The sequence below is a fragment of the Brugia malayi genome (genome assembly GCF_000002995.4).
Source record: "Brugia malayi strain FR3 genome assembly, contig: Bm_v4_Chr4_scaffold_001, whole genome shotgun sequence".
NCBI lineage: Eukaryota > Metazoa > Nematoda > Chromadorea > Rhabditida > Onchocercidae > Brugia > Brugia malayi.
Window position 1 is genome coordinate 11,914,574 of NW_025062478.1, and position 72,089 is coordinate 11,986,662.

General features: G+C 24.1%; 9 protein-coding genes and 1 non-coding gene across 11 annotated transcripts; 2 read left to right on the plus strand and 8 right to left on the minus strand.

Moving 5' to 3' along the window:
- Positions 1–5,616: 5,616 nt before the first annotated feature.
- Bm8311 (Uncharacterized protein) lies at positions 5,617–9,087 on the minus strand (the record flags this gene model as incomplete). Its single annotated transcript, XM_043082503.1, has 6 exons — positions 5,617–5,907; positions 6,142–6,297; positions 6,525–6,637; positions 7,450–7,656; positions 8,052–8,255; positions 9,009–9,087. The coding sequence occupies 6 exons, from the start codon at positions 9,085–9,087 to the stop codon at positions 5,617–5,619; spliced, it is 1,050 nt and encodes a 349-aa protein (XP_042938437.1).
- A 15,085-nt stretch (positions 9,088–24,172) lies between these two features.
- On the minus strand, positions 24,173–25,977 carry Bma-cks-1 (Cyclin-dependent kinases regulatory subunit, putative; the record flags this gene model as incomplete). Its single annotated transcript, XM_001893620.2, has 3 exons — positions 24,173–24,250; positions 25,482–25,617; positions 25,913–25,977. The coding sequence occupies 3 exons, from the start codon at positions 25,975–25,977 to the stop codon at positions 24,173–24,175; spliced, it is 279 nt and encodes a 92-aa protein (XP_001893655.1).
- A 1,567-nt stretch (positions 25,978–27,544) lies between these two features.
- Positions 27,545–32,686, plus strand: Bm3450 (SART-1 family protein; the record flags this gene model as incomplete). Its single annotated transcript, XM_001893619.2, has 20 exons — positions 27,545–27,651; positions 27,819–27,884; positions 27,998–28,211; positions 28,346–28,486; positions 28,689–28,787; positions 28,891–28,981; positions 29,072–29,208; positions 29,287–29,356; positions 29,620–29,753; positions 29,833–29,960; positions 30,208–30,328; positions 30,417–30,516; positions 30,600–30,742; positions 30,871–30,985; positions 31,077–31,203; positions 31,315–31,432; positions 31,542–31,726; positions 31,958–32,131; positions 32,245–32,430; positions 32,665–32,686. The coding sequence occupies 20 exons, from the start codon at positions 27,545–27,547 to the stop codon at positions 32,684–32,686; spliced, it is 2,478 nt and encodes an 825-aa protein (XP_001893654.2).
- A 906-nt stretch (positions 32,687–33,592) lies between these two features.
- Bm6474 (cation diffusion facilitator family transporter containing protein) lies at positions 33,593–37,445 on the minus strand (the record flags this gene model as incomplete). Its single annotated transcript, XM_043082504.1, has 8 exons — positions 33,593–33,676; positions 33,896–34,059; positions 34,623–34,728; positions 34,818–34,967; positions 35,556–35,678; positions 35,811–36,039; positions 36,367–36,603; positions 37,327–37,445. The coding sequence occupies 8 exons, from the start codon at positions 37,443–37,445 to the stop codon at positions 33,593–33,595; spliced, it is 1,212 nt and encodes a 403-aa protein (XP_042938438.1).
- A 10,263-nt stretch (positions 37,446–47,708) lies between these two features.
- Bm14535 lies at positions 47,709–47,780 on the minus strand. Its single transcript has one exon. It is a non-coding gene; the product is annotated as a tRNA-Gln (tRNA).
- Positions 47,781–49,715: 1,935 nt separating this feature from the next.
- On the minus strand, positions 49,716–57,283 carry Bm12357 (conserved hypothetical protein,hypothetical protein; the record flags this gene model as incomplete). The annotated part of the gene is made up of 18 exons (XM_043082505.1): positions 49,716–49,814; positions 50,183–50,327; positions 50,568–50,758; positions 51,058–51,294; positions 51,578–51,772; positions 51,948–52,210; positions 52,684–52,883; positions 53,205–53,329; positions 53,558–53,740; positions 53,985–54,201; positions 54,490–54,644; positions 54,896–55,152; positions 55,385–55,542; positions 55,872–56,068; positions 56,134–56,272; positions 56,650–56,822; positions 56,929–57,047; positions 57,250–57,283. 18 exons carry the CDS (start codon positions 57,281–57,283, stop codon positions 49,716–49,718), a joined length of 3,087 nt encoding a protein of 1,028 aa, XP_042938439.1.
- A 1,577-nt stretch (positions 57,284–58,860) lies between these two features.
- On the minus strand, positions 58,861–61,028 carry Bm4017 (Uncharacterized protein; the record flags this gene model as incomplete). Its single annotated transcript, XM_043082506.1, has 7 exons — positions 58,861–58,959; positions 59,137–59,274; positions 59,618–59,727; positions 59,949–59,979; positions 60,386–60,433; positions 60,525–60,713; positions 60,921–61,028. The coding sequence occupies 7 exons, from the start codon at positions 61,026–61,028 to the stop codon at positions 58,861–58,863; spliced, it is 723 nt and encodes a 240-aa protein (XP_042938440.1).
- An 823-nt stretch (positions 61,029–61,851) lies between these two features.
- On the minus strand, positions 61,852–64,388 carry Bm1204 (Uncharacterized protein; the record flags this gene model as incomplete). 2 transcript variants are annotated; one of them, XM_043082507.1, is made up of 7 exons in its annotated part: positions 61,852–61,950; positions 62,133–62,270; positions 62,556–62,668; positions 62,832–62,871; positions 63,516–63,677; positions 63,960–64,076; positions 64,284–64,388. In XM_043082507.1, the coding sequence occupies 7 exons, from the start codon at positions 64,386–64,388 to the stop codon at positions 61,852–61,854; spliced, it is 774 nt and encodes a 257-aa protein (XP_042938441.1). The 2 variants fall into 2 exon arrangements, with proteins under 2 accessions (XP_042938441.1, XP_042938442.1); XM_043082508.1 differs by lacking the exon at positions 64,284–64,388 and having other exon boundaries at positions 63,960–64,064.
- Positions 64,389–64,795: 407 nt separating this feature from the next.
- Bm2431 (Serine/threonine-protein kinase K06H7.1, putative) lies at positions 64,796–67,470 on the plus strand (the record flags this gene model as incomplete). The annotated part of the gene is made up of 7 exons (XM_043082509.1): positions 64,796–64,834; positions 65,047–65,217; positions 65,514–65,666; positions 66,022–66,159; positions 66,307–66,502; positions 66,945–67,135; positions 67,402–67,470. The coding sequence occupies 7 exons, from the start codon at positions 64,796–64,798 to the stop codon at positions 67,468–67,470; spliced, it is 957 nt and encodes a 318-aa protein (XP_042938443.1).
- A 1,222-nt stretch (positions 67,471–68,692) lies between these two features.
- Positions 68,693–70,788, minus strand: Bm4901 (haloacid dehalogenase-like hydrolase domain containing 2, putative; the record flags this gene model as incomplete). Its single annotated transcript, XM_001893517.2, has 5 exons — positions 68,693–68,784; positions 69,103–69,280; positions 69,463–69,671; positions 69,813–69,972; positions 70,639–70,788. The coding sequence occupies 5 exons, from the start codon at positions 70,786–70,788 to the stop codon at positions 68,693–68,695; spliced, it is 789 nt and encodes a 262-aa protein (XP_001893552.1).
- Positions 70,789–72,089: the final 1,301 nt, after the last annotated feature.

Below are 72,089 nucleotides of genomic sequence, written 5' to 3' on the forward strand. Positions count from 1 at the left end.
TTTTTTTTTTGTTTACTTTATGTTTTGTTTGTTTATTTTCTTTTTTTTTTTTTTTTTTGCTAATTATTTCTCTTACTCTTTTACTATTTCTAATAATTTTTGTAATAACTTTTTCTGATGATTAATAATAAAATGATGGAGAAATGGTGCAGTTTTTAGAGAATAAATAAAAACTAATAAATGAGAATAATGGATGAAGTGACACTTAGATTATTTTTAAAATTGAATAAAATATGAGGGAGAATAGCAGTATAAATTATTTATTCAAAAAGTAAATTAGAAAAGTAATAGCAATGCAATGCATTGAATAAATAATTAGATGAAGAAATTTTTCTTAATAAATTATTTTTTGAGCATGTTAGCAGTGAAATAATAATAATAATAATAATAATAATAATAATAATAATAATAATAATAATAATAATAATTTTAAATAAAAAATAAAATAAAATATTTGTTCTTTTCATTAACAAAATACGATAAAAATTTAATTGTAATCATAATCATGATTAGTTATTTCTATCAGTGATATCAACGATCACAGATCACTGGTTGATACATAGCAAAATAAAAATTTGCATAACTTATTTTAAGAAATGACTAAATACTTTTAAAATTTTATAAATACATTAATAACAAAAATAAAAAAAAAAAAATTTATAATTTAAGAAATAATTGACCCTAAAAAAGATATTATTTGATTATTAATTATTAATTACGAATTAGTAATTTATCACTTAAATGTAGGAAATACAATAGAAGCACATAATAACTTCAGCAAAGCTACCATAAAGTAAAATTTGCATAATTTACTTTTGTAAGAAATGAATAAATACTTGCAAAGAATTATAAATTCATTAAAAAGAAAAAAGAAAGAAAAAAAAAAAAAAAGAAGAAAAACACTACAAATTCGGAAATAATTAGTTACGAATTAAGTGACAAAAATTTTGGAATAGTTTCTAATTTTCAAATTTATACCAAAATTTTTTATTTTAATATTACTAACAAAATTTAATCAATTTAATAGCACATTTTAATCTAATTCCTTTAATCCCTCATCTTTCTTCATATAATTAAAATTATATTGATATTCTCTCTCTCTCTCTCTCTCTCTCTCTCTCTCTCTCTCCCTTATTTCAGTCATTATTTTAGGATTTTTTGCAAATTTATTTGATTTGTTAAAATGATAGCTATAAAAAATAATTGCAATTAAAATGAAACAATGCCAAAACTTCGTCGAATTTTTTGGCATTTTTTGTGTTTGTTTTGATTATTTGACTTTTTTAAATTGCTTTACTGTTTGTTCTACAATTTATTCTTTCATTGATTTGCAAAATAAATGTAATTTTTTTTTCTTTTATTCATTTATTCTATGTTTTATTTAAAATTTAATTTTGCTTTAACACAATCAGAGCAAATTTTTTTTCACAAAAATTATTTTAAAATGAGATAAAAAATGAAATAAATTATTTTAAAATGAGATAAACTTAACTTTTTTTGTTAACCTAATGGTCATTATTACTTATTATTAGGTAAATGATTGATAAATAAGGTTTAACTTAAATAACTATTATTATAAAAAGCGAATGATCGTTACTAATTTGTTTAAAATTTATGATCAACTTTGGATTGTTTTTTTTTTTTTTTTTTTTTTTAATGCAACTTGATTTTTTCTCAAATAAAAGTTTCATCTTTATTTGATTTAATTTTAAGTTTTCATTCATTTGTGTAATTTGATTTAATTTAAGTTAGATTTCATTCATTTCTTTTCTTATTGTTACTTAAACATTCAATTTTTGTTATTTTTCTATTTATTAGAATGAATTCGTCCACGAATTATTGAAGTTTGTTCACCTAAAATTTCTGTTTTCTTTTTTCTTTGTTTATTATTTGGTACATTTTATTTAATTTTATAATTTAATTTTTATGATAAGTTCGATATTATTATTTTTTTTTTCTTTTGATTAACTGCAGATCATAGCGACTTCTTAATAAAGTTGATTCTCGGAATTTCTCGAATAAAACTTTCCATCACAATTTTGAGAAGCAATTTCATATCATCGGACAACAAGTAAGATATCTTTGTTTTAGATAGAATATCATGAAATTTAATTTTTGAATATTTATTACAATTTGAAAATGTTTTGTATAATCAAAAACTATTTTAAAATTATTTCCACAATTTTAGGTTAATAATAAACATTGATAGTTGTAATTAAGGTAACTGTTACTAGCTGATAAGCTATTTGGAGTGTTTCTCACTTAATTATTTAATTGTGTAAACTTAGCTTAAACGTCATAGTAATTCTTAAAAAGTTTTAAAATTATTTTTGATTTCTTTTCCTTCATTTAAAAAATTTTAAATCTCAGTGTATTTCCTCTCATTATTTTCTTCTTTTTTCATTGATTGTTTCGAGAATATAAATTTCTTCAATAATTCTTTCTTTTTAGCTTCATACTAATAATGTATATTTTATGTTCGTGGCGTTTAAATAAAACTTTACTCCCGAATTAATTAATTTTGATTACCTAGGTACTAATCCAGTTCAAAAACCAAATTTTAAATGTCCTTTTATTTTACTAAAAAATTATTTAAGTTTTTCAATTGCCAATTAATTAAATTATTTTGATTAGATTAGCAAATATATTTTCAATTGATAATATCAAAATATGCTCTTTGATGTTTTCATTTATTTGAGATTTTCTTGGTGACAATAAAATCTTTTAATTTTTTTTTTTTTTTTTTTTTTTTTGCATACAGAGACAGATAATTAAAGAAAATTTATTGTTTGATAATTAATAAGTTTGCATTTTTTTTTTTATAGTTTATAAAAAAAATTTAATTGTAATAATTTTGAAATAAGTCGAAAAAAAATTTTTTTTTTTTATGACTATTATCATTGTGGAAACTATTCGTTCTTTAGTTTAACTGAATTGTTTTTACAGTTGTGATTAAAAAGATTTCAAAAATATGATAAAATAAATTAGATTAAAAGATAATTATCATATTCTAACATACTACAGCAATCTTATCAGCTGATTAGAAGATTATCAAAATATCACACAACTGATATTTGCTATATTCTAAGGCATAGAAAATTTATTACTTCAAAATTTTGAACAATAATTTATTATCTTCTAATCAGCTGCTGATAAGATTGCTGTAGTATCTTAGAATATAAAAATATTTACATTAAAAATTTTGTAAAAACAATCTGTTATCTTTATTAAATTAGCATATTTGTATATCACAAAAATATACTAATTCTTTCAACAATAATTTTTTTGATTATTTTATAATTAGCACTAATTATATCCTCTTTTTGAACCACTATTTTCAATTTTTCATTAATTCTTATTGACAAAATCAAAAAATATAATTAATTCTACAAAGTGATTTTAAAAAGATCAAATAGCGATTAAATAAATTTAAAAGATTGAATGAGTTCAAGTAAGATTAACAAGTCCATGAAACAAATAATTTGTTGAAATTCAAGAAGAGGTCAAAGTGCAACGACAACTGAAAAGTTGTAAAATTGTAGTAAAACGTTTAGTCAGTAAAATATGATCATAAAAACTAGAGTTTATCTCCAGAAAAGGATAAATTAAAATGAATGAATTAACAAAGAGATTTTATAGTTTCAGTAAATTTAATTTAACAATTTGAAAAGATTTATTTCATTTGAAAATATTTTTTTAAATAATTTCCACATAGCATACTTAGCAATTCGATAATTAATAGTTTTATACTTTAATGAGCTTTCAGCAATTTCTTAGTATAATTTAATATTTACTGTGTGTTTATTTATTTCTAATGAATACGATATTATATAAAACCAATTGAATAATTATTATAACTTTGTGAAATTACGATAATAGCAATAATATATTATTAAAATTTTTCCTTTCATTTTCAAATTTTTTGAAGCGAAACTTTTTGATTTTCATTAATTAATTAATAGCTCTAAATGTAAATCATTTAATTAATTAATTAATTAATTAATAATAATATGCTATTTTAAGCTTTTGGCATTAGAAAATTTGTTGTAAAATTTTTTTTTTTTTTCTTTTAATTTTCTTTAACATTTTACTGTTGAATTTGATAAGATTGATAAAATTTCAAACATTTTTATTTCTAAAATATGCGCGCATATGTCTTTCATTTTTTTTCTAAAGCAATAAATCTTTTAATGATTAAAAAAAAAATAATCAAAACTTTAATATAATTTTACATGAAAAATATGATATGAAAAAATACAACAAATACAATAAGTGATAAATTTGATAAGATATGAAATTTGATAAAATTTTATTTTTATAAAATGTATCATCAAAATATGCAAATTAAAGATGCTCTTTGTTAAATTATAGTTATAACAAAGAGATAATAACTAAAATATTCATTCATTTTGCAACAGTTGAAAAGATTAAAAGTGATTATCATTGATAAGAAATGGAAAAAAGATGATAGTAAAAAATATTGAAATTTTTTTAAAGGATTTTTTAAATATTACATTAATTCCTTTTAGAATGTTTATTTTTTTTAATTGTATTTTTTTGAAATGAATTAATACGTTGTAATATACAAATTAAAAATTTCAAACTAAAAAGAAATTTTGAAATTGCCATGATTGCTTGTAATATTTCAATAAAATTTCTTGATAAAATTGCTTGGCTTTTTGTTTTGTTTCCCTTATCACTAACTGATAAATTAAATATTTACGATAATCAGTATGCAATTCATTATTTTATAATACATTATTTTATACATTATTTTATAATGTTTACATCAATTGCTGTTTACAATTTATTTGTAATTGAAGTTCCATATCAAAATTAATTTTGTATGAGTTAGAAAAAAAGAAAATAAAAATTCGGCAAAATAAAATCTTTTAATGTTATTAATTTAAATGAGCTTTAAATTTTAATTTCTAAAATTCTACAAACCATTAGAAAGTCCCGCAAAAAAGAATTTATGTAATGAAGAAATATAATTGAATATTTAAAGAATTTTCATCAACCATTTTGAAAAAACAATCCTTTCAATTATACAACAACAAAAAAAAAAAAAAACGAAGAAGAAAAATAATTGAATTAATTTGTTTACAATTTATTAAAAAAAAAAAAAAAAAAATTATTTTAAAAAATATCTTAAAAAAATTGCATCACATTTATTCATAAGGTTTGTTAATTCAAGAATATTGATGCTTTTGAAAAATTATAAATTAATAAAAAAAAAACCTGAAATAGAAATAGAAGTATACACTTCGAAAAGAATTACAATAACGCAACTATCATTTTAGTTCCATTTTTTAAAAAAAAAAAAAAAAAAAGAAATCAAATCAAAAAAATTTTGAAATTCTTACAGAAATTATAATAAATTTGTAAATTATTAAACTAAAACTGTAACTAAGTTTGTTTTTTTTTTGTTTTTTTTGCTCTCACAAATTAACAAAATTTAGAATGAAATTTGGAAAAAATTTAAGAAATATTTTCTATTTTTCATTCAATTTTTATTAAAATTTAATTTTGCCTATAGGATTTAATTTTAGGATTGTATGAATGAAATTAATAAAATTATAGCCAATTCTTTCCTTTTTGTCTCTTTGAATATTTTTACCTAAAAATAGTAGTACATAAGAATAGTAGAAAGAGAGTAGATGAAATAGTATGAAATGATGGCCTAGCAGCAGCCATATATATTGTGCTCGTTTGTAAATCAGGCTCATTTGGCTCAGTTTTGGGCGCAATTTGTGCTCGAATTCGTTCATGAACTGATGATCTATCATCTAGGCCTACGAATAGAGACATATAAAGTGTTTCATCCGGTTGCACTTCTGCAATGCATACCTGTTCAGGAATACCTTCTTTTCCGGCATAATACGCTATACGACCATCACCTAAAGTCTGAAAATATTTGTTTCCATTACTGTTTCATATTTAAATAAATGAATTTGAAAAAAGAAATATGACAGAGATGTAAATTAGTTTCACATAAAAGTTTAGAAATTTAAATTTCAAGATTATAACTTTTTTGATTTTGTGGTTTTAATGTGAGAAAACTTTTTAAATATATATTAGCATAAATAAATAAATGAATAAACAAATCTCCAGAATGAAACATTAAATATAATTAGTTACCTTTTTAATAATATAATAAGAGTTGCTGAATGAAAAAGTTGAATAGCTGCCTCGGGTAAATTTATTTACTTTAGCATAAGTTGGTTCATAGGAAAAAATACCAAAGTTACTTTTTACTTTTTGATAAACCATTTCATTTGTTAGCATATACATTAACTGAAATATATTACATTAATTGAAAAAAAAAAAAAAAAAAAAGAGTGAAAAATTATTATTTAAAACTTTAAAAAATTCTGCTAGTAAACTGATTTAAAAAAAAAGTTAACAAAATTTTAATAAATTATGAGTTTTTTTTTTTTTTATTTTTGAGAAAAATTTTGTAATTATGTTCATTTTTAAAATGAAAATTTTTTTTAACTAATGAAAGAAATTACTAAACTAACTTGACGATCTGAATCGTAGGATAATTTTTTTAAATTTTTTTGCTGCAAAACTGCTTGTTTGATAAATCTCTCTGATGATGCATTATACGTTGCATCATGAATAATTCCATTTTCTAAAAAAAAAAAAAAACTAAAAAGTTTAAAATGAAAATTAAAATTCATTCAACTTTTTATTATTATAATTTTTTCAACTTTGTCTTTAAAACTTTATGATTAATATATATGACAAAAGGAAATATATGATAGAATGGTGGTAATAGTTTAGTTTCATTTTTTTTTTTTTTTTATTATTGATCGCTTATTAATTTTTATTTATTGATCATTTATTAAGTATTACTTACTTTGATTAATCATTGAAAGTCATTGATGGAAATTATTTTGTAAATTATTTAAATATTTAAAAAATCATTTTTGATGGAAAATATTTTGTAAATTATTTAAATATTTAAAAAATCATTTTTGATGGAAAATATTTTGTAAATTATTTAAATATTTAAAGAATCTTTTTTTTTTTTCTTTGAATTAAAGCTTTTCTTTAGATTAAATCTAATCACCATTAATATAATCATTCTAACAAAACAAAAATTGTAAAATCTACAATATATTGATATCAGATTTGAATTTCTCATAAAATTCTAAATGTTATCCAATCTAATTCTATCAGCTCTATTAATTTCTATAAATTAAATTCAATTTGTCATGATTGAGATAAATTTGATCCACATGATCGATAATAAAAATAAAATTTAAGATTTGAGTAATAGGATTTGAAAATCTTATTCATAAGATCTATTTGGTCTAAAATTAAATTTAAAAAAAAAAACAAAAAACAAAACTATATGGTCAATAATAATTAATGAACTAATAAATTTATGTAAGACATTTAAAAAATTTTTACTAACAATTAATTACAAATAAAATTTACCATCATTGTAAAAAACATGAAGAATGTTAGTATCAACGTCCGTAATATGTCCAATTATTTCCGTATCATCGCTAGTTGATGGTTTAACGGAATGCTTTTGCCATTGTTTTCGATCAAATAAACAACTGAGGTAAACATCGGAACGGTTTTGCCATATGCATTGACCAGTATAAACACTCATCTTTTGAGCTATCAATAATTGATATTCTAAAAATTTCAATTCTTTTCTACTTTAAAAAGTGTGAAATTAATTAGACAAATTAACGAAATAATTTTTATTATTCAAATTAATCTTATCATTTAATCATTAAAATATTAAAAAAGAACATTTTTTAAAAAATCCAATTTTATAATCTTTTCTTTTTTTGCATGAAATTTATGAGTTATACTTATCATTGAGCTCAAAATATATTTTACATTAGGAAAAAAAGTTTAATGATTGATATAAGTTCACTTATAAATATGCAAATTTAGCTCAAATTTATTCTTTAGTAAGCGTAAAATTAATGGCAAAAGTAAGGGCGTCATATGACATATTATCTGGCGCAAATGACCTTAACATTAAAAAATTCATTTTAAAAAAAAAAAAAACAAAAACGGACCATTATTTTGGCGATAAAATAATGGTTGTGTCAATTGGCATCGACCCAATGAACCTTCAATTTCGAATAGATCAATGTTACTTTCAGATTTGATATTTTCACCCAGAATGTAAAATATTGCACAATTCTGAAGCATTCCAAGGATTGAAAAATTGTTGTGTCCAATTAAAGTAGACAATTTGTTAAGTGAACAATCCAATGGACCTAAAAATTAATTCGTAAATATTAAAAGTAAAAGTAACGAAATGAAATTGCAAAAGTTAATTGTTAAAATTAATAATAAAAGAAGACAATTTGTAAAAAAAAAAAGTATGGATCAAATGAAATAAGGCTTTTTTTTTTGTTAGAATATTTGCAAGAAATTAAATTTAATTTTTGAAATAAAAAAAACAAACAAACAAACAAACAAAAAAAAAAAAAAAACATCATAAAACTTTTTCTATTGCTAAATTTTATTCGATTATTGACAATGAGAAAAAACAATAGATGGATAATTTCCAGATTATATCTGTCTAAGATTAAGAGAATTAATGATGAATGAAAGAATAAAAATAAACAAATGACCAATCATCAGAAAGTAATAAATGTTAAAAGAGTAAATTCGATAAACAAACAGTAAACAAGTAAACATCTACTGAGCTATAAACTAATAAACTATAAAAGCTTAATGCTAATATTCATTAGTGCCTAGCAGTGACAAAAAGAAAATGATTTAATTATAATGCTAAAGTCAATTTGATTAAAAATCACTCTAATTTTCCTTAAAAATTATTACTGTTTATTTTTATAAAAAAAAAAAAAAAAATTTTTTTTTGTTTCATTTAAAATTTTCTTATCAACAAGAAATTCTTAACTGATAGAAGTGATAAAATTATTGATAATTTATTTAATTTTATTTTTTAATTTAGAAAAAGACTTTTGTTATCATTGAAAATTTATTCCTACTCTATCACTTACCAGATGTTCCTTCAGTTTCCAAACTAGTAGAAGCAGTGAACGTCGATTGCGCTTCAGTTTCATCCATTAGCGCTTTCATTAGCACAATGAATAAAACAAATATCCATGGTTGTACTTTGCGCATTTTTTGTTTCTTTTTTAATTTTGAAAGATTTAAATTTTTCAAGTTTAATCAACAATTAAAGCCTGAAATAAAATGCTATTTTAAATAAAAATTTTAAAATATACGTAAAATTAAAGCTAAAGTTGCTGAAGTACTAAACTACAAATACTTGATATCACTTATTAAAGCTTAATTTGTGCATATAAAAAATAAATGAATTTTATTAAATAACAAATAATCAAGTAGGTATCAGATGAGTAAAAATTTAATACTCAAATTTGAATTAAATCTTTTAGGATTGAATTAAGTTATTGAGATAAACAGAAAAATAAATAATCACAGTGATAGCAGTAATACATTTCTGCAGTACAAATGAAAATTTGAATTAATATACTTAACTCTTCAGGAAAAAATAATTTTACCTTCAATAATAAGTATTATATTTTTAGGAAAGTAAACCTTACGAGAAAATAATTTAATTTATAATTTTTACAAGTGGTAAAATAATTTGGAAATAATAAAATCAAAAGTAATAAATTGATAGCTTAAAAATGAGCACAAAATAGTGAGAAAGAGAAATGGGATAGAATGGTACTTTAATAGAATTGTCACAATGGATAATTCTAGAAAAATATTTTTGGAACACAAAAATTAGCATCTAGCAAAAAATTGAAAATTATTATTTGTACAGCTTTTATGATTTGAGTGGATTGATTGAAAGTGAAATTATTTGATGGGAAAAATAAAATAATAATAATAAACATGAACGAAGTGTTCTATATGCCCTATTTGAGTTCTATTAGCTTATTGAAAATATGAAAAAATATGAGCTAAAAAAAAAAAAAATTATTGATTAAAATAAAATAAAAATATATTTATTATAATTTCTGCACAAATAATCATAATTATCTAAATTAAGATTAAGCATCTAATATAACTTTATTTTTTGCTTTATTTGAATTAAATAATTGAATTAGCTTCATTTATCATTTAATATGAACTAGGAATTTAATCACTGAGCACTGAAAAAGAATTACTTTCTTTAAAATATTAGAAAATTGAAGTGAAAAGAAAATATTTAAGTACTTTTAAAGAATAAATAAAAAACTAATATTTGACTAAAAAATGTTCGTTCTGTAAAATTAACATTAATGTCATTCCTTTCTAATTGTTGTTTGCTGGAAAATTATTTAATTTTTTTTTTTTTTTTTAACTTTACCAAATTAACACTAAAAAATCTACCAAAAAATCATCAAATTAACACTAATAATACTTTCCCTATCAAATTAGCTCTAATAATACTTTCTATTAAAAAGTTTATTTGACAGTTAAATTTAGTGTTTCATTAAAAAAAAATATATAAATGTTAACAATATTTCATAAAAAAAATGAAAAATTGTCAACCTTAAAATCTGTTTGCAATTAATAAAAAAAAAATTAATTGTAAAAAAAAAGAAAGAAAAGTCAAAACAAAATGATAAATTGATTGATAATAAATTTTGAAAAGATATATTAGAAGAATTAACATAGAGCAAATGGCACTTTATGCAGAATTGTTAATTTAAACTAAACTCTATCAAAATGAATGATCATTTTTAAATTTATTTAATTTTAAAAGAAAATATAATATTTAAGAAGAGTGTGATATATAAGCCAAAAGTATATATATTTATGTTTAGCTTGTTTAGACATACCATTAAAATTTGTTTATTAGTAAAAGGCAATAGGAGGCAATTAATCAGTGATGATATTATTTAATTACAACCATTAGCTAAAGAATCGAATATGCCACATATTTTAAACAAATGCTCTAATTTACGTTGAAAATAGATTATCTAATTTTCAATTCGATTACTTATTTCAAAAACAAAAAATTTGATAATTATTTAATTTTTAGGTTTTTGTATTATTAAATTAAAAAAAAAAAAAAAAAAAAAATGAATGTTTGATATGATAGTATAAAAAGTTTGCATAATTAAAACAATTTTTTGATAATTAATTATTACTTTATTGAAGTGGAAAAATTTGTTCCTGTCTATATCATATATATTATAGAATGTTTTCAAAAAAGATTATTAAATATTAACTTAGAAATGATATAACTTAAAAAGTTCAATAATTTCAATCATTTCAATGTATATCAATTAATTGAGTAAAAATTTGAACTTATCAATGTATGCAAGAGAAAAGAAAAGAAAACAGAAATTAAAAAAAACTTTAAAATTATTTGCTAATTTAAAATATTCAAAAGGACATCTAATTGCATCATTTTGTAGAGAAAAACAAAAAATGTAACTTAAAAATTTTACGAGGACAAAAAAAAAAAAAAATTTGCTTGCAACAGGTTGTTGTGATGTTGTAATGTTTGTTGTTAAAATTGTAAAATTAGAAATTATTCATCTGACAGTTTATAATTTATTGCAAATAAATTATAAACTAGCAAATGATTAATTATTATTAATTAACTTGTTAAATACTCTTCTAAATTTATGCAATAAAGGGAGTTCAAAAATTTAAACATTTATTTATGCTTATTTATTCATTTTATGTATTTGCTATAATTAGCAATTAACATGAGTAACGGTAATTAGCAATTAGCATATTTTGGTTGCATGACTTGCAGCATGAAAAAGTAGTGCTAATTAAAGTATAATTTAAAAAAAAAAATTATATTTAAAATACAGACATCTAATTAATTAACCTAAATGAAAGTTTTTAATATAAGTGATAAATTTTAAAAAATACTGAAATGTTCAATTCTCGATTTTGACGATCTCGAGAAGGGAATAAGAAATAAAGCAGTGCAATTCAGAATGCATTTAGATAAAGGCTTGTGAAATTCCAATGGTTTTTAACTTTTAACTTTTTTATGAAACATTAAAAAATAAAAATAAAATTTATTTGTATAATAAACAGAATCAAAAAAACAAGTTATTGTGATTTTAATTGCATCATTTATGATTAGTATTTGTTTACTTATTTTTATTTATTCATTCACTCATAAAATTGAGTATTTTACAAATGTCAAATATATTTTCAATCATTAATCAAACATTAATAGCATTGATCATTGTCATATTATGAATTATTTTAAATTTCAATTCTATAAAAGTGAAATGTAATGGAAAAGTTAGCAAAAAGAGTGTTACTAATGAACGATTAGATGAGAAGAATTGATTTGTCCTTGAATGAATTCAACCAAATTTGTCCATCACAACAAACTAGCCCACTGGTCACTCACTGGTCATTGGTCAGTCAGTCAGTATGCTTTTCAACATGGAATAAGAAACTATCAACAGCAATTGCTTCATCCTTAGAACGTTACAACGATAATCCACTTTAGTTGTCATTAGTGGTATATTTTACTCTTATAGCTAAACACTAATGAAGAGCCATTCTAATTTGCATAAAATGTTAGCAACTTGACATTTCATAGATTTTTAAGCTTCAAGAAAAAGGGAAAAGAATGATACCACAAACTAATAAGAAAATAAATTTTAAGAAGAAAAAATTTTGAAATAAGAGAAAAAGATAGCACTGTTCAAAAATTTATGAAAAAAAATTTCTATTCAAACATTTTTTTATTTATTAATTATTGACTAATATGTCTTGATGATGTTAATTATTACTTTACTTAATGTTTTGCTTTGATTGAATTTAGAAATATATTTAATACCAATTATACTATTTATTGATACTTTCTCTTATTTTTAGTAAAATCAAATTTTTGTTTATTATATGAACGAAAATTAGAAAACAATAGAATGCTAATTAAAAATTAGTCTTAATTGTTTTTCCTTCTTTATTTTTGATAATTTCTGAGCTTTTTGGTGACATTTAAGCTTTTGTTTAATTGGAAAAAAAGTGATTAAGCCAATTGATTAAAGTTAATTTAATTGTGATAAGAAAGTTGGATGATATTTTCAATCAAACAGAATTATGTTTCATTGATTATTACAATTATTCTTATGCATTTATAATTTACGAATGAATTTGTGAATGAAAAAAGGATAAAAGTAAACGACGAAATTTTCTACAATTTATCTTTCATATATTTGCATTGGGCTACTGACCTCTAAGGTTGAATTGGTCAATGTTTACGTTATTGTGGGTCAGTTAAACAGAAAGGTGCGATAAACATCGATTAAATTCTTAGTGTGAGGAAAATATTAGATCGATGATAATCTCAAACGCTTACAAGTAGTTTTGTTATCAGTATCATGCAATAATGATAATAATAATGATAATAATAATCATAATAATATTACATTATTTTAATAATAACAACCATAATAATATTACATTAATATATTACATTACATTATTTTATTAACAATATATTATCGATAATACTACATTAGTAATTATTAATATTATATTATTAATAATATTGTTATTAATGATATTAATATTATTATTACTGTCGCTACTTTCGTTATTACCATTATCATTATTATTATCATTTTTTATTATTTATTTTTTACTATTATTATTGTTTATTACCATTATTATTATTTATTTGTTTATTATTATTATTATTATTATTATTATTATTATTATTATTATTATTATTTATATTATTATTATTATTATTATTATTATTATTATTATTACTGTTACGACATGTTACACAGTTTCAATTTAATTTTTCAGTAACATTTCAGTAGTAATATCAATAATGATTGAATTATTCTTAAAGCATTAAAATTATATCAGTAATCACAAGATAGCATTAATAACTCTATCAGTTATTAAAATATCTCTCTGTAATTAAAATTTTTAAATAAAAAAAACTTATATATATATTTGTGTATGGCAAAAATATTTCTTATCAATTGATAAAAAAATGCTAATAACTGATAAATAATCAATGAATGCTACTGAATATTAATATGAAAATTATTTAAAAAAGTTAGTAAACGACTTCTAAGAATAACAAAAAGTATCATAGAATGTGGAATGGATGAATATGAATGGATCTATTAAGGATCAAAGTTATCGATGTCAAGTGACAATACATTGAGTTTATGCTTGAGACGACACAATAGTGTCACCAAACTATAATAGTGTTGTGACATGGCATTAATGGCACTCCTATACAAAACAAATATCCTCCAACAAATACTCACTCTGTCATCCTTACTGCAATTTCTTGATTACCTGATCAAACAGTTTTATTAAGCAAAAAAAAAAAAAAAATAATTTATTAGGATACTAAGCAAATAGTGCAAGATTTGTCTGGTCACTAAAATAAATGCTAATTTAACACTGACCAATTACTATCGTTTCTGCTACGAATGACCAAAAAGCAAAAACATTATAACACTTTTTATTGGTTATTTAATCACTTTCATTGGTCATTAATACTAGCAATTTATATTCAAATGATCATTGCCAGTGACCTTAATGATCTTTTATTATCGCTTTTTATCAGTAAATGAATCATTTCAATAAATCAAACATTTATCAATCGTTTATTTATCAATATGTGATAGAAAAAAGTAACAAAAAATATGATAGTATAAGTAAATTAGATGAATATTTTACTAACATTTAATTTATGCATATTTTCTAATTTCATAAAATTTAATAATTTTTATGCAAATTTTAAGTTGAGCAAACAAGATGTCTTAGTTTAAATTTATTATTAAGATAGTTTTTTTTTTTTTTAATTTCTTTTAAATTTTTTAAATAACTTACAATTAAAAAATTTTTGACAACTCTATAAAATATAATTTAAGTGATATTTCACCTGATTAGCTTACCATTATTTAAATTTTAATTATAATATTGTTGAATTAGTCAAACGTATAAATTATGTATTACACTATTAGATCAATAGATCATAAATTGTTACAATCATTTTTAATTTGATATCTTATTTCGTAGGATAATCCGGAATAAAAGATTAAAATGAAATTGAAATGAAATAAATGACTGCAAAGTTTGATGAGTTGACAAATTTTAAAGTGTTAGAAGATAGGATGATAAAATTGAAGAGATCGACATAAAATTAAGGAAGAAAATTATTCTAGTAAGAACTATTTTACATTTTAAATTATACCACCTGCTATGCTTTTCTTTTTGCACAAGCATATTTGTTATTATTATTTTTTTTTAATTTTTCATTTTTGAACTAAATATTAACTTTCTGAAAATTAAAATTTCCGAAAATTTCTCGATCATTTCTTGAGAAACTTTTGTACAATGCTTCTTTAACTAAGTTTTTTCTTTCATTTTGAGGAAAATTTTATTGTTATTATTATTAAAAGGTTTTTTTTTTTTTTTTTGAAAGTGAACAAAAACATATAATTACTCTGCGCCATGATGATTGAAACTAAATATTTTATCAATTGTATTGTAAATTTTTCGAAAATTTTCATAATCATATGATAATTAATTTATGATCACTGATTTATTTACATTTTTTTTTTCTAAATATTAATTTTATAATTAATTTTTCTTTTCTTTAGCTTTATTAGGCTTATGCTAATTATTTAAATAGAATAAATTTATTTATTTTTTTTTTGATTTCAAAAATATTTAATAAAATGAAATATTCCACTTGTCTTTATCCAAAGTTTTAGTGGTAGAACTATTTATTTTCTCTTCATGAGTAGATTTCACTTGTCAATCAATATCAAAGTTCCAATTTATTTTTGTCACTTTTGAATGAAATGATGAAAACTCTTACTGGAAATATGACATGCGACCTTAGCGCCTATTTGGCTCTCTTCCAGTCGTCTTGATGTTATCGCAATTGTCAACAGCTCAGTTATACTTTGAAATTTATTCTTCTCAGATTTATAATATCTTCAACAGCTGCTTCATGCATCATAACTAATCATAGAATAATTTTGATTCAGTGACAATTGCGCCAAATTATACATACATATATAATAATAACTTCCACATAAATTCAATCATTCATCTCTTCGTTTGCATTATTTAATTCAATTTATTTCTTAACAATTAATTAATTTTATTTTACTCAATCACTTAACAATTTTCATTTATTCATACGATATTTTATGCAATTTGCGCATTGAATGCGCAAATTTGCGCTTTATGCATAAGCATAAGCATATACAATACAAAATGATTGTTTTTGATACAGGAAAAAGAGTACTGCAATTCTTTTATTAGAATATAATTTCAGTTAGTATTATTTTCATAAAAACAAAATAAAAAAATGATTTAAAAAAGAAACGAGAAAAAAAAAAAAAAACTCATTGAAAATTTAAATATATATTTGTGATCATTGTCAAATTTAACAATGATCTAAAATGTTACCGAATTTTCTACTTTCATAAAATTCTTTTTCTTTTCTTTTATCAAAGAGCAATTTTGATTATTTCGAAAAATTCAAAATATTTTTACAATTTATTTACATCCTACAATTTCTAACAATCCTTTAATAAAACTAAAAATTTAATTCATTCATATGATACCAAAATTTTTCGATGATTTTCTTAAAATTACTACATTTGCTCAAACTTTCTTAAAATTATTACATTTACTCATTGCAATAACAAAATTACTTAAATTCATTAAACATATTTAGTTCATCAACAAATGTTATTGTTGTATTTTTTTTGATTTGAATTTATATTTTTTTTAACTTAAAATTAACAAACTTTTTATAAAATGAATTCATTACAAAGAGAATGGATGAATATCTGAAATAAATTTAAAAAAAAAGAAAATAAACTTACTGAAAACTTACTAAATACTATACAATTCTCAACATTTAATGTAATCACTCTTATTTCCTAATGCTTTTAGCTTATTTAACTATTGCATAATTAATTATTTGTTAAATGAATGCAATTAAAAACTTTCGGAAGCTAAAATAAATGTTAGCTTATTTTCGTTAAATCCATAAAAGCACATTATTTCATTCTAAAAATGAAATGAAAGAAAGAAAGAAAGAAATGACAATCTGAGATGCAATTTGATTTTAAATGAGATCTCAAATTACTGAGTTAAAAGTCAATTGATAATCTTTGAACGATTCATTGATGAAAGCTCAAAAAGTCCCATCAAACATTTGCCTTCCCATTCATTTCCTTGGCCCATTTTTTTTTTTTTTTTTTTCTGGCCAAGGCTTAACGACTGAAGATAATTTGATATGTTTATGTGAGATGATGAATGATCCAATGGTGTTAATTAACATTTTGACAAATTCTAATATTACACATTCAGCAAAAAAAGCCAACAATTTTTTTCAATCTTCAAAAATTACTGAAAATAAATGAAATGAAAAATAATGAAATTATCTTTGCTATCATTGGAAAATAAATGATTTATAAAATAATTGAAATTTTGAGTAAAAATAACTCATAAAATTTTGTCGAAAAATCATTCAAAAAAAAAAAAAAAAATTTATTTGTGATATTAGAAATTGAAAAATAAAAAAAAAAAATTGAATTCAAATTATTAAAAAAAAAAGTAAAATTTAATTTACTATCTATTTGCTGCTGCCTATTGCCAATTAAATTTATACATTCAAATATAGTAAAAGAAAACATTAATTGTTAGTAATAAATTATTAAGACAAATTTTTTTAAAGTTCTTTTTTTTTTTTTCAATTTTTAAGATGAATTTTTAAACTTTTCTTTTCTCACATAACTAACTGAATGCTTTAGGGGGAGGAGGGGGGGGGAATGTAATAATAAAATTAATCAATAAAAATATTATAGAAATTGGGAATAAAAAAACCAAAAAAACAAATTTGCCTTTTCTGTAAAGATTAATAATTATTAAAAATATTGAAATTGTCCAACCATTTGTTTGATCGTAGAAAAAATTTGAAGATAAAATGTTGGTAGTAGTAAATTTGGAAAGGGTAAAATCGAGTTCCCGGGTGAAAAAAAAAAAAAAAAAAAAATGGATTCATCCTTTCCCACCCATGGGATTTGCCAATTCATTCATTCAATCATTCATTCTATTCATTCATTTATTTATTTATTTTCATCAATAACAATACCACCTAAAATTATGCTAGCAAAATTATTGGGTAAGCAGTTAATGCTATAACAAAAAAAAATAAAAACTTCAATTATTTTTTTTTTAAATAAAAGTGAAAAAGAAATATTTCCAAATTTGTTATCTTTTCATTTTATGTAAAACATTTTGCATATTCTTTTTGCAACATTTTATGATCGTCTTTTTATGATTCGGATGAAAAATCCGGATTTCTCACATCTGTCTGTTTGCATACCGTTTCTTCTGGAATAGTAAAATCGTTTTTCCTTTCCTTTTTTCTTTTTTTTTTTTTTCGAGAGAGACATGAATACTAACTACTTTTTATAGCTTTTATAGTGCCTATTACTTGCATTCTTCTTTCACTATTCATTCATTCATTCATTTTTCTTCTTCCAAGGTTGATGAGACAATTGAGCCAGAGGACATGTCAAATAGATCTTTTATGAAGACAAATGCACAATTTGACCTCAACTGCTTTGTCTGTTATGATAAGTTAGAGGGTAGATTCATTTGCATAATAAATGTTAATTGAAGGCTTGAATATTAAAAACGTTCACAGATGATAATCATAGAAATGACAAAGTTAATTAGATTAGCAAAAATTTAACTATTATTATGAAAATTCGAAACTAATCATAAAACATTAATTAGATTTAACATAAAATTTTACTATTTCTTCAAATATAAATATAATTATAGTAAAATAAATATTTTCTATCTAATCTAATGTTGAAGAAATTAAATAATTTAAAATGTCAATGAATAAGAGACACTTGTTAATTCAGAATTTTTTTTTTTTTTTTTTTTTTTTTTTGAAAGATGAAAAATCGACTAAGTCGATGAAAAAAGTAGCACAAAGAATAATTTTAAAAAATTTTTTAAATGAGTGTTGTCCTTCATTTTGCATAATTTTCTTTGCCTATTCAACAGCACATCTGTCACCACTACAAGGAATGAATAAATAACTGATGATGCGATCTTCTACGACTTTTTTGTCAAAATAAAATTGCATTTTTACTAACATTTAAATAAACTGATGAAGAATACAAAAAAAAGAATGTGATTGTTTACTTCTTGTATTTTTCATTTCTTTTATTAATCAACTTTTTTTAAAAAAAAAAAATTACTTGAAAGGTAAATTAATTTGCAAAATTTCATTGATTTATCACAAATTAAAAATTCATGAAATGAAATAATCTTAAAATCAATCTTTTTAAAATCTTTTTTTTTTTTTAAAAAAATTCTTTCATATGAACCAATTCATTGCAAAAAACAAAAAACTAAAATCACAAAAGCAGTACTTGGAAGATGACTGACGTGACATAGGTTAACCTCATTCCGTGGATAGATCAAATCTGATTGCGTGAAAGGTCAATAATTCTGAGGGAAGAAAAATGATGGAAGATTAATAGAGTTGTCAAGGACGCCAAAAATCAAGAGTGTATATTTATCAAATTATAAATCTCGAAGATCTTTTCCAATACAGTACTTGAATATAAACTTAACTTTTATAAATTATAGATAAGTACAGAATTTCTATTAGATGACAATATCTTATAGAATTTCTTCTAATAAAAAAATTATATTACTCAAAAAATTCAAAAAAAAAGGTGGAAAAAGCTTATAAAATTTAAATATAGAAAAATTGACTAAAAGGTTAAAAAGTTGGATATATTAATTAATTGGACAAATGCACTTATATATGTATACAATTTGCGCATGCATTCAGCATAAAATATTATTAACACAAAATTGATATAATAACTGAAAAATAAAATGTAAGATTGAAAGGCATAATCGTAATAAATTTATTAATCTGAAATGTAGAAATAATCTTTTAATATTTCGTTTTTTTTTTTTTTTATCATAAATACAGCTTACAATAATAAAAATAAATTCTTAAAAAATGAAAATTAAATCTTTATTTTTTAATCTTTAATCATTTATATATTATGCAGTAAAATTATTGTCAATGAATATTTCTTATGTCTAATTTAGAAATGAATGACACAATTCTCATTAAAATCACAGCAAAAAAAAAAATGAGCTATTTTAATGAGAGAGAGAGAGGGTGAAAAATTGTTAGCAAATTTTACTCTCTGTTTATAAATTGAAAATTTAAATTATTTTTGATTAGATGAATTGAATGATTAAATAGAGTTGTATAAATTAAATTAGAAATAACTATTCTATTAATGGGTAATCAAGACGGAAACTGGACGGATGGACGGATGGATGGATGGATGGATGGATGGACATACGGTTGATAATCGCTAGCAGTTAAACGAAACATGAACGTTTCATTTTCATTCGAGATGCTATATCGGATTATCTGCTCTCTCAACAATGCTTACTTATTAGCAAATGTCTCAGGGGAATGAAACTCAAATCAACTTGATAAGCTTATTTCTTATTTCAGTTTCAGACTGATCAGGAAATCGGCACTCTTTTGTATGACAATGAATTATAAACTAATTTTTACTGCTAACTAACATTTGGTAATCAATAATATTTCTTTCGAAATGCTTTTAACCTGTTTTTAATCCTTTTTTTTTTTTTATTTTTATTTTTTTTTTATCAGAAGTAGTAAGAATCTTCAAATTTTCATTCTTTAAATTTGATAATTTCAACTTCATGAAAATATGATATTACCAATTCATTTTAAGAAGTTCATTAGCCAATGTTTAGTTTTTTAAATTGTCAAATTAAGTTTTGTGATTCATAAAAGATTTACAAATTTTGTTTTACAAAAAAAGATTTACAAAAAAAAAAAAAAAAATGTCAAATAAGTTCATAAAAGATTTACCTCATAAAAGAGATGAAAACATGCATTTATCATGGTTATAAGCCAAGATATAATTAACCCAATAGATATTTATGTTCAAATTAATTGCCACAATTTAGTAAACGATCTAATAATTTGGAAAATTAAAATTGAAAAAGAAATTGATGGATTTTTTTAAAATAAATTAGCTATAATAATTAGTTTTTAAGTCAGTTCTTACTCTGGAAAATTTTAAGACAAGAATAATGGAAAAATCTCGAAAATTTTAAGATAACAACGATAAGAATGATGGTTGATAATTAATGATCAATAATAATAATAGTATTAATATTAATAATGATAATTAATAGTAATAATAATAAAACAGTGACGATAAATAATAAATAATGAAATTCCAAAAATGAAATGATGGAAAAATCATTAAACAACGATAGCTTTCGTAATTTTTTGCATTATTTGCTGCTAATAAATAATTTACAAATTCTCAGCTTTGACTTTTGAAAATTTTACATTTCAAAGTCTATGCGATAAGAAAAAATGAAAAGCTGATCATATACCGGAGAGAGAGAGAGAGAGAGAATTAAACGTTAGGGTTAAAGGTTACAAATCAGATACAATTAACCAACAGCAATTACAGTCATCATAATTAAAAGAAGAGTAAGAAATATTGGGAAGTCAGTGACCTTTGTGAAATGAAAAATGGGAGGCGACAGGTAGTATACAGTTAGTCCGGAAGAGAAACTTAGAAAAGAAACCTCAAGCGACAGCGACAAATATCCGATAAAATCGTTCCAGCAGAATAATTATCGTTTCTGGCTATTTCTAATCTTTGCGATATTCTTAAAAGTTATTTAGAGTGCTGTTTGTCACATATTTTTATTAAATTTTATAGTTATACCTTTGACTTTGATAAATAATTATTTCAGTAAAAGTATTAAGCATTTTCAGAAATTTGTATGAAAATTTTATTGAAATTTCAAATAAGCCATTCATTCCACAAGAAATACTTCTTTAGTGATATTGAAAATCAAAAAAAAAAAAAAAAAATTAGAATAATAAGTTTTACCATCATTTTTATCTTTTATGAGAAAGATTTACGAGGGTTATTCATTTTATTAATAAGCAATCCATCTCTTTTAACAGCTTAATCAAGAAAGTTGTAGCGAGAAAATTTCCTGAAACTAACATTTAAATTGAATCGAAATTAGTCAATATCTTGGAATTGAACTGGTTAAAAGGAGCTAAAAAAAGTTTTTGATAATCGAGAAATTTTACTACTTTGATGCTTTTAATTATGAAAGCAGTTTGTTTGGGATGAAAAGTATGAAAGGAAGAAGTAGAGTAATGCATCTACTTTTGGCAATGACAATTAGATCAAGATTAAAGAAAAAAAAAATAATCAAAAATTGAGATAAATCCTAAACAGCAATTCAGCTAATAATCATCAATTGTTTTCCTATATCAAATTTTCGGGAAAAGTTTGAAATTGTTTGAATTGAAAATTTTTAAATATGCTTGACATTTGTCCATTATTAATTGGTTTTGTTAGGTAGTAAATAAAGCAAAATGTTCACACATTAATTTAAAAAAAAAAAAACAAAATTCTTTTTTTCTTTAACATTTTGTATTTTTTGAATTGCCATATAAATTTAAACTATTCAAATGAATTCATCTAATAACTGACTTATCTCTTTTCTGATTAGAAAACATTACAATTTTTTGAAATTGCTAATTATATATAATATATATAAGACAGAGTGAAAAATTCTATTTTTAAATAAATTAAGAAATCGAGAAAAAAAAAAAAAAAAAAGAAAAAGAAAAAGAAATTACTTTTCCGTAAGAAAGAGTATAACACATGAATTGGGAAATGAAGACAAGAAAAATCAAGTTTAAAATCAGAAAACTATTAAATAATTAAGTGAATTGTTTTACAATGTAAAATCTCGTACTAACTGTAGGAGCAAAGTACTTCATTAATCTGTGTATTCTGAAAATATTCGGAATTAATTCGAGTGATCAATCAAGTTTCAGCATTTTTTCTTAAAAATGAAATATTTTAATATAACCATATTTTTCCTTAAAGTCTCTATTTTGAGATATAGTACCACGGATGTTTAAGATGTTTATATCGCTTTCATTTTCTTTATTTAAGAAACACTTTTGACCAAACTTTATTTTATTAGAACTAATAAAAGGTCTGATGCTACTCTGAAATAAGCGATGACAACCATTTGAACAATTAATAAATGCTTTCAAATACTTTCTGAAGAAAATATGAAAATTTTACAACAACCACGACTTCGGGATTCGTTTCCTAAAACGTTCTTTAGGTAAAATGTCTACACTGCAACAGGTAATTGATGCCACAATTTTCAACCTTCGCCACATTAAGTTTATGTTAAAAAAGTTTATGTGCGAAACAAGACCAGGATCAACCATATCATTCAATCTTAGACTTCAAATGTTACTACATTTGAGGATAAAACTTGTGGGAATCCCGAAAGTTCAACTCCATCTACACGACATTCTTAATATTCATACTTCACTTTTCAATATTTATAATTTGAGATCTTACCCATTCCTTATTGCTTCAATGTTTGGTATCGTCAGAAGATCAAGATCAACAGTTGTGCATCATAATTGAAATAAATCATAAAGTTTGTTGAAAAAAAAAAATGATAGAAAATGTAATGCTTGACTGAATTATAGAAAATGCTTTATAGCAGAACACAAGGAGCAGAAAAATTAACGTATACTCGCTGAGAGGTAGCGATGCGCACAATGTACAAAGTAGAGCAATACATGAAACTTATGAAGCTATTGGACAGTAAGGAAACAAGAAATAACAAAAAGCAACTATGACATACGGTAATAAAGCAAAAAGTTAATTCGGTAAAACAATAAACATAGCTGAATTGTGCTGTAAACAGAGCTCACTCTCTAACATAGTCAAATTAAAGATCGATTTTCTACAAAAACCAGAAATTGACAAAGGCATCAAACTGATCATTGGAAAAATGAAAGAAACCAAGAATAAGATACATACATTTCTCTTTTTCGCAACTACATACAAAAAAGAACTCAATTAGATTATAAACCAGTTGAATTATAGAAGGTGTAATAAACCTTGTAGTAAGGAGCATACTATAGAGTAAAAGAAGCATTTCAGTAATGAGATGTTAACAGAAATAAGATGTATCAACGCCAAATCGAATAAATAACTTCCCGTTCAACAATTAACCAACAGTAAAGATTAATGCTCATACATGATACAATCAGAACATTTTAGTTCACTTGTTCCTTAATGGTGCCGTTGTTTTCGTCACATATAATATCTTTCAAAGGACGACGGAACAGAAGAACCTAAAAAGTTGATAATATTAAATTCTATCATACCAAAGAAAAACTTAAACATTTATTCTTCACATCATCATTTGTTACCAACAGTGAATTTGAAAGAATAAAAGTCTTAAAATAAGAAGCAATTCTGGGAACAAAATAGGATTCTTGAAGATGTTGAGTGATGCAGCCGAACGGAAATGACAATGACCAACAAGGGGAAACTATTGAAGAATTGTCATTTTTTTTTTTTTTTTTTCTAAATTACAAAACAAAGGCAAGAAATATGAAGCCAACTGCTCTATACCAGTCCAGCATTTGAATCAAACTGGAATTATATTGCATGGGCTAGTTTGGGCAAAATTGAGACTTGTGACAAAAAATGAATTACGCACGATAACTGATACCAATTGCTGGAAGAAGCTTAGCAGATTTTTTTGAAAATTTATACCAAAAAAGATTATGATCACTGTTCGAAACCTACTGCACCATATCTTTTTGAATAGCTATGGTCACTATTTCATGCCACCACAACTTTTTGAATCCGAAGAAATCTTTGAAAAATGGGGTATGTTTACTAAATTGCACCAGAAGTGCGATACATTCAGCCAGCGCTGGTCATCATAAAGGATTCAGTTCTTCTCCACGACTATCATCGATAATCAACGCTTTAAAATTGAATACCAATTATAATTTAAAATGTGTTCGCTTGACTATCAATTTCCTGAGTTTTTGCAGTATGATACAAAAATACTTCCGAAGGATCCATCGAATTCCAAAGTTTTATTGTATGCTATTGGAATAAACAAACTTATTCGTCGCTAACAAAAACAAATAAAAACATGCTGCTTATATTGTATTCATTTTAATAAAAATGTATTCGGAATTAGATAACTATTTCCTATCTCTTTCTTTCCCTCTCTCTACATATAGGCATAATACAAGGATGTAGGAAATTAAATTGCACAAAAAGTTATTGGAGAGCAAATAGGTGAAAACTGTTGCTTTTTTAGATGGCATGCAATATTTCGTATTTAAAATAAAATTGTATATTTCAACTTTTTCCAAAAAAAAACATTGAATACACATTTCGTGAATCAACAAGAATGAAAGGGTTTATCGAAAGACCTGTTAATTTTGGGAGCGCAAATATTGAAATATAAAAGTTTGATGATTCTACTAAATTAGGATACCAATTCTATTAATTAAATTTTACTAATAGAATATAAATTCCAAACAGAAAAGAATGACGTACGTGTCGTTCTGGACTGTGGATCATATAATGAACCCATCCTGGACTCTGCTGAATTCCAAGTGATCGCCACTCTTTCTCACTCATCAATCGATCCTTTGGTATAAGTCGGACCAAATCCTTCGGCACATGCACATGCCTGAAAGCAAAATACCACTTTAATAAGTCATTTCGCTTCTCACTGTAAAAGACTGAAATCACTTCCGACGAATCTGCGATGAACCATTAATTATGTTACCAATTTCAACCTTTAACAATAGCCAGCCTTTTAATAAAGAACAAATTATTTGTAAAAAAAAAGAACAAATTTGTAAAAAAAGTTAATTATTGTTTAGAGCAAATTATTGTTTAGAATAACATCACTGTCAGCTCACTGTTTGTAAAATCTCGTTAATTTGAAACTGTTCTTATCAAAATGTGAAATCATAACAAACCTGTATTCGTATTTATCATCATTATATTTGTTCGAGTAATAGAAGTCACGAGGTGAAGCACTCATTGCACTCAGCGGGAAACTGAATCAGTGATTCGAACGTGAAAAGTAAATTTGCTCCTTTCGTCTCTGAGACAAAAATTACTTCAATTAAAGCATTCTCAAGGAAATATGTTTAACAATGAAGAAAAATATATGCATTATTTTTTACTGCTCAATTTCTAAATCTTTGTGTAGTTCCATTTACAGTAAAAGTTTCGATGAGACTTTAAACTTCTGTACTAGGCAGAACAAAAAGTGAAGAAGTGCAACGTGACAAACAATTTTTAAATCGATATTCTTAGTGCAGAAGATTCAGTATCAGCGAGCAGTAAAATAATCAATCTCTAATATCTTGAATTATGCTTCATTTTCTATTAAACGCTTCATAATACAAGGAAAATAACCCGTCACTTATCAACTCCTAAGCTAGTAATGACAGTGAATGATTTGAATAGAGTCAATAAAGAATGCTGATATACTTATTACTCCCATCTGAGATCAATCATAAACCAGTGGATCATTCCAAAATACCTAGTTATTTATAGTCCTTTTATCGTCATCAATATTTCACTAAGTAAAATTAGGCACAATCAAATAAGCTTGATTATTTATAACACCTCAATGATGAATGATTTACGAAGTTTAATCCAAACATATCTTCATGGGTTTTTTACCCAGAAAGAATGCATTTAACGGAATCCTCCACTCCCTCACACAGCCTTTGACCCACACTACCAGATAAGATGCACAACAGACGACGACGACGACCTACACCAGCAGATCAAAAAACTTTGCCGCCAAAAATTATTTCAGAAGCGGTTTACTAAACCACGGCATTGCGATACGCTATTGTGGCTGCAGCGTTATGAAAACAAACATCCCGGAATAACAAAAAAAATAACAACGAATTGTTCAATGGGAAATGCTTCATTTGACTGACAAGAATAATTCCATTTCAATTGCACAGAAAGAATAATATCTCAAGTTTGCTTTCCGAAGTGAGACACAAAGGAAAAGTTTCAGAATAGCAAAAACGATCCATCATTAAGTTTATATATCATGTTCTATTCATTTTCAAAAAAATAAATTTCTGGTTAAATTAATAAATAACAAATCAAATATTCTTTTGAATAGATGCCATTAATCTTTAAAAAAACAAAATTTTTGTTTTTAATTCGGAAGAAAAAAATTGCTACAGAATTTGAATGAAACTTACAAATCCTTAAATCGTGAAATTTTCTATTTTTTTTTCTTAAAAATTCACAGTCTATTCCTTTTGAAGTATTTCATATTAAAGAATGTTTACGATTTCGAATATATCCCAGAAGAAACACCGCTTATTAAAAGGATATCCAAGATTTCTCGGTCTAAGAATGCAACTAGCTATCTCGTTTCATCTTGCAGCACAAAAACATTGATGAATTATCGGTCTCAAAACTAAAGTCCGAGAGATAAGGAAGTAATTTTGCAGTTCTTCCGATTATTGGGAAATTAGATTGTATTGTTTGGAATGTAAATTTAATTCGTTTGATGTTTCAGCTTTATTACTTTAATTGGTAAAATTATTTTTTTAGTGAAAAGTGGGAAAAAAATGGGTCGTGATTCGCATCATCGTCGGAAACGTAAGACTGATAAACATGAAAACGATTCATCAGATGAGAACAAGCAACGTTCTTTATCCCGAAGTCCGGAAAGAAAGTAAGTTCCAGACATTATTTTAGTTTTTTTTTTTTTTAAAAATATATAGATTTTTAAGTGCTTCAGATTTTTAAGTGAATTTAAATAAATTTTAACAAGTATGTTTTTAGTTATTATAATTTTTGGTAGTTTTCTCATCTTGTAATAAATTATTTTCTTTCTTTTAGATCAAGACGTACGGATAAAGGAAAGCGTAAGGCCAAGTCACCTGGTACACCTTCATCCAATAAGAAGTGACGTTTTAATTGCATTTTGCATTACCCCTTCATATGTTCTGTTTTGATTTGTGCCATTATTTCAGAATAATTTATGATAATCAAAACTCCTTTCACATCACTATTTTCAGTGAGGAAAGTATATCAATTGAAGAAACCAACAGGTTGCGTGCTTCGCTTGGTTTAGCTCCACTTGAAGTAGATAGTGGGCCAAAAGAACGTGAAGTGGAGGGTAGTGATGGTGTAGAGAAAATCTACAAAGAGGATGGAATGGAATTTGTCCATAAAAAAGCCGAACATCTAGGAGAAAAGAAGAGAGTTGAAGAGATGCGAGAAAAATTATCGGTTTGGTTTCTTTATATATTTAATTACTTCCAGTAAATTTTTATTTTATGTTCTCTTACATTGAAAGCTCATAACTGGCAAAAATGTGACATTGAAAAGGCTCACTAAAGCTTATTTTAATTATATGAATTTAGGTAGCTCGTGATAAACGAAAGCTGTACGAAAAGGTACTGAAAGTAAAGCCATTAGCAGAATCAGATTCTGACGAAGATGCGTCTTCTTGGGTTGCGAAAAATCGTGAACTGGAAGAAGAGAGGAAGAGAGCAGAAGAAAGGGTAAATATATGTGTCCGATCATTCTTTTAATTTTATTTTATCTGCTCATTTTATTTGATCATTCACTTTTTAAACTTCTAGACTGATAGTTGTCCTTCGGTCGATTTCTTCATATATTTAATGTTCTTCAGCTTGATTTTTTCTTATGTAGAAACAATATGTCGTCGTGGAATAACTATAAGAGCAATGTTTACTTTCTCAGGCTAAAATTCTGGATGATATGGATGCGGATTTTGGTGTTAATGCACTGATAAACGAGGAGAACAAAATGAAGCAAATCAAGAAAGCTAAAAAACGAGAGGTAAGGTGTACTTTCTAAAATATTCTCTAACCATTATAATAGCTTTTATGACAATTAATTTTTCAGTAAACAGTTTTATTTTTTACAATTTATATTTTTGCAGCAGAAATCAGATCTCGCAGGTTTAATGGTGGGTCACGCTAAAGAAGACTTCTTGGAGGGGAGCGAAACTATTTTAGTTCTCGAAGATAAAGGTTAGCATTTGCGAAACGTACTTTCTGATTTCTAATTGTTTCCAACGATATTCTCAATGTATTAATTCAAATTATGTTGGGATGTTTAAGGTGTACTGGATGAAGGTGAGGAAGTGCTTGTAAACACAAATTTGGCTGAAAACCACAGGTATCAGAAAAATGTTGAATTGAAAAGAAAAAAGAATCGCTACGAGCCTTACGAGGAGGAATTTGATGAATACGGGATGGTATGTTTTAGAGTTCAAGATGCTTTCGGAAGAGTTTAGTGATTTTATGCCTTATATTGCATTTTTGCATAATTTCAGCCCAAAGAAAAGGGACTTTTGTCAAAATACGATGAATTGGAAGGCGAAGCAAAGAAGGCTTTCCGTTTGGGTATGTATTTAAATGAATTTATGAACTTATCGTTTACCATTTTTCACTGCATTGAATATCTGTTAAAACCTTCGAAATATTGTAACCAACAAGGATCATTTCACACAGCTTATTCCTCTGTGTGGTGTATGAAACATAGCCATGCATACGTTAAAAGAAATTCCAAATGTTCAGTATCAATCCATAATATCAGCTTACGTGCTAATTTCGCTGCCAATAAAATGCTCATTTCAATTATCATTAGCTTTAAAATTATATTCAAGGTGAGGCTGGCGAAGTTGATATTGACAAGGAGCGAGAAGAAATGGAAATGCGCCGGAAATTATTTATGGCAAACAAGAAACTGGAATCATTAGAGCTTCCAAAGTACACGGTGGCCAGTGAATTTTATACTGAGGTTTGAATTAATAAGCATTCTAGTCGCATTATTTGTATAGTATAGATGTGCCATTAATCCATTCCTAATCGGTTTCCAGGAAGAAATGCTTTCATTTCGTCGACCGAAGTCAAAAAAAGACAAAAAATTACGTAAGAGAAAGGAGAAAATGTTGAAAGCTGATGATCTCATTCCGGATGAGTCAGCACTAGCTGACGATGCCGAAAGGTTTGTTTGAAAAAAATTGTCGCTATAATTTTCTTCCAGTATGCCACTGGTATGGTCGTTTGCAGAGGTTCACGTTTGTATGTAATGTTTTTTATTTATCTGCTAGCAGCAGAAATTTCAAAAGTGTTGGAATTAGCAAAGTAGTCTGTACTGAAGATTGTATTTTTTATAAATCTTTTGTGTAGTGGTCTTACTACTTTTTTACTGTGAGTGTCTTTGAATTTATTGTTGTATTATTCATTTTTAGAGCGGCTAAGGCAATAAATCGACAGTGCAGCGATGGGTTTGAAGTTAAAGAAGAGGAAAAGGTCGTGAAAGATAAACCAAACTTGGAAGAAGGAGAACTTGCAGACGAAGACGAGAAGAAGGTTATGCATGCCGTTTATTATTATTGCATTTGTTCTTGAGGCAGTTTTTTTTTTTTTTTTTTTTATTGGTTTTCACGTTTCAATTTAGGGTAACTGGCGTTGTGCAGAAACAAGTGCTTTCGTAGACGTACAAAATTTGAATAAATTGGCTAAGCAAGTTGAGGAAGAAGAAGATGATGAAGATGATGGTGTGGTATTATTTTTATCTTTTTTTGATTTCAAAAATCTGCAGTCCATATCAGAGTAGTAACTTGATTTTTGTTTTTTTTAGATCTAGTTGGCGGTGTGGATTTATCCAATGTTGTAATTGAGGATGATGCTGAGGAAGAGCTAACAGTGATGTTGGACCGTGCTCGTAAACTTAGACAGCACGAGATTAAGAAGGAAAACCCGGAAAGCGATGCAGCATTAAAGGTTATATAAGCTACAAATTTAATGCATTTCTACTTCAGGTGTTAAAGCATACTACTAGAAGAGTTCTTCAAAATGTGTTTTAGAATTCTGTATTATTCTTTCTTAATTTTTATGAATAAAATTTTCAGATGCATGAATTGATGAAGATACATTCGGTGAAAGAGGAACCAATGGATGTAGAAGAAGAAAATGATAAATGCGGTGTTGTTATTGATTCTACAATGGAATATTGCCGTAATTTAGGTACTCACGTGACATTGTAACTTGGATCTAGCATAGAGTTTGTTAGAGAGCTAATCGCATATTGAGTAAAAATTTGATATTGTCTTTTCAGGTGAAATTCCTACGTACGGATTGGCTGGTAACCGGCAAGATGCAGTGGATGTCAGGGAACTGAACGAACCGGAGGCCGTAAAAATAGAAGTAGATGAAGAGGCAGTTGCTGATTATTCACCAGCTGAGTATGCTTTTCCATTTATAAAATAAATTATGTATTGATTTCAGAAATTATCTTAAGCTAACCGCAATTATTTTTTATGTATTTTCATCTCTTTTTTCGTTATGCATTACAGAGAAAATCGTAATCATAGGAGATCAGAACAGGAGATAAAAGGTAAATGGACAGAAGCGACTGCTTCAACATCTGCTTATGATGATAAAAAAACTAAGAAACTCAATGGAGAAAGTGATGTAAGTTTTTCATTAAAAAAAAAAAAAATGTGGTTCAAATTCTATTAGCTGAAATATTTGAGGCGTATAATACAGAAGTAATTTTTAGTTGATGTTTTTCAAAGTTTAGGATAGCGATGACGAAGCATACAATGTATTGGGTGAAGAACGTGATGTAACAAAGGGTGTTGCTGCGATGTTAAAGTCTGCTGCCGAAAAAGGTTATCTCGATGCTGGTAAAGAACGAAAGGTGAAGGGTCCATCGCTGAAACATTTGGAAAGTAAACGTTTTTCGCAAATTGAGACCAGTCGATAGTATGTTTTTTCCTTGTCTTGAAATTTGCCACCAAATTTTCGTTTCATTATGTACAACTCTGTTAAAGAGTCTATATGTATAGAGATATATAGCCCAGTATTTATAGTTGCCTTATTATCTTATATTCTTTTATCACTGTTTCATCATTACTTTTTAGACTCTGTAAATGTGTTTAGTAATTATGTTTTTTAAAAACGTAAAATTCAAGGCGTAATGTGTTCATTTTGCAGTGATATTGAGGAGAAATATACAAAGAAACTGGAACGAATGGGAACAACTGGTACAGGTCCTGTGCGACCATTTCCAGAAAAGGCGGACTACAAGCCAGATATACGGATAACGTATGTCGATGAACGTGGAAAAGAAATGGAATCAAAAGATGCATTTCGTGTTCTTAGTTGGAAGTTAGTCTGATTCACTTGTAGATGGGTGGGTAATGGAAACTGCGATAGTTATTGCATAATTAAAACTTGAAGCATTAACAGTGCTGCATTGGTCTTTTTTTTTTTTTTTTTAGATTCCATGGCAAAGGACCAGGTAAGAAGCAAATAGAAAAGAGACAGGCAAAACAGGAAAAGAAAGAGCTCATGAAAAAAATGAATTCTATGGACACACCGTTGGGAACGCTTAACAAACAATTAAAGAAGCAAGAAGCGATGCAAACTCCATATATTATTCTAAGTGGTTCTGGAAGAGATACTGGGTTTGTTTTTTTTTTTTTTTTTTTTTTTTTTTTTTGAGGAAGAAAAAGCATTGGGAGAATTTGATGTTATTTGTTGAATTCAAAGTGTTGACTTTATATTTGCTCTTATATTCGTCGTATTTTCGTCGGTTTTTCAAAGATATAATGTTAAGATGCAAGGGTATACTGAGAAATTTAACAGTAAACCATTTTTTTATTAAAATACTATCCCGTAATAATTTTTTTTTTTTGCAGAGCACCATTAAAGAAGGAGTGATATGCACCTCTGTGGAATTAACTCTGAACGTTGTGAAGAAGATTTGTTTCTTACGGATTTGATTCTGCTTTTGCTTCAGATAGTTTTTTGTTGTCTTTTTTTTTGGTAAAGCGATCTTCGTATTTCTGTTTTGAGACAGATTTGCTTTCTATATTTCCAGTCAGAAAATTTTCGCATTTTTGTGAGGAAAAGTAGTTTTATATATCTGATATATTTTTGTATCTGAGAGTAATTGTTTTGTATTACTTTTTTTGACTTGTGATATGCAAATGATCGTAATAATTTATAAATTGTTACTTCATATAAAGAAGAAGCATTTGTAGTTTGTCCAAATGATCAAATATACAACAACTGTTCCAGAAAGGCAGTGAAGACAACGGATGTCAACATCAGGAAACAAGGGCAGGAGAAATGAAAGATATCGCGCAATAATAATTTCAGATTAACTCTAAAGTTTATTTGATACTCATCTTATGTAAAGAAATGAATTGTTACTTTTTTTTTCAAGGATGGATTTCTTGACTATTTTATATAATAAGACTGTCTCCATTGTGCGTAGAATGGTGCTTTGTGATTGTCATTACTACTTTACAGTTACAACGTAAAAATTCTAAAATATCTACCGAATAGATCCTATTAGTAGTTTTAGATGCGAATAATTCCGGTTTACCTTGAAGCTAGCACTGTAGAATGTGATAATATCACTCATATTTCTTCCAGGTAACATTCTATGCTACTTCACATCATCGATCGATAGTGCGGTATTTTTACAAAACGTTAAGACGTTTAAATTGCAGCCCATTTAAGTGAATGATCGTTGCGTTCTCTAATCACTGTCATTTAATGGCCCCAAAAAAAATTCAATATTACTTAATGGTCCAGAAATTCGCATTGTAGTAAAATTTCCTACTTCCGCAAAATATGCTCAACTGCTGTTGCTGCAGTTGAAAATGATTGATTTGAAATGCTTCGATTACATACACATTGTGCCTGAAAAGAATCTAATCTTATTACTAAATCAAAAATTTTAAAATTGAAATAAAATATAAGTCTAATTTGTGGTTCGAAAAATTATAAATGCTTCTTTCATACTTCCAAAGTAAAACTCTTCAAAATGGTTTCCTCACTCTGCTATAACATCTAAAATAGATGACTTCATTTTTTTATCGCTTATATCGTATACTTAAATGAATGATAAGATAGTATTACTTGAATAGTGATAAAATGAATTCCATGTTTTAATTTTAGTTTTTCATTAGCCTCATGCACTACATGATTGGAATCACAACTTTTTTCGATATCCAAATGTACCGATATTGCCACTTTATCCATAGTTAATGACCATACTCGAAGCGAATGTACATCTCGTACTCCTTCACAATTTATATTTTTTAATTAATTATTCTAACAAATTATAAATCATGAAATTGAAATAAATATAAATAAATAAATAAGAAGTGGAAGAGGAAGAATAATTATTACACCAATTAGTGATTAATTCCATTTCAAATTTAACAGCCTAATGGTGGAATTTAAAATATCACTTTGAAATTTATGAAATATTTAATTGATTAAACTTATAAACAATGCATAATGGAGACATTCTCATCTCCACTCATATCTTCATTTCATTTTTGAATAATCTAATAATAAAAAAAAAAAAAAAAAAAATAATAAATAATAAAAATGAATTATAAAGAACATTTAAGTACTAATGAGATTTGAAAAAAAAAAAAAAAAAAAAAAAATTGGAAATTGATTGCAAATATATGTTATGGAAGAAATGAAAGCATCATTCTTTTTCATTTATTTTAGATTATTTTACTCAATTTATCGATTTTCAATCAAACAAATGAAAAGAGAAAAGAATAATCATATTTTTAATTTCAATTTAAAATTTTAAATTTATAGAAAGTGGAGGAAAATATATGGAAACCTTCAATAGCACATAATTCATTGTACAGTTTGTCGACATTAATATGTTTCGGAGATGCTTCCATCAAAATAAGTATCGAATCTCGAGCTACCGAGAATGATGTTAGCTGAAACAAAATTTTTTTTTTAGTTCTGTAATTAATTTAAATTATCAAATTTTCAACTATAAAAATGTTAAAATTTAAAAAACACAAACCATAACAAGAAGTGAAAAAAGAAATGTACAAATAGGATCCGCTAAAGGATAATTAGTAAATTTAATTATTAATGCAGCAGATAATACACCAAGTGATTGTAATAAATCACCAAGAACATGAATAAATGCAGCTCGAATATTAATATTACTCTAAAATAATTTTAATTAGTAAATTAAATGTATTGAAATATTTAATTTCATTAATCTATTAATCCCTTCTAATTAGCATTTCATTTTAAATTAACTTTTAGAAAAGATTTATTTCAAATTGACAATTGATAAATGTTGCTATTAGTCAAATTTTGTATCAATAATTTCCTAAAATAGAAATGAACAATTGTTTTTTTTTTTTTTTTTTTTTAACTTCGAAATTTGTTAATATCAAGAAATTATTAACAAATTACTAATATTAATATTAAGAAATCAAAATTTGCTAATATTAGGAAATTATGTTAAAAAATAAAAAAGAATTTTGTAAACATTAATTATTATCATATCTTTAAGCTTTAAATATCACAAAAGTTTAGCTAAACATTTTGATCTTTATTTTTTATTACCCATAATTAAATAATTTAATATTTTACTTTATCATAGCAAAAATCAAACTTTAAGAAAATAAAAATTAGATAAAATTAAGAATTTAAATTTATAATTTATGCAAATTTTGAAACAAATATTTTTGCAAAAATGATTGATGATAAGAATGAAAAAAAAAAAAGAAAATTATTATAAACTAACGCCAAATTCAAACATAGAATTGTCATGATCGGTAACATTAATTGTTTTAATAATATTTGCATTATTATCTTGCTCACATCTGATATCTTTTATATTATTTTGATAAACTTTACATGTACCATCCTAAAATACTAATTAAATTCCTTTTACTCATTTAAAATATTTCATTATTATACATGTATAATTAACAGTTTCATTTTAAATTCAAACTAAAATAATTGAAAAATTTATTAGAATTAAAATTTGAATTTTGACCTCTAAATCAATTGGAAATGTTTTCTCATTTCCATGACTATGTGACAGTCCAAAATGTGTGTGCGCTGTTTTACCAAAATGTAAAATAACGCCCATAATAATATTGAAGAGTACACTTATCGCTGCTGTATATAGCATAACTGTTGCATCAACATCAAAATTTTGTTCAATTATTCGTTTAATAGCTGCATAAACAAGTATGGCTGTTAGCGCCCAAATCATTATTACACTAAAAAAAGATAAAACAAAAACAAAAAAAAAAAAAAAGAAAAACAAAATATTTGAAATTTAAATTATTATAATTAAAATAGTTGTGTTTATTTTGTTAATAGAATTTAATTATTACAATTGAGTTGTTTATTTTAGTAATGTTGAAGGAAGAAAATAAAAAAAAAAAGAGGATTGAAATTTAATTATTACAATTAAAATTGTTTGTTTTTATTGACTACAAAGGAAAAGTATTGAAAATAAATTAGGAAAAATTAAAATTGTTTATTTAATTTGTATTATATTATTTTGAATAATTTAATTTAATAAATGAATGTATTTTATTTACCTAATTAATGCGCCCAATATTTCAGCACGATAATATCCAAATGGTAAACGTTTTGTTGGCTTTTTTTGTGCTAATTTAATAGCAATAATTGCAACACAAAAACTTAATAAATCAGAAACCATATGGCCAGCATCGGTCATAATTGCTAGGCTATTAGCAAAATAGCCACCCAAAAATTCAATTATTATAAATATCACTGTTACCCCTGATACTGCATAAAGTGATTGTTCTGCTTTTCTGCAAAAAATAAAAAATAAAAATTCTCTTTTTTAAAATTATTTTTGAAATAAAAAAAAAAAAAAAAAAAAAAAAAAAAAAACTAAATTATAATCTTACTTAGGTAAATTATTTTGAAGTAAAATTGAACAAAAAAAAATTGAAAAGTTTTATTTGTTTTAACTTTTCCTTTTTTTTTTTTTTTTTTTTTGTATTTACTGAATCTAAAATAGTAAAATAAAATGTAGCATAAAAGAAAAGAAAAATTATTTAAAATAATCGTAAATTTTCACTGCATAATTCAATTTATTATAATGTTGACGTGACTTGACGGATAATTTAACTTAATTGTGTCACGTATCTTTTTACTTATTTTAAATAAGTTTTACTTCTAAAATTTATTCAAAATAGATTTAGAAATTTTAGTTTAATCTATCATAATATCAGCACAATACGATAAACAACTTTATAACGTCAAATTTTTGATGTTTTTTTTTTTTTTTTTTTTTTCACTATAATTTCTTTCTTTTTACTTCAAATTAATTTACCGAAGCTCAACATGCACAGTTGACCTTGAGTGTTTTGTTATTTTATAAAGTCTTTTTCAGTTATCACAATAATAAATAATGAAATCAATTTGTAATTTTATAAAGTTTTTTTTAACAAATATACAAAACAAGCAAACAAATAAATAAACAAACAACAAACAAGCAAACAAGTAAACAAGTAAACAAGTAAACAAACCTTGTGTTACAATTGTTAGATTTGTTATTTCTATCACAATAATACAATGGTGTATCATCATTAATCGTTTCCATATGATTTGGAACATTTTGCGTTGATTCTGATCGATCACAAGACATTAGCCTGAAAAATTTTCAATTTAATTTCATTAGAAAAAAATTTTCAGGAAAAAACGAATGGGAAAATTTACTCGAAAATATTGAAAAAAATTTTAAAAAAAGAATAAAAATAAAAAATATATATATATGTCTAAAATTTTAATTAGCAGAAACTCAAAATATTCTTACAAATCATTTAGCTCATTTTAAATAATTTTAAAGTTATAAATAATTTATCTAGTATCTCTTTTCCATCGATTTATATTTAATAAAAATGAAAAAACTTTCAGCAATTTATAAATAATTTTTATTTTATAACAAAATACAAATATTTTTGTAGCAAATTTTCTATAGTAAAAAAAAAAAATACAAAATTTTAATTTTTTAAATGTTTTTTCTTATTTAAAAAGTTGCAACAATTGCTCGGAATTTATATTCTGTTTTTCTTTCTTTTTTTAACTTTTTGTTTTGTTTTGTTTTAGATTACAATTAGTATGAACGGAAATCAAAGACCTGATCAGGAATTTTTCTGATGCAAATGAAAAATGAAAAACAAAAAATTTGCATTTTTTTTTTTCCATATTTCTTGATTGATTGTTAAATTTTTACGGATGAATCACTTGAAACTATCATTTAAATGTTCTAATACGAAAGTCTTTTTCAATGTTGAAAAAAAGAGAAAACGTCGTTTTCAGTCTTCAATTTTCTTTTTTTTTTTTTTTTTTCTTTTGCTTTTTTGAAATTTGATTTTTTTTTTTCTTAAAATAGTTAAATATTAGCTATGAAACAAATAGTAAAGCTATAGGATTATAAATTAAACAACAAATTTATGATTATTTGATTTCCTAAAATTAAATTTACAAATTTGCAAAATTGACATAATTCAATGCATTTTTTAGTTTCATAAAAATTAATTGATTGATTTTTTTTTAAAAAAAAAAAAAAAAAAAGATATAATCAGAATGAAATATTCGAGAATTAAAAAGAATGATAGTACGATCAATATTTCATCAATAATACAATGATTAATGTTTCTTTAAATGTGATAATTTGAATCATAATATCGATGATATTGTTGTAATTTAGACTATCACATTCAGATATTGTGATTATGATTCAAATTTTCACATCTTATATTTTTAAAACATTTTTGATGTTTTTTGTTGATTGAAATGTTATTTCACAGATCTTTTGCATACACTTATTGTTGCATCTAAGTATCATCGAAAAAAAAAAAAAAAAAAAGAATTTCATTTAAATTTAGCATTTTCATTTCGCAGTAAATTTTCATTAGCAAAAAAAAATATTACAAAATTTAGTTATTAATTACAATGTTATTTCCTATTGTTATTTGCATTGAACACTTCTCTCAATGAATAAAAAAATATATGTGTGATTGATAAATTTAATTTTGAAATAAATTTTAAAATGTAACCTAAATTGCAATCATTTAAATTAAAAATGAAATATATTTATTAAAATTATATTAATTTCATTATTATAAACTATGAATTCAATCATTGTCTTTTTTTTTGCTTTAATATTAACTCATAACAAAAACAAAATTGACAATAAAAATTTTATATAAATTTGATAATTGATTAAATGAAATTCAAGAATGATATGATAAAATCATGGCCAAGTCTGGCGAGAAAAAAAAAAAAGCAAATTGAACGAAACATTTTAGATTTAAAACTATTCGATGGTTTTGCTGCAATTATCAAATAAATTCCATTCTAGTGGGTCTGTTCAAACATTAAAAAAACTTTTGAACATTAAAGATCATACGGTATTGTAGGCGCTAATTGCATCATATTTATAAATAAATGATCAAAAAATGTATCTTTCATGCATCTTTTTTGTTTTGCATTATTGAAAAGAATAAATAAATAAATAAATAAATGCAAAAAATTTATGAACCACTTTTTTTTTTTTTTTGTAATAAATATTAGATACAAAAAAATTTTGTATCTAATTTTTCATTCATAATCACATCTAGACACCTTTTAACTCTTAAAAATCAACAATTGATTGATTCTAATTCCGACATCAAATTAAATTTCATTTCATCAACCATGAAATCCTTCATTCACTATAAATCATTAATAAATACTAAATAATAATGGCAACAATTAATAATAATAGTAATAATAATAATAGCAACAATAATAATAATAATAATAATAATAATAATAATAAATAATAATAATAATAATAGTAATAAACAATAATAACAGTAATAATAAACAATGATAATAATAATAATAATAAATGATAATAATAATAATAAACAATGATAATAATAATAATAATAATAATAATAATAATAATAATAAACAATGATAATAATAATAATAAACAATAATAATGATAATAATAATAAACAATAACAATATCAGTGACAACAAAGTTAATTTATTAATTAAACAACCGAAATTAAATAGCTCCGTTGTTTGAATCTTTTTATTTTGTTATAATTTTATTGTATTGTTGTTTAATTAGTAATTCATATGTCATCCGTGAAGCATTTCCATGAATGAAAAGTTCAAAGTTCGATGTACAACAAATCAAATATTAATTATTAGCTGGAAGAAGTTTCAGCTTATCAATATTTTAAGACTAATATCCGTCGCATCAATAATCACTATAATTAACTAAAAATAACTGAATTTTATCATAATCAAATCATATCAGTGTAAGCATAAGTTATATCAATTTATCAGAAAGCTAGATGAAAGAGAGAAGCCGAATAATTTTTAGCTAATTCAAATGAGTAATAAGGTAGTGTGACTAGTTAATCATTCTTTACCCTTTCAACTATTCGACTGTCAGAGTTTTGTTATAACAGAAATGATTATTTATCAGAGCCATTAAGTTTATTTCTAATTTAAACTTAACTTTTGGCAAAGAATTTAACTTTGAATCAATCAATTCAACTGTCTCTTTTTTTTTTTCTCCTCATTTTTTCATAAATATTTACGATTGATAAAAGATAACAGGAGCAGATGGAAGAAATTTTCAACATTTTAGTTACATACTGAAAAGTATGTTTGTGGCGATTGAATGAAAGAAATTTAATTGCTTATCTTCTGAAATAACCTTTGACCTATCAGTAAACAAAATGACAATGCATATTAGCATGATGTCTTCAACATTTGCCTTCATTCATTTCTAAAAAAAATTGATTTTGTATAAGAAAAAAAGAAAAACTTGATATGAAATAAATCAAAATGAAGACAATTTTGATTTTTAACCTTATGAAAAAAAAATATTTTTCTTTTTATTTGCAAGGAAAAAAAAAAAAAACATAATTCAGCAATATTTTTTTTTTTTTTTTATTTTCTAAATTATTTAAAACTCATTAATGCTAAAATTGGAAACGAGCTCTTTTTTCAAAAAGAAGATAATATGTAAAAATTTATGAATTCAATCAAAATTTTGACGAATTAAATATAAAATTATAAGCAAATAAAATGTAGAAAGTTTAATTAAATTTTTGAAGTAATTAAATTTTTAATTTGCTAATTCACAAAATGAAATCTGCATCATCAGTTGACATTATTGTTATTGTATAAGAAAGTTTACATATTTGCAAAAAATTTTTTAATAATTTTAAAAGATTTATTAATAATAAATTGCATTATCGAATATATTATTATTAAATTTAATATTTGCAATAATGGAGAGAAAGTTTGAAAATAACAGTGATAAAAGAAGGAAAACTTTAATTTTTCATGAAAAATCAAGTTGTGGTAAAATTCAATTTTATTATCAGAAGTGATTTAGCTTAATGCTAATATCTTATATATTTGTCACAATGAAGTAAATAAGAATCGAAACAAATTGGAACTGGTATACTGACAAACAATAAATTAAATGTTGTTTATCAGAAATTGGTTGCTTAGTAGTGATATCTTAGATATTTCTTGCGATGAAGTAAATAACCAAAGATAATGGAAATTGATAACGATAACTGATAAATTAAATTGGTGATTATCGGAATTGATTAATTGCTTGTATGCATATATATTTCTCGCAATAGAGTAAATAATCAAAATAATTCAAAATTATTGTTAATTATAATTAATTTAATGAAAAAGGAAAAAAAAAAAAGCATAATGGTATCAGCTTGATAATATTACTAAATTAAATTTTGCATTAACTTTAGCAATGCTTAAAAAATTTTTAATTTACAAAAAGATTTTTTTGAATTAACAAATTTCCAAATTAATCTAAAAAAGTACAAATAATAAAAAAAAAAAAAAAAAAAATATTGAAAATTGTTTACTACTACGATAACGATAATTAAAATAATGAAATTATAATAAATGAAATGATAATTCAAATAAATGAAATTATAAAAGATTGATAATTTTAGCTGTTAACATTTTATGCCAAAGCTTATCATTGTTAAATGAACATGTCTCTATAATTTAATAAATCAGTGCAATATTAAAAACAGGTTTCTGCTTATCAAAAAGCAGTAATATCATTATAACTTGTTATTATCAACAAGTTATAATGATACGATGAATCATCATTTCATCTTATTTGTGCTTATTATTTCTAATCACAAAATTGTTTTTTTTTTTTTTTATTAATCGTTTTATAATTGCTTTTTGCTTGTTAATTTTTTTTTTTTTTTTTTCTTAATATTATTCATACTAATAACAGAAGAATAGAATATATAAATTTTTTTTTTTTTTTTTGAAGCGAATGATAAAATGAATGGCTTACTTAAAGATTGTATTTTGGAATAATTTCTGATAACAGTAACAGCAATGATATGTTCATCTTATCTTTTCAATGCCATTTTAAACTCTACTAAAACAAATTTTTTTTTTTTAAAACAAATATAGAAAGAAATGAAAATTATAAAAATAGTGGGAACAATAAAGTAGTGGCACATTTACAATTGATTCAAAGTAAATCTAAATTATTACATAGCTTAGCATTCATAATAATAATAATAATAATAATAATAATAATAATAATAATAATAATAATAATAATAATAATAATAATAAAATAATAAAAAAAAAAAAAAAAAAAAAAAAAAAAAAAAAATAAATTATTAATATTAATTAATAATAATAATAATAATAATAATAATAATAATAATAATAATAATAATAATAATAATAATAATAATAATAATTAATAATAGTAATTGGCCATGAAATAGTTGTTTTTTTTTTCCTTTTAAATATGAATTGCTGAAAGAAAAAAGTGATTTCAGTTTTGTTTAATTAATTAATAATAAAAATTTTGTCACTTTTTCCTTATAACTTCTTTTTTTTGATTGATTATGCAAATTTTTCCTGAACAATAACTTTAAAATGAAAACAAATTATAGCAATGAAATTTGTTATAAATGATAAGTTTTAGATATCTGAAAAAAATTTCTGAGAAACCTGAAAATTCTCTTAAATGTGAAATTGCTTGAAATGACAAGTAAATATGAAATATACAAAATTATTTCCAATATTTACCAAAAAAAAAAAGAAAGAAAAATGTATAATATTGTTTGCAATGTGAAATATTTGTTAAATTTTGCAAAGAATAAGTAATTTTTAGTTATATTTTGTGCAGTAAAAGTTTAAAAGAAAATGTTTTTTTATTTTTTTTTTTTGAAAGATTTTAAACGAAATTATACACTGCGATGAATAATTGAATTTAAACAGTCAAAAAAAAAAAAAAAAAAACGGAAGAATAAATGAATTTTAACAAATTGAATTCTTTTTTCCATCCAAAGACAAAATTATTGAGCTTTTGACGATCGAAGTTAAAACTAATGACTAAATTTTTAACAAAAATTCATTGAAATTGATAAAAGTATAAAATGGAACGATCAGAGTTCTTATAAAAAATTTCTGTAAAATGGAAAAGTTATGCATATTTTTCCGCCATTACTGTTTGTGAATCACTCATTGAAACTAATAAGATGAAAAATTATAAGGAGCATAGGTCAACATTTAATATTATTTTATGACAGTGATAATTTGACTTTGCTATCTTGCAAATATTTTCTTTTAGCTTTAACAATTTGCGCAGTGAATAAAAAAAAAAAAAAAAATTAAAAAAAAATACTGAAAAATTATCATTAGGAAGTGATTTTCTTTCAGAAGATAAAAGCACTGCGCAATTGTCCGAGCACTTAGGGTAGAAATAAAACTTTTAATTATTCTGATAAACAATCTCTTGTTTTAAGCATTCCATCACTTTTTAAAATTAAATTATCTTTTATCTTCTAAGTAGTTAAAAAGTGTCTAATCCTTTCCTAGGATTTAAATATTCTTAAATTTTGACGATTAAAGTTTTTTGCAAATTCCACTTCCAACTAGAAAGCTTTTATGATTATAAGAAATATTTCAGTTTAGAGAAATCAAAATAAATAAATGAAGAAAGAAATTACCTTGAATATTTGATTTCTCCAAGTATTTCCTTCGTCATCCAAAACAGTAGTTTTCAATTGATCGTTCCAATTTCAAATAAATGTGACTGAAATTGAAATTTTTCGTTGAATAGAAAGAAGCAAATAAATTTATTTTATATTTAACCGTTAAACAAACTAAAGATGTAAAACTTTTAGTGTAAAAATCAAAATATTTGAATTCGTATGCTTTAGATCTGTCATCGATTGGAAGTATTGATCTGTCATTGCTCTAAATGACAATGTAAACAATTTTTTCAACTATCAAGAATTAAATTTTTTGTCCAGAATGATGCTAATAAAAAAAATTACAATATGAAAATATTTCTAATACAATCGATGGCAGATCGATAATATAATGTATTAGAAAATACACACTAATTATTTGAAATTAAATTAAAGTAATGAATTTAATTTTGAATAATTTAAAAAAGTTAAAGAAACAAAACCATAATTAAATTAATCTAAGAGAAATTTTCAACTATAACAAAAGAGTTATTATCTATGATACTATCATATTGCATTAATAATTCTTATTTGATTGATAAAAATTATTTACAAAAAAAAAAAAAAAAAAAAAGAAATGTATAATTTAATAAATCAGGGTAATAGAAAGTTTTAAAATAATTTGAAAAGTTTTGATAAACAGCAACCTTATCTATCATTTTCTTTCCTTTGGTCTCTCTTATCAGTAAGCTACAATGCTTCTTCGTTTGAAATTGAAAGTTTTACAAAAGAGGGATCAATGCATTTTGTTTGGAGCATTTAAGTATATAAAGTTGGGATGGAGTGACCACTGGCTATTTTGGTTTTATTAGTAACACTTATTGCACTTAGTATTTCATTAATCTAATTGGGCAAAAAAAAAAAAAAAAAAGTTGAAATATTAAGTAAAGAATAATTAATTAGATGGATATTGAATTAATATGATTTTGCAAAAAAATTTTTTCTTTCTTTTTTTTTCTTTTTTTTCCTAAAAATGATTGTTATAGATCAAAAGAAAATACGCATTAATTGTCTGAAATTAAATTTAACTATTGAATTTGTTAAATTGTAAGTTGACAGTTAAATGAACAAAAGCATAATATATGATTAAATTGATAATAACCTATGAAAATTTTGGTTTAACAAAAAATTTAATTAAAAATTTAATAATATAAGAAAAAGTTTTGTAATGCAAAAAAAAAGAAAAATTATTTGTGTGATTTTTAAAAGTTTTTTTTTTTTTTTTTAATATTTTAGGTAAAATAAAAATTTCTTTCATGAAATTTAGTAGAGAATGTCAAATAGGTGAATGAAAGAATGAAGTTTGATGACATTTCTATGTCATCACTCCTTTTTTTTTTTTTTTTCGAGAATTAAATGAAAAGTTATTTTAAATGTAATCTATACCAAACCTTAAAAAAAAAAATGAATACAGATAACATCGTGTTTTACCTTTATCTTACTTAACCTTGTGATAAATTAAATTGTTTGAAAGAATAATTACTTGTTTTTTTTTTTTTTTTTTAATTTTGTTTATCATTTTTTTGCATCTATTAGTAGTAAACAAAATATTTTTTTAAATGTAATTTGGACTATTTAAGTAAAAATAAATTGTTAAAGTATTAAAAATTTTAAATTTAGCACAAAGAATTAATTGAAATAAATAAATAATAATATGATGAACAGAAATAACAAGTATGATGAGCTATGTGAAACAATAATTTAATGCATTGATTCATTAAAAAAAAAAAAAATTTCCAATTATATGTTTACTTTACATTTTGAAATGCATTTTTGGTAATAGTTTAATAATTGTAAAAATTTCATCGACTATTTTATCTATTCTGATGATAAAAAAAAATTCCGGAAGAAATCGGAAAGTTTATTAAATATTCAATTTATTGATTTACAGACTAAAAATATTGAAATATTACTTAATTTACATTGAAAAAGTTGAAAAAAAAAAAGGTTACTTGATTCATGAATATTGTAATAATAATTAATATTAATAATTATGGTAATAATTAATAATAATAATAATTAATATTAGTTTAACTTAAAAAATATGCAAAAGTTAATGGATTTTCTTTTCTATTCAAATGATATAATTTAAATTCTTTAAAGTTGAAATGAATAATTTATTTTATTGTTAAATTTTTATAGCAAAAAAAAAAAGAAATGATTAAGTTTAATTAAGTTTAATTTAGGAATTTTTGTATGCTTTACAGTATGGTAGGGCAGGATGCTTTTTTATCAAGTCGAGACTTCACGCATTTATAAGCGTACAAAGTTTAGATATAATTAATGATAAGAGATTCTTCTTTCTGATAAGAATTCAGTAAAGCATTCCTTTCTTTTTTTTTTTTTCTTTCTATATTGAAAACAGCATAAATTAAATTTGTTAGAATAATTTTTGCAAAAATTCGCTTACAAACAAATTAATACATTCATTTATCATAGTAAATTATAAATTTTAATTGAAAAGTTTTACTCATTTTTATAAAAATTTAATCTAAAAATGAAAAGAAAAAAAGAATTGCTCCATCATTTTATTTTTACTTTTTATTATTGTTTTTTTGTATTCGTATGAAAACAAAACAAATAATAATGGAAATATTCACACAATAAGCTTTTGTTACTTTTTTTTTCTCCACCAAAACAAAAACAAAAATCATTTGCTAGTAAACAATGTGTCATGATTTTTAATTTATTAAATAGCAATGCTCATTATATTATATATTTATTATATTTAATGTGCCTCTCTCTCTCTCTCTTTTTTTTTTTTTCAAAATAATATTTATCAAAATTTATCATTTGATAAGTGATATCAGAGTAAATGACTATTTGCTTATTATTTTAACAAATAATTTTATTATTTCAATTATTTTCATCCATCGCTTTCTTTCATTTCCTTTCACCCTCTCTCCTTCTCTTCCTCCCTCTCTCTCTCTCTCTCTCTCTCTCTCTCTCTTTCAATATTATAAGAAATCAATGATAATTATTGGGAGAAATATCTATGATATAATTGCAAGTATCCTGAAATTTTCTAAAAGAAATTTTTTTTTTTCAGTTTTCTTTTTCAAAAAGAAAAAAAAAAAAGCAATAAATTGATTTTATTAAAGTAATTTAAAATCATATTTATTTATTTTTGAATTCACTAAATAAAATTAAAAAAAAAAAATACATACAAACACACAACGAGCAAAGAAAAGAATATTCTGTTAATTTTAATTAATTTTATTTCTAAGAATTATCAAATAGACTATGAAATCAAAGTATGAGTGAAGAAATAAGTATTAAAATTAAATATGCAATAGGATTAAATAACGAATTTAAACAGTGCAAAAAATCGAACAGTCATTTTTGCATTAATTAAATAATGGCTACAATGTTTTACATTTTGCATGAAAATTGAAACTTCTGGATAAATTCATAGTAATCCAATAACCGGATGAACTCATATTACTTCACTTAACTTATCTGGATAGATTTATATTACTTCATTTATCGAATAAGTTCAAATTACTTCATTTGCCGGATAGATTCATGTACCGGATAGACTTATATTACTCCATTTGCCGGACAGATTCATATTGCTCCACTTATCGAATAGACTCATGTTATTACAGTTACCGGATTGATTAACATTGCTTTATTTATCTGACAGATTCGCAATAGTTTCAAGCCTTCACATCATTCTGTTTGGCACAACAACAGTGTTGGTAAAGGTAGGAACGTTCAATTCAAATGAAAGGTCACGTGACCTTTCGTACCTGCGACCTGCGACCCCACGAACCGGAAATGCTATTGCATGTTGCACGGCAGTTTGTAGCAAAAGCGCATGCCTATCCTCAACTGCATGAAGCAGGTCCCGGGGAGATTTGAACTCCCGTCGCAGGATTCAAAGTCCTGAGTGCTAACCACTACACCACGGGACCGTATGAATTTAAATCTCGATTATTTCAATAAAATAGTACATTATGCAAGTTGTTCATCTTAAAGTTTGATGCACCAAAGAAAAGATGACCTTTGACATTGTATGTAACAGCTGTCAATACCTGTTATTGTGTGAGATCTCGAGATCATTTTATTTTCAAAATTTTCACATTGAAATGGACGATAGCAACTTAATCTGATTATTAAGTGTAAAAGTTGTTGTAATTTCAATCGTTTTCTGAGAAAAATAAATGAATATTTCGGATAGATTCCTGTCTGTTCCTTTTGAATTGAAAAAAAAAATGTATTTTCTAAAAGTAATTTAAATTTTTATATTTAAAATTCACTTAATTTTTCCGGAAAGGAACTTATCATCGAACACTTTCAAAAAAGTTATCAATCAGTAACATCAATTTTTGGTGTAGATAACATACATACCGGAAAAAAAAAAAGAAAAATTCATAGAAAAACTCTAAAACATTAAAATAAACATCGTTTCTTCCTGAAATAATCTTTCAATATCTATGTTATTATCCTCAAAAATTCATGATATTTTTAAAAGTATTAAATGGGAAGTTTCCTTCCGGAAAAGATGAGAAAATTTTGGACGTAAAATGTAACAATTAAATAATGTTTTCTGTTTCAGGAAATTAAACACTAAATATTGCTGGTTGTAATTTTATGTCGGAAACAATCTGGAAGTCTTTCATGTTGTAAAATTTTTTGAACTTTTGCGCATTTAATGGTTTCATCAATTTACTTTAGATGTGTTTTTGGTACCAAAAAATGAATTTTTTTTTAAAAATAAATCTGTTTTAGATAGAAATAGTATATGTTAAATAAGTTTGAAAGTTATAATTAAGAAAGAGTAATGAGTGAAGTAATAGAAATTGAAATGGAAATATGAGTTGAATCTGTAAATCTTTTCTCTCTAATTCTAATTCATTATTAAAATTTCTTATATTTAAATAATCTCTATATGATCAGTTCTAACAATTGCTGCATTTTTTATTTCTTTTTAAATTTAAATCTGAGACATCTTCATTGCGGTATCTGAAAAATAGCATTTCGAGATATTTGAGGTAGTTGATCGATTTGAAAATTTATCAAAATAAAATTTTATTAAATATTCATTAATTAACAATTTGTCTTTCAATTTTTTTTTTTTTTGAACATCTTCTAAAATAAGAAACAGATGAAAAATAAGTTTGCGTATATGTATATCTGCACGAGAAGTATAAAGACTGAAAGAATATTTTACATAAATTGCTCTACTGTAATACAATTAAATTCCAAACAAACTTTGCTAATTTGGGCAGGTAAATCAATCAAAGGTAAAGCTCGAAGTACTAGCCTATGGGCAGAGAGAAAGATTTAAGTGAACTTTAAAAAATAAAATTTTAAAATAGATAAAAAAGCAAAAAAAAAAAGTTTTAAAGTTTTCTTGTTTAAAGCGTCCTAAATACTATTTCTAATTGAATTCTTGAAAATTTACGGTTAAAAATTGTTATCTAATAGCAAATTACTTATACAATAGTTTATGTGGACAGCACATAGGCTAATTAAATTTAAAAAATATTCAAATTAGCATATCATAAATATCTGAATAAGTTATCATCTCCACTAATTCTATCCTTTTGTGAAATTGTAAAATATCTTTTATAATTTTTTTAATATTTCTATTGAAATCATTTTTCCTTTTCTATCTTCTCCATTTCGATAATGTAACAAAAAATAAATTTAAGGCCAAAAGTAAATTTCACTGATTACAATTTACTTTCTATTTGGGAAATTCTTTTTTTTTTTTTTTTACAAATTAACGAATCAGTAACTAATTAATTAATTAATTGATTAATTGTCAAACAAACACCAATACTTAATGATAATTTAATTAATAATAATAATGATAATTTATAGATGACAATTAAGTTTTATTCTTAAACGAAATACATTCGTCCTTTAAATTTCTCCGATACTGTAACATATTCCTGTAATATTGTATCGCTATTACTCATTATTGATTGTGCGCAACCGTCCTGAAGGAAAAAAAGAAATGAGAATCGATTAATTTTCAGTTTGGCTGGAAATCATAGTTTGATTACATTTAATTATATTTCAAAAATTTAAATGATTCACTATAATTTCATTTTTTTTTTCTTCGCACTGAAAATTAAAAATTATTTTTTTTTTTTTTAAATTATCCATCCATAACAAATAATTATTTTGTTAATATAAAATGAAGTAAAAGTGACGAAGTAATTTTGAACAGAAATTTCTCACAAATTCATCATTATTAATTACCATTATCATCATTGTTGTATTAGAAAAAAAATAAAATAAATAAATAAATTTTAAAATTATTAATTAAAAGAACTGTAACTTAATAGAACTCTAAAAAATTTACTTTAATACTTTCTGCATCTGAAAGATCGTCGTTATCATCGATGATATGTTGTAGAGTTGTGATACGTCCTGCAGAAATCAGTGATGATAACGATGAGGAAATAAGTGATGCAGTATCTGATATTAACTCTGATTCATATACACCCCTAAAAATAAACAAAATATTTATTTTTATTAAAATATGAATAATGAATAATTTAAATTATTAAATTAAGAAATCTAAACATTTATGTAATGAAAATGACTTTTTAAAAAAAATAAAACAAAACAAAAAATTAAAATAAAATTTAAACATTTTAATCTCCTATGCTTTATCAAATATCATTGTAGTTATAGAAATGAAATAAGAAATAATTTTAAAACAAAAAAAAGAAAAAAAAAAATACATTTTTCGTTTGAGATGACATCGTGCACGTGTGGCGACAAGATCAGCGTAATAGACAGGTGCCGGAATAGAAACTGAACGAGCACAGCGTCCGTACGTATGACACATATTAAATGTTATTGATTGAAGTTCATCAGACGTGAATTTCGAATCATCCCAAAGAACGTGATAACGTGCTGGCCTAGAAGTACCCTGAAAATTTTACAATAATTTTGCAGAATTCAATCTTTGATTAAATTTCTAAATGTACTTATATTTTTCAATGTTTTTAAAAAATTTTACACTATATTGAAAATTTTCCAATTATTTCTTACAAATTACACTCTTTAATTTTGTATTTTTTGAAATTTTTTAAATCTTGATTTCAATTTTAATTTGATTCTATAAACTAATGTTTCAAATTGCTTTTTAATTATGCCTAAAAAAAAAAGAATAATAGTTGAAAAAGAGAAGAAAATAAATTGATTAAAAAATGAGAAGAGAATTATTACCTGAATACCAAAATGTGAGCATAGATAGAAGTCAAAACCTTCCGGTGAAACAATTCCTGTATCAATTACCGTACCAGGTGGAATATTTTTTGCTTTACCAACTGCATCGCGCGCAAACTTGCAAAACATTCGTGCATGATGGCGCTTTTGTACCACAATGTATGTAATTGGTGGTCGATAATCTGGTGATAACATCAAACATGCTGTACGAATACCTTGCATTTCTTCACGTAAAACCTGAAAGTAATAATTTTGTTTTCCTTTTTTACCTTTTACCTTTATAAGTGAAAAGTTTACTTTCGTCGTTTTTATACATAATTTTTTTTTTTTTTTTTTAAAGTTGAAATGATATATATAAACAGAAATAATATATATAAATATTTTATTATTAAACATGTCAAAACAAAGGAAAAAACAAACAAAGAAGCAAATTAAAAAACAAAAAAAAAACAAAAACAAAACAAAGATTTTTTTTCCTTTGCTTTCTAAAAATTAAAGCAATAATAATTCATCTAAATACCTCACTAAATTGTCCTTCAGATACTCCATCACGATAAACAATGATACGAATTGGTTTCTGATGTGTCGTTTTATAGAAGCTAACAAGACGTTCACGTATAGCATCCAAAAGATAAACAACTGATTCACGACATTTACGCTGGATTTTAATATTTGCGCCATATGATTGCGGATATAGATCAAGATTAGCTACAATCTACAAAATGAATTTGATAAATAATCATCTAATGACTCTAACTTTATTTGACTAGTATATATTAACTCTTTATAACTGCTAATTTGATTGTAAATAAATTTTAAATCAGAAAAAAAATAATTTATCTAAATTAAAAAAAAAAAAAAAAAAGACAGCGATGAAATTTTAGATATACCGCCGCAACAGATGGAATATTCTGTCGTTCCTCAAGTTGTGTTGGATGTGTGACATCAATTCCGATGACAAGAGTTGGCACATCGATCAGATATTTTTGAGTTATTGAATCAGCAATAACACGTGAATTAATCCCACCTAATTTCATATTCAATTTTAAAATTATATTACAACAGGTGGCAGATGATGGACGCACGACATTTTTCATTAGAATACATTGTGACATTATTCCATGTATCATATCACTGCATTCTTTTACTGTCACTGAAAGTATTTTACTTTTGTAATATTATATTTCAAATAATAATTATCAGCTATGACATCTCTTAAAATAATTAAAATTAGTAAATGTTACTTGACTGTTAGTAAATTATCAATTTAAATTGTTTTCAACTTATTTTAATCTTTCTATTCGTCTAATTTCTTCTAGCATTTTAACTGTCTATTAAAATTATTTTTTTTAATATAATTTATTCATTCAAAGTTTATTTGTTAATAAATTTTATCTTGTAAGAATTGGCTATTATGTTTTTTTTTTTTTTTTTTTTTTTTTTTGATTGTATTATTTTTAAATCGACTATTATAAAAATGTTTCTTTTTGATATCTGATATCTAAAATCTGAAACAAGAATAATAAAAAAAAAAAAAAAAAAAAAATTGTATGTATGTAAATTTAGTAAAACCTATAAATTTCTAAGCTAATAATACTAAAATTAAAATGAATTATATGACCCAACTATATAGGTCAGAATTTTTTGTTGGTAATACGACAATGACCAGATCACATGTTGTCCCTGTTTGCTTATATTCAGTTGCAATTTCATTAAATAAAATGACAATGTCTTCTTTGGTACGACCATATTTCACTAAATCAGGCCAATTTGGAAATTCCATTCCCATTTGAATAGCTTTTTGCATGAGTGTTTGACAGAATGCTCTAAATTGAAACTTTTTTTGAACTTAGAAATGATATAATTAATATAATTAGAAATGAAATAATTAATACAATTAGAAATGATATAATTGAAATTATACTATATTAATTTGAATAGCTTTTTGCATGAGTGTTTGACAGAATGCTCTAAATTGAAACTTTTTTTGAACTTAGAAATGATATAATTAATATAATTAGAAATGAAATAATTAATACAATTAGAAATGATATAATTGAAATTATATTATATTAGGTAAGAGAGAAAAAATAGTTGCAATGATATTATTTCATTATTGAATGAGAAAAGAATAAGAATTCACTAACTGTAAATGATTCTGCTCACGTGGACTAACAATTGCTATCATTGAATAGCTACGACAACTTGCAGGTAAATAAAGTTGTTGATTATCCATTGACCATGTACCATCTTTTGGTGTAACAATTGGATCCTAAAATTTGTTAAATTATTATATTTTTTTTTTTTTTTTTTTTTTTTTTTTTTTTTTTTAAAACTTGTTAAATTATTATTATAATTTTGTTTATTTACTTTTTATTTTTTTTAAAAAAAAATTATTTTGAATGAATTTATTTCATTGAAAATAATTTATATTAAATGGTGTAATTTTTGATAATATTATTGTTAGAAATAATTAATTATTAAAATGTTTAAATTAAACCGTTCTATGATTATTTTCACCAAATAGTATACGAGGTGGTGTTAATACACGAGCAATTGTTTCAAACATTTTTGGATTAATTTGTAAGCCAAATTCACGTAAGAATGGATCATATTGAAAGCCAGCTTGATCAAATAATGATGCAATACGTTGTTCACGTGAAATTGCATCAACAGCTGCCGCCTTCAAAAGATAAAATTTTCAATGCTTTAGATGAATATCAAAATATTTTATTTAATAAAATGTATGTATAAATATGTTATTAATACAATTATGCTTTAAAAAAAAAAAAAAAAAAAAAAAAAATGCAAAGAAATTAGAAATAACATTAAATGCTTAATAATTTTATAATATATAATCTGAAAAATTAAAGACTGAAAAAAGAGTTTTGAAATGATTAAAATGATTTATGAAATGTAATACATACTCGAATAATAGTTGATGTTTGTTTATCGCTTAATTTCTTATTGTATTTTTGTGGCGTATCAAGCATACAAACTTCCAATGGAAAATAAATATTACGTGTTATTGGACCAACGTGAACGCATGGTAATTTAGGAAATTTTAATTTATTATAACGTTCGTTGAAATAATCAGCTACAGTCATACGTCGTTCATTACCATCTTCATCTTTACCTTGAAACCTAAATTTTATATTTTCATTATTAATAAATATTTAAATTTGTCTTTAATATAAATTTCAATTAAACTTTTGATTCAATTTTGATAATTTAACAATATATAAAATTGGTTACAACTTTTTATCATATTAATTTTTTATTTTATTTTAATCAAAGAATACTGAGAGAAGATAATTAAATTTTGCTATTTTATAATTAATAATCTAATGAAATAGCATAAATATTAGACTAAAGTTGATCAGTTGAAAATTTTTAATTAATAATTTAATGAAATTATGTAAATATTAAAACCAAAGTTGATCAGCTGGAAGTTGAAGACTATTGATACGATAAACACGGATCATACCAGCACGATGTGAAATACGTACTTTAATTCCTTTTACAACATCACCAAAAATTTTTAACTCATGGCTACTCAATGAAAAATCTTTGTGTAATTTTTCAGGCTGTAAAAATTTTTTAAACTTTCAAAATTCATTTAATGTAAATGAAAAATTTTAAGATTCAATTAAAATTATGAAAATTTTTTTGCTTTTAATTCTTGTATTTTATAAAAGGAAAAAAAAAAATTTAATAAATTTGAATAAATAACATTTTTGCTTTATTCATTTCAAATTGTAAAATTGTTTTTTAATACAAAAGTACATTTGTAGCTAATTAAGAATAATTAATGCCATAAATTAAGAATAAAAATTACAGAAAGTGCTCCTCCCATAGAAATATGGCAGTTATAGTTACGACGTCGATTATTTACGTAACGTGAATGAGATGATGAATTACTGTAACCGCCATCATAACATGATCCATTACGTGCATTACGTGTGTTACTTGATGAAGTATCACGTTGATCTTCCCTTGAATTTGATCGACAATAATAACCCGATTTTTCATTTAATACTTCACACATAAATTGCACCAAAGACATGTGCGCTTTATAAAATGTTGTATGCGTTACTGTAAACAAAATAATTTTCTTCTTTGTAATGACAATTGATAATAGCGAAATCCGGAATAAAACGGAACTTTTTTTAATTTCCTATTTTTCAATATATATTTTTTTCCTCAATAATTTGTTATATTAAAAGTATGCATTGATCATTGATTGAATTATAAAATAATTCTTCAAATAAGCATTCAAATTTTATTTATAGCTTTGATTTCTACTATGGAAAATGATTGCACTAACCATCGATGTTAAGAAGCGGTTTCCAACCGACTGCCACATGCGCAGATGAGAAAAATCCAGTCCACATCTCTCTGCCACCTTCTAAATTTAATGCTGTACCACCATTCACCGGTAAACGATAGCTTGATGATTTGTAAACAACAAAATTTGCAGAATTTCTAAACAAAAATTTCAAAAAAAAATTTTTTTCAAAATTAAAAATGCTTCTTTGCATTGTAAAATTTTCAATATATAAATTTTGATAACTTGAGTTTAATTTAAATTTTGTAACATATATGTTTTCTAACGTAATACATGATACATGATACAATATTAGTAAAATTAGTATACTATTTTAGTTTGTTAATTATTTTGATTTATAATTAGGAAAAAAAAAAAAAGAAATAAGATTAAAGGTAATTTTTGTTTAAGTTATTTTTAGAATAAAAGTTGAAAATTCCAATAAATAATTAGAAAACAAAAAAAAAAAACGATAATTTAACCGAACTCGATATATGGACAGGTAAGTGATTGACGGAATATAATATCAATAATTTGAATTGGTGTTAAAATTCTTTCGTCTAAATTATTCGTCCTTGTGCGCCGCATTTCAATCAGTACCGGTCCAACACACTGGAACGAAACTGCGCAACGAGTATGTTCGCGTGAATCTTTTGCCAATGATACGTCACTTTCTAGTCGAATCTACAATAAATACTTTTTATATAAATAATTAAATTTAAATTTAAATTTAGAAAAGTTTAACTAACAGATGGACGTCCTTCAGGAAATTCAATACGTGTTGGAGTATATAATTGATGTGCTCCGTCATATGCAATAGCAAATTTATTTGGGAAATATTGACAATGATCCATTATTACTTTCCAAAATATCGTACGATTTTCCTCTCTATATTTTCACTTTTTTTTTTTTTTGTTTATAAATTTTCAGATGCATTTGTAAATATATAAATAATAAATTATGTAAAATTATTACTCTTACTGAAAGTTATTTATTATATTTTACCGGAATTAATTAACCAAATTTTATTCCTAAATAATCTTATATCAAATGTTATAATTGAATAAGTAAATTTATTTCTAAATAACCTAATATCATAATTATTAATTAAATGAATAATCTTACTCCTAAATAGTAGGCAAATTTTATCAAAACTACTAAAAGAAAGAAATTGAATTTCACAAATAAATTTATTACTCTTACAGAAAAATAAAGTATCTTGGAAATTCTGAAAAAAAAAAAAAAAAAAAAGGAAAACGATAAACCTGTCAAGTTTTCTGGATCCCGGATGATGAATTTCTACATGATACTGTGTAACCATCATATTATTATTAACAATGCCAACTTCGAAGAAATTTGATCGAATTGCAATTTGACGTCCAGCACGACCAAAATCCGGTCGAGAAGCCATCTCACGAAGGTTCATACATGCCAATTCCTAATTTAAAAAATTTTTGATGGCATTTAATTTCATTTATTTATTTCTGAATGCTGGCAACAAAAAAGAAGAAAAATTTAATCGAATTTTAAAAATAGTTGAATACCTGAAGTAATGGAGGAGAAAGATCACGTGGTGATCCAGTAAGACCTGATCCACATCGAGATCCTGATGACGGTGAGCTTTTACGCTGTGAACCGGATAAATGCTCAGGTGAATGAATCCCTGAAACATTTTTATCTCGTTTTTTTTTTAAAAAATTTTATATGTCTAAAATTGTTATATAAAAGAAAAGAAGGTTAATATTCAGTTTGAAAGAAACAAAATAACTCATTCAATAACTTATTTTTGTTAAAAATATTAAATTAATAAATTAAAATTCGATTATTATTATTATTAAATTAATAAATTAAATTATTATTCGAACCCGAATCACCCGCATCCTTATCACAATTCCCCATAGAATTAATTATTGAAGTATGTAACAATCACTAATCACCGCTGTACAATGCAATATGAATAAATGCAATGAGCTTTGCATTTCATTTTTTGCTATTTATACAATCTTTTTTTTTTTTTTAATTTATTTTAGTAAAAAATTTTTTTTTTGTTGATTTTATTAAAATTTAACATAAATCAATAAATTGTAATTTCATTTTTATTTTTATCAATTTTTTCCACACCAAATCACGTTACTCTTTTCGTATGATATTATCAAAAATTACTGACTGATTCAAGAAGAAAAAAAAAATTCAAAGATCTTTTTTACTATATCTATAAAATTAAATTAAAAATTTAATTAGAAATATTACACTAGAAGCACTATTAATTGAAAATTTAATTAAAAATATTAATTAAAAAAAAAAAAAAAAGAAAATTTACTCTTTTACATTCATCGCATTTTAATTTCATTTGTTTTTTTTTTTTTTTGATATTATGATTAACAATATTTTATATGCATGTGGTAATTATTTTTTGTTAATTATCTTTTTTTTTCTTACAAACAAATTATCGAACAATGTATTTTATTCAATTTCTTTTTTCTTTTTTAACAATGTTTATTGATAAACATAAATAATTGAAAACATAAATTAGTTTGAGTGTAGTGGTCAGTAATGAGTAGCCAATTGGATAGCCAAATAATGATAAGGAAAAGGCAAGGAAGTGACCATTACAGGACGATTATAAATTATTAGGATTGCTTTTTTTTTTTTTTTTTTTTTTTTTTTTTTATCAAAGCAAATAAAATTTGTTAGCTAAATATGGCAAGCATTGTTTGAATTTATTATTGTAGTAATTAGTTAATTAGGAAGAAGAATAAAAGGAGACTGAAAGTTTATTCATTTCATATAGCTCTTTTCAAGTATTTCAATTTATTATTTATTATAATAATTAGTTGATTAGTAAGAAGATAAAATGAGACTGAAAGTTTATTCATTTCATATAGCTCTTTTCAAGTATTTCAATTTATTATTTATTATAATAATTAGTTGATTAGTAAGAAGATAAAATGAGACTGAAAGTTTATTCATTTCATATAGCTCTTTTCAAGTATTTCAATTTATTATTTATTATAATAATTAGTTGATTAGTAAGAAGATAAAATGAGACTGAAAGTTTATTCATTTCATATAGCTCTTTTCAAGTATTTCAATTTATTATTTATTATAATAATTAGTTGATTAGTAAGAAGATAAAATGAGACTGAAAGTTTATTCATTTCATATAGCTCTTTTCAAGTATTTCAATTTATTATTTATTATAATAATTAGTTGATTAGTAAGAAGATAAAATGAGACTGAAAGTTTATTCATTTCATATAGCTCTTTTCAAGTATTTCAATTTATTATTTATTATAATAATTAGTTGATTAGTAAGAAGATAAAATGAGACTGAAAGTTTATTCATTTCATATAGCTCTTTTCAAGTATTTCAATGAAATTACTTTAATTTCATTGTATTGAGAAGAAATTTTGGAAATTTCTTGCTTTTTCTAGAAATTGCTGTCATTTATAGCAGATTATAAGTGCTAAAATTATTATGCATTATTGCTGGTTGCAATTAGTGGTAAAACCATCATTGGTTTGGGTAAGCTATCTTGAAATATTGCCCGTGGATTCTGATCTTGTTTCTTTGCCTGAAATATATTTGTATATTTAAATACCTGAAATAAGTAGGAGCAATTTAGGAAAAAGTACCAAGTGATATAAAAAACATATTTAATTCTTTGAAAAGTTGAAATATAAACTTTTTTCTATTCTTTTTTTTTTAGTTAATTTACCCAGATATTATTCAGAAATTATTCAAAAGATACCGTAGCAGCAAGGAAAACCATTTTATCCACTTTAGCGCCACCATTTTGGCGCAAAATGTCAATAGCTAATACTTGTCCTGGTTCAATGAAGGAATAAACAGGATTTACACGATATAATTTACTATCGGAACATTTCACCTAAAATTTCACACAAGCAGAATTCCCTCTTTTCTAATAATAAAATTTTTTGTTATGATTAATTTAAAATTAAACAAACAACTGAATTAAGAAGTTAATAAACAAATATAAAAAAATAAAAAAAATGAAATAATAGAACTGAATAAAAATAAAAATAAAACAATAAAATAATAAAAATGAAAATAAAATAATAAAAGAATTTTAAAATGAAAAAAAAAATTCAAAAGTTTTTTGTATTAAATAACAAATAAATAAATTTGAATTTTTTTTAGTTTTTGAAATGTTAAAAAAAAAAAAATAGAAAGAGAAAAGTATAAAATTGCTTATGTAATAAAGATATAACCTTAATTGCTCGACGTATATCGGTCGGATTTGAAATGAAGACTTTTTGAACACCACCGGTTGTATTCCAACGTAACTCGATCGGTTCCATTTTTAGATCACGTTGCTCGTCTAAACAATTTTAATATTTTCATTTTTTTTTTTTTAAATTTCAAAAATCATCACTAATTTTTATGAATATCTTTTTTTTTTTTAATTTGCAAATTAACGATGAATTTTCTAGGATTAAATTATTGCTAATTAAGTCATCTATCAATTATTTAAAAACTATTTGTTTAAAGAATTTTTTTTTTTTTTTATTTTTTTTGTAGGGAATTGATGAAATAATTTACCTTCTAATTTCTTGCTTCTTTTCGATGATTTCTAAAAGTATAATTAATCTCGAAAATGATGCTAAATGGACTGATTAATTATTTAATTCCTGTTCAACAATTGCTTTTGGATAGCTTTGTAATTTAATTAAAATAGATTATAGTATAATCAAGAATATATGAAATTTAATTGTGCTGAATAACTTAAATTAATTTGTTTAATCATTTGGTATAAATTTATTTAAAAAATACTGGTAGATTTCTTCTTAATTCTTTAAATATCAATATTAATGATGATTATTATGTATTTTATACTTCTATAAAATTATACAGATAAGTTTAATTTTAAGAAATATTGAATTTTAAGTGTGCATTATTGAATTACTAATTCATTTCTCATGGATAAATAAAGAGTGAATGATAATAATCCGAGTGATAATGATAATTAATTATCTTACCTCAGCACTAATTCCATTTGATGTTAATGGTTTAGCACGATGACTTTGCTGAAATTAAATTTTTTAAATTTCAATTTTCACTAAAATTTAAATTACAAACATTTGATGAAATAGTGAAATGACTTTAATGTGAATTTGCCTTTAATGGAAGACTTCTCTGTCTGCGTGATTTAGAATTTGATTCAATCGATCGTGATCTCGTGCTGCGTGTTTTTTCCGTTTTTGCTGATCGTTTAGAACCGATTTGATTTCCGATCTTATAATTTCCAAATCTTTCATACTGTCCCATTTTCATAGATCCATGCTGGGAATTATTTGTCATTCTTACCTAAAATTTTACAATTGCAAATTAAAAAAAAAAAAGAAAGAAGCCAATATTAATATCAGATTAAAATTTTAAAAAAAAAATTTATTTGTTCGAAATTTTCCAACTTAAATTGCTGATAATATCATCTATAAGTAAAAATAGTTAATCAATAATTTTATTAAATTATATTTTTTTATCTTATTTTAGGAAGAAAAAAAAAATGATTACTTGTTGTTTTGGTCGTGAATTTCCACAAGAAATTAATGTTGCTATGAGAGTAACCAGCGGTAGAATCACAAAAGTCAATAGTATTTCGATGATATTAAATATTTCCATTATTTAACTCATAAATTTATGCCTAAAATTTTACAATTAATTGTCACACAAACAGAAATAACACTATGAGTAAATTTGAAGTTTTATATTTACTTTTATATGCAATTATTAATTTGCATATGTTAACTTTAGCAATTATAAATATCAATAAAGTTTGCATAATTTTAAAAATGATAATCAGTCAAATAGATTTGCATTTTTTAAATATTAATTTTAATTTTAATTTGATATAAATTTAATTAATTAAAACATTAAAGCAATTCTTGTCAATTGATATTTCATTCCTAATTTTATTTTCGTTATACTTAAAACATTAATTTATCATAACTGTAATCATTACGATGATAACGAAGCATTTGTAACGAAATTTCAACTGCATAGAGCATACCCATCTTATCATTTATCAATTTTTTTTTTTATTCGATATCAAAAAAAAGACAGTTTTTCGAGATAAAAAAAATTAAGAAAAAAAGGAAACTTTTTCCAAAATAATCTCTTATGTTGATCTGTATTGATCTTAGATGTTTTTGATAAATGATAAGATGAATATTTTTGATAAGTAGTTTATATCATTTCATTCATCATTTTCAATTATTAATTTTAAAATGTTCAAATGGAAACTGACTCGAAGGAATGTTATATTTGTTTTTTTTTTTTTTTTTTTTTTTTAATTCAAGTTGTTAAAATGTTGAGTAAACTGTTAAAGTTTTTAAAATGTTGAATAAAGAAATAAAATTTTATCAAAAATTTATTAAAAAAAAAAAGAGAAAGGAACGACATCAAATATTATAAAATACATAATAATTTTATAAATAATTTGCATTTATGCAATAGGATTGTTAACTGTAAGAGGTAAAACAACCATCGGATATGAAAAATGTTTGTTAAATAATTTTGAAGCATTCTCGTCACTTTTCTCAGCCTAAAACAAAAACAAAGTAAAAAGTTAACAATTTAAAAGGTAAAAAAAAAAATTCATTAATGAATTTAGAAATAAATTAATAATGGTAGTAATGAAGTGTTAGAATTTTTAAATAACACAAAAAAAAAGTTAGAATATGACTTTAAATTTGTAAAAAAATAAAATGAAAAAAAAATTTATACCTTTGTCCAGAGGAAAATCATTTTATCAGGTTTAGCACTACCATTCTGACGAATGATATCAATTCCGGCTGTTTCACCTGGTTCAACAAAACTATAAACATGACTAACACGATACAAATAATTATCCGAGCATTTCACCTATAAAAAATTTTTAATTAAATTTTTACATGCAACAATAAAATTCTTCAAAAATTTCCAAATCTAAGTTTTGAAAATTTTAGATTTTAAATTAAATATATTAATTACATTAATATGTGAAAGTAGCATTGATTATGAGTAGTTGATAATAAATAAAACATAGATAATGATGATAAAAATGATAAAAATGATAATGATAACAGTAATAATAAATATCAATATAACACCGCAAATTTCATTTACGGTAAATTTAAATTAGCAAAAACGAAAGAAAAATCATTCCACCTTGATTGCTTTCCGTTCATCAGTAGGATTTGTTAAGTATACTTTTTGAATACCACCTGAGATATTCCAATTTAATAATCTTGGCTCCATTTTTAATCCTTCTTTTAGTTTTTCTACAAATGTTTAGTTTTTTTTTTTTTTTTTTTTTTTTTTTTTTTTTTTCCATGCAAAAATAAAATTTGTTTTATTTTAATTTAGTTTTCCTTTGTAATTCCAACTATTTCAGATGCAAAAATTTAAATTAAATAAAAGTTATCAAGAAAAAGAAAAATTTACCGTCTATATTTCGAATCATGAAACCATTTGTAGTTGAATGCTGAAAATGCAACATTTTGTTACACCTTCCAAATTTCAATAATTAATTAATTATGGGTCAAAAGATAAGACAAAATATAATTTATGGTCGAAATTAAAATTCAATAAACTATTTCGGGCAGTGTCTTTTAGTAATAAAAATTTCTCAAAATTTTATTTAGCATTCATTGATGAAATTGATTTCTACTCTTTATTTTCATTTATTTAAACTAATAATTTAATTTCTAAGTTGAATAGAAATATGAGTTGAAAAGTTTTTTTTATTTTTTGCTATGGTTCCTAAAAGGATTAATGTAAAACTAATAAAAATAATTTTATGATCAATCTTCTGCAAAAAGAATCAATTAAAAACTATTTTGAATTTTAAAATTTGAAATTCCAAAAATTTCATGGAAATATAACTGAATAGAAAATTTTGTTTCATCAGTCAATAATAACTTTTATATTTTTAATTATTTTGCTTGATAATTAATTATTTTATACTAGATTTGAAACTGTAAGAAACTTTTATTACATTTATTATTCAACTGGTGAGAAAAAAAGAACTTTGAACTGTGATATATCAAAATTTATTTTTTCGGAATCGAAGGAAATTTAATTTTCCAGAAAATTTCATAATGAATAAAACGAATGAAATTGGGTAACCTTTGGGAACCTTTCCCATCTACTGCTTTGTTTCTGTCTAATTGAAAGATCTTCCACAGATTTGGTCGATGTTGATGAATCGATCTGTTTTGAAAACTTTCTTGATTTGTTCGTTTTTGATTTCGATTTCAATAATTTCTGTGCTTTTCGCTTTTCAACCCTCTAAAGAATGTGAATTTTTGAATTTAATAATTTTTTTTTTCAAATTTTGAAATTAAACTTCTCAATAGCAACAAAGAGAAATAAAATATTAATTCAAAACAATTATAAGATAAAGATATGAAAATAAAAGTATTTGTACAAATAATTGTTATTAATTAATTATAATAAATAAATTGCTGAAAAGAAAGAGCAAAAAAGAATAGAGAGTGATTACTAATTTTACTGATAATTTTTTATTATTACTAATTTTTACTGATAATTATTTATCATAAAAATGATTACCTTTGTGCTTTCCGTAGACATTGTTTTGCTATGTGATTTCTTTCCGCCGAATTTTCCAGTTTGACTAATTGTATCAGTTTTTGCATAATTTTTATCATTTCTCATTCCCTCATTGTGCTAAAATTTGCTTCCTGAATTAAGTAATCTTTAAAGCAAATATAAATTTTATACGAAATAAAACATTGAATTAAAACAATCATAAAATTATGATATGAAAATAAAAATATTTGTACAAATAATTGTTATTAATTAATTATAATAAATAAATTGTTAAAAAAGAAAGAGAAAAAAAAAATTAAATTAAATAAAGAAAATATTAATTACTCTTCGTTGTGGTCGTGAATTACTTTCACAAATAATTAATGAAGCGGTGAATAAAATTGATGAAAAAATGATAAAACCGATCAATCCTTGCAGCACATCAAACATTATTGCTACTATAATCGATCAGTTTCCTCTTCAAGAAAATTTGAAAAATTGAAATTTAACGTTCATACAATGAAATAGAAGTGATTATTGTCATGTAAGTTTCACTTTTTATACTAATGTTTAGAAATTTTTTGCATAATTATTACATATTAAATTATAATTTAAGCATAAATTTTGAATAAATTAACATATTTTGAAAAAATTTTCATAAATGTTAAATTTAATTGTTAAATTTTTATGTTTGGTTACATTTTGAAGAGTGAATAATTAAAAAAATTTTGTATAATATACAAATTTACAAATGATTACACTATAAAAATACTAGAAATGTTAGCAATAAGATGATATACTTTGTAGTTTTCTTGGTTGAGTGGTTTGTACTTACAAAATTGTTGCTTTGATTTAGGATGGATAGTGAGGAGGAGGAGGATTTCGGTCTTAAACCAGTTAGTGAAATTAATTTTCTTCTTTTTTATTTGATTGATTATATTTTTTTTGAAACTAAAATTAATAATAGAAGATCATAGATTACTACATTATGGCTGTAATTGCTGTAAAAAAGAAAACTTTTTTAAAATTTCAAAAAAAAAAAAAAAAGAGAAATCCGTTTGAAATCACAAAAAAAAAAAAAAAAAGAAATCTCAATTTCTTTTTTTAGGGTTCGGTGATTGAATCATCTCATGCAAAGTATACAATTGATAAATTACTTGGTGAAGGTGGTTTTGGAGCCGTATACCGGGTTCATGATTCCAATAATCCGAGTATGGAGTACGCATTGAAAGTGGAACGTAAACTTGAAACACGTAAAGATTCCAAACTCAAAATGGAGGTAAAATTATCCGGTTAATGAATGATATCTGCTTTCTTTGTACAATATCCGGTTAATGAATGATATCTGCTTTCTTTGTACAATATCCGGTTAATGAATGATATCTGCTTTCTTTGTACAACATCCGGTTAATGAATGATATCTGCTTTCTTTGTACAATAACCGGTTAATGAATGATATCTGTCTTTCTTGATATTTTAAAATGAAATGTCACTTTTGTTACGATATTTCTGACTTAAGCATCAGAAACATTTTTTCATAGCTATTGATAACAAAGTATACTTCTCTTTTTCTAGATTGCTATTTTGAAATTAGTCTCAATGGAACGAGCGGAAAAGTCGCATTTTACAAAAATTATTGATCGAGGTAAGAAGGAGAAATTTTTTTTTCTTGTTATGCAACTCGTTGGAAAATCACTTGCCGATCTTAAAGCTTTACGACCGCATAAGGTAAATATTGTCATTAGAAGTTAAAAATGATAATTACTTCTATGTAAGTAAAAATTAATACATTATTTGTATAATTGAATAATTAAATAATAGACTTATATAATTAAGTAACTAAGTTAAAATTAAGTAGTTTGATCATAACAACTATCACTATTCATATAATAATAATAACAAAAATTTTTCAAACAAATGAACCAATTTGACACAATAATAATAAATTTTAATGTTAATACTAAAAAATGATCATTTGTAGGTTATAAACATTTGTGAATGACTGTATTAGCAGAAATAATGAGAATTAAAATTTAGAAATAATAAGAATTAAAATTGGAAATGAAATGAAATTATATCATAGGTATTCTCAATGCATACTGGTTTGGGAGCATCAATACAATGTCTTGAAGCAGTGGAAGATTTACATAAACATGGTTTTATTCATCGAGATTTAAAGCCAGCTAATTATGCAACTGGTCTTGGAGCTCAAATACGATGCGTTAGTTTGTTTTATAATTATAAATTATTGTCAGATATTAGCTAAAATACATATACAATTAATTTAATGTAAAATAATTTCTTCTTAATTTGATTGATAAAAAGAAGAAAAAAATTCTATGAATAATTTATTAATATGAAATTTTAGATTTATATTCTTGATTTTGGTATAGCACGACGAATTCTCAACGATAAAGGTGAAATTAAGACACCTCGTGTAACAGTTGGTTTCAAGGGTACCGTAAAATTTGCACCTATAGCATGCCATAAACGAAAAGAATTAGGCCCAAAAGATGATTGTGAATCATGGTTTTATCTTCTTCTCGATCTTCTTGTTGTAACAGGTATCAGGTTAATTATTTCAGTATCTCATAATAGGTATCAGGCTAATTATTTCAGTATCTCATAATAGGTATCAGGCTAATTATTTCAGTATCTCATAATAGGTATCAGGCTAATTATTTCAGTTTCTCATAATAGGTATCAGGCTAATTATTTCAGTTTCTCATAATAGGTATCAGGCTAATTATTTCAATATCTCATAATAGGTATCAGGCTAATTATTTCAGTATCTCATAATAGGTATCAGACTAATTATTTCAATATCTCACAATACGTACCAGGCTCATTTATATATATATATATATTTTTTTTTTTTCCATATAAAAAAACTTTCTAATATTTGTCATTTTGCTTATTTACTATTTCATAACTATTCCACTTCTTCAATAGCATATTTTTTTAATTTGAGAAATTCAAAAAAAAAAAAGAAAAAACTAATTTAAGGCTTACCATGGAGGAAAATATCGGATAAGAATGAAGTGATGAGGATGAAAGAAGAAAGTCGAATTAATCGAGACAAACTGTTGTATGGAATGAAATGTAAGGAAGAATTTGGCAAAATTTTAGAATACATTGATTCGTTACATTATGAAGACCGCGTCGATTATTCGTACATATATGAATTATTGAAAACGGTACCTCTCTTTTTTTTTTTTTTTTTTTCATTTAATTGATATTATTTTTACTTTTTAATAAAAGTCAAGTTTTATTCTATTTATTGAATTTTTTTTTTTTTTAAATGAATTAATTTAAATACTAAACAGATAGTTGATCTAAATATAATATCATTAATTATTCTTTGCATTTCAGAAATTTGCAAAAATTAATTGAAGTTTTAATAAGATGAAAGAGAATTACAGCCATAATATGCTAATCTATGATCTTCTATTATTAATTTCAGTCATCAGTAATTTGTGATTGCAAATTGACTGATCCATACGACTGGGAAGAAACAGCACGAAAGAAATAATTCCAATTTTTGAAGTGATAAATAAGTTGCCAGCTTTGTAGTATCCTAAAATTCTCTTCGTTCTTTGCAATGTTAAAAAATTATATTTGATAGCTTATCAAAAATAATTTCATCAATTGAATTATAAAATTGAAAACTAGAAATGTTCAATTGCATATATAAATACAAACATGCTTAAAGTAACTGTTTAATAGTTTAATAATAAAATTACATAAAAAAAGAAATCAAAGAAAATTCCTTTCCTTCTTACGCAATCTTTTACTAGCTACTGTTCCAGAACTAAAGTTTCGCTTCATTTCAAATTTTAAATTCGAAATTCTAAAATTAATTGTTTAAACTCAAAGACTCATCAAGTTAATATCAATTTCTTACATACTCATGCAACTGAAATTCATGCAACTTCCTTCACCCAGAATAATACATTACAATAATAAAAGATTACCCGTCAGGTGGAATAAAATATTTTATATTTCGTTTAATACAAATGTACTGTTAATATCTCATCGCCAAATTATAAAAAATGACCTCCCAAAATATTTTACTATCTTTTTTATAATTATGCTTTTGCATTATTTAATTTGCAAAATATATGTTTTGTCGCTTACCTTTACTTACATCCTTTATCAATGATAAATGCACAAATGCTCGAAGTAATTCTGAAAATGTTTTTTCCTTTATTTTCAAAATAATTTTTAAATGTTGCCAAAAATTTGCTAACATTTAGGAATTATTCATACTTGACATCATAATTATAGTTGTCTCAGGAAGGAAACCAAACTTTATGCTCATATAACATTGAAAATAAACATATCATCTAAAATGCAAATTGATAAAGCTTCACAGAAAAATATTTTACGAGAAAATACTGAAAATCTTGGGAAAAGCAAATAAATTTCAGAAAAGAAAGAAAGTAAAGGAGAACTAATAATAGTATAAGCAATATAATACCAACTTATTTACAACTTTGAAACATGTCTATTTCATAAATGAAAACATCAAACTGAAACATAAAATAAAAATTTGTTATACAATTGTGCTAAGTACATTTTTCAAATATAATCGCAAATGCATACACATATTTTTTAAAATTGAATAAATGAATTAATACTGCAACTGTTGAACATTCAAAATCATTGCATCATTACTCTAACAACAAATTAGATTTCTCGGTTACTTAAACTTCACCCAAAATTTTTCGTTCTAAAAATCAGATCCAAAAGTATCACTTCACAAGATTTTTTTCAATTAAATCAACTGCTTCTACAAAACTCTCCACACAGTTCCTTGAAGCCTCAGGTATTTGAAGTTCATCGCCTGCAAAATTAGGTTTTAAATCTGTAAAATTGGATACGAATTGGAGTAAAATGTAATTCTGTAACTTTAAACTATTTTAATTTGTAAATTAGTAAACATCAATATCAGTTAAGCATATGCATAAATAGAAATGGAAGCCAATCAAGTTCTCTTATCTTTTTTCACTGATGGCATTAACAAATATTAACTAATTCACTGGTTTATTCCTAGTTTTAACATGAAACTACGAGTGAAAATTTCCATCATATCGTTAAACTGCATTCAAATTGAGATATATAAATGAAATTATGATTATATGAAATAAAACAACAAAGAAACCTTTACAATATTTGCCAGTTTTTACAAGGATTGCATGCATTCCAGCATTAATAGCCCCAAGAACATCATCCCGAACATCATCACCAATCATCACAGCTTGTTGCGGCGTTAAAGATTCATCGATACTAGCTAAAGCCGTCAAAAAGAACGCACGTTCCGGTTTACCGACCACTTGAGACTAATGAAAAAAAAAAAAAAAAAAAAACCTATATTACATAGTAATTTCATTTTCCATCGTTTTTATTTTTTATTTTATTTTTTTTTTTTCTGAAGAAAATGATAATAAATGGATCTCAGAATAAAAATGATAAACCAGCAATACTAAGCAATACAATAATAGCTCTATTAAAGAAGATTTACATTAACATCGGCAGCATATTCAAGAGCTTCTATGAATGGACCTGGTCCCAATGACAAACCATCTTTTTGTTTATAATATCGTCCTTTATGAACGGCAACCAATTTCGCACCCTCTAATAGTAATCGAAATGCGTTATTTAAAGATGCAAAAGTGAATTTGGAGGGAGCAAGTCCAACAACTACTGCATTTGGTTCCTTAACATCCACATCTAAATCATATCATCAATTAATGCATTCTAATAGTACTATGATAGTTAGTGAATATTTCTAGAATAAGATGGAAATAAAATGGCAGATTAATCATGCTCTTCAATTATACCAAATTAAATAAAATACTCGACAATATTTACCTTCAAAATCTTCAAGTGCAGCATTTTCTAGAAGTAACAACGGTCGTAGATTATCCTTTTTGATGAAATGTTTAACTGCCATAAGTGAAGTAAATATTTCTGATCGTTTAATTCCCAATCCAAGCTTTGTAAGGCATACATGAAGTCTACCCAATGATTCCTGAAAAAAAAAAATGAAATTAAACTCAAAAGCGTCTATGGATTTCCTAAATTTTTTAATTCTGGATTTAATTAAGTTTCCAAATTGTCGAAGCAAACAGAGACTACTGTTTATATATATATATATATATATATATAGAAGTCCTACATAGAAAGACTTAAGACATTAAATAAAATTGTTATTTAAGCAACAGTTATTCTGCGAATAGCAGTAGGATAATTTTAGACAATTAACTTATTATTTGATGAATTAATTGAAGTCAAAGAAACTGAAACGACAAGTGTTGAGAAGTTTAAAACAATTTATACTTAAAGTTTTATTCTGCTTTTAATAGAAATAATGGATCCGAGCATGCAATAGAAACCTCATAAAATAATATCAAAAAGTAAACAGAATCAATAAAATATATTAATGAAAGTTATAGAAATAAAATTGAAAAAATAAAAGTGGTTATATTGAAATTTAAAAATTCATACAGAAAATTTTTTACAATTAGATTCTTACAAATAAAATTTCTTACAATTAGATGCTTACAGTTAGATCCATTATTTCTACTAAAAGCAGAATAAAACTTTAAGTATAAATTGTTTTATATTTCTCAACACTTGTCGTTTCAACACTTGTCGATTGCAGTATTTCATGAAATATCATCAAAAGATTAATTACCTTTGTTGTATTGGTAACAAATTTGATAGCATAACGAGGATTATCCCTCAATCGTTGTAGAGCTGCTGGAACTCCCGCAATACAAATATCGTCAATATGTAGCGTTCCGGACAAATCAATTAGTACAGCAATGCGTCCAACTGATACCATTTCAACACGATCAAATTACCTACGTTTGATTATAGGAGTTACGTCAATATAAAAAATACGTGGTTCACGTTAGATCAGTTATATGTAACTAAGATGAGATCATTTATAATAAAGTATGAAATCATTGAATGATAACGTGAAATTTGTAAATTTTAACAATCGTTTTCAACTAAGCATTGAAATGATGATTTAGCCAATATTTTAATCTAAAAGAGTTTTATCGAAAGAAATAATAACGAAATGACAATTGACCAATACTAGTGCTAAAGACGATCACGAGATGATAACTGATCAATACTAGTGCCAAAGACGATCACGAGATGATAACTGATAAATACTAATGATATTAACCAAAGACGATCACGAGATGATAACTGATAAATACTAATGATATTAACCAAAGACGATCACGAGGTGATAACTGATAAACACTAATGATATTAACCAAAGACGATCACGAGGTGATAACTGATAAACACTAATGATATTAACCAAAGAGACCGATCGAACTGATAACCGACCAGTACTAATATGAACAGTACCAATCCTACGGGAACACTGAGCAGAAGGAACAGTGCTTTTCGCGCAATGAGAAAGCGATGTCACAAAATTTCAATAGTCGCCACATTGTCAAAATAGTGTGCTAATGAATGAGAGAGCCGAGAAGTGAGTTGGAAGCGGAAAGCATCGATGAAGTCCAGTGTGTAAATACAACACTGAGCCCTAGGCTTGCTGGCCTAGTGGCTGAGTACTGGGGATAAGTATTGCTGGTACTTTGGTGCGTCTTAGGTCGTATGAGAATGCAAATATATTACTGCTATTGTTATAAAAAGGATAGAGTAACAAAGGTTGGCGCAAATGTCATTTAGAAATTTAATTGTTATTATGAATTAAATTTGTTGTTACAATGAATTATTACGTCTGTGATTGAAGAGAAAGTGTTAATCATACATTGCATTATTTGTAGATATAATAATTGATTAATAATTACATTAATCAATTAAACAGTAATAAATCAATTATATCATATGTGAAAATTATTCAGTAAAGAACAAAAAAGCAATAATATTGCATGAATAATTTCTATCGCAGAATATTAATCCCAACTAAGAAAATTGAATTTGGATATAATAAAATAAAAAAATTAAGAAGTCGAAAATGTTGAAATGATATCACAGGGCTGTTTTTCCCTCTGATATATAAAGTAATAGTTGTCATAAAAATGTAAAATACTTTGTGTTTTGTGCCTGATTTTTATATTTTTAAAAGTTTTTCTCACTCTTTCCCCTCTTTTTTCTCAT